This window comes from Pelecanus crispus, chromosome 6 (assembly GCF_030463565.1).
Source record: "Pelecanus crispus isolate bPelCri1 chromosome 6, bPelCri1.pri, whole genome shotgun sequence".
Taxonomy (NCBI): Eukaryota; Metazoa; Chordata; class Aves; order Pelecaniformes; family Pelecanidae; genus Pelecanus; species Pelecanus crispus.
In genome coordinates, this window is record NC_134648.1 from 27,922,733 (window position 1) to 27,993,541 (window position 70,809).

General features: G+C 46.7%; 1 protein-coding gene across 1 annotated transcript; it reads left to right on the top strand.

Annotated features, from left to right (window-relative positions):
• Positions 1-19,945: 19,945 nt before the first annotated feature.
• CD82 (CD82 molecule) lies at positions 19,946-41,778 on the top strand. Its single transcript, XM_009478117.2, has 8 exons — positions 19,946-20,020; positions 25,620-25,692; positions 29,156-29,280; positions 30,495-30,569; positions 37,496-37,603; positions 40,539-40,730; positions 41,022-41,105; positions 41,625-41,778. Exons 1-8 carry the CDS (start codon positions 19,958-19,960, stop codon positions 41,700-41,702), a joined length of 798 nt encoding a protein of 265 aa, XP_009476392.1. The 5' UTR covers positions 19,946-19,957; the 3' UTR covers positions 41,703-41,778.
• Positions 41,779-70,809: the final 29,031 nt, after the last annotated feature.

Sequence of the window (70,809 nt, forward strand, 5' to 3'; positions counted from 1 at the left end):
GGGGGCCCGCCCCGGGGCTGGCTCAACGCAGCCGCCGGCTCCGCCCCGCGGGGCCCGGGGCAGAGCCAGAGCCACATCGGCGGAGGCAGGGAGCGCGTCGCCGAGCCGTGCCGGGCAGGTAGGCGCGCTGCGGCCGCCCTCTCCGTGGGGCCGGGCGGCGGGGCGGCCCGGGGGGAGCGGGGGCGAGGGCCGGGACTCCGCTGCCGGGCCCGGCGGCCCCGCTCCCCTCGGCCCGGGGGTCTCGGCGTGGGGCCGGTCCCGGCGGGGATCTCCGCGGCGGGGACTTCCCGGGGGCTTTCCGCAGGGCGCTGGCGGCCGGGGCCGGGAACGCCGCCCCGGGCCCGGCGGGGCGAGAGCCCCCGCCGCGCTGAGCGCAGCCCCGATGCGGGGGGCGGCCGGGGGGGGAGCCCCCCCCTGCGCCCCGGGGGGCCCCCGCGCCCCCTCCCCGGCGGGGGGTGTGCGGGGGCCGCGGGGAGCCTGTCTGCGGGCGAGTCCCTGTTGCTCACAGCTCACATGCGTGCCTCTGTATGCCCGTTCAAACTCAAATCGGTGGGTGAGTTTCGATCCTCTTGTGTAGCCGGTATTTGGCCTAAAAAAAAAAAAATCGTCGTCAGGTGCAGTGGACCTGGTGTCACGCAGGAATGAGTCCTGCAGGCCCGACGTGTTTGTCGCTGTAAAGCGGTTTTGGCAGGCTGAGTGTGCCTCAGCTGCGTACCGGTGAGAGTGGGCAATGCTGCTGTCTTCAGTGGGACTCTGTCTTGATTGATTTCTGAGATGTAGATGAGATGCTTCTGTAGCGGTCTTACGCCTGTTACAACTGCAGAAATCTGGTACTGACCCAGCCTGCTGCGTCCCTTTTTGTTTCCCTTTCCTTTTAATATCCCAGTGAAGAGAAGAGTTCAGAGTAGCGCTTGCGTTTCAGCAGCTGGGTGGATGTTGGCTGTGAACTGTCTTGCAGTGTGACTGTTAACAAATCTGTTGATACGGGGATAAGGGCTTGTTACAACCCAGGCATGCTGTTTCTGCACCAGAGCGTAAGCTCTGCGTATGCTTTAACATAAAATGGAGCGCTCCGTAAGAAAAACAACCAACCAGAGGGGGGAAAAAAATCCCCAACATCCTGGAATCTAAATGTTGGCTTCAGTAAACTGTAAAGCTAGTTCAGGATGAAGTGTTCCTATGTCTTGGACCAGCTCTAGCATTTCCATCTTGTGCATGAGATGAGAGCTTGAAACTTTGCTAGCTGTGCAAGGGAGGGACAGAGTGTCCTACTGCGGTGCTCTCGGAGGTGGTGGCTGGGCAGAAGAGCAGCTCTTGGAGATGTTTGTGCTGCTGCTGGTGGTAGAGGTTTGCAGGGACGTAACCCATCTCAGTACTAGTGAGGCCTCTCCATGTAGCTTCTGAAAACACCCGTGTGCTTCTGTGCAAGCGAGGGTGTGTAACTGGAGAGTGCTGTCTTGAAATCTGCTGCGAGTGATACTTTCTCCCATGGGAGACTTTTTTTTTTTTTTTTTTTTTTTTAAAACTTTCTCAGGCACCTCGGGCTTGAGAAAAATCTTCAAAGCCTGAGGTGTGAGCCTGTGGCTGTGAAGTTTGCTTGCTGCATGAGAACTGTCGAGTAGAAGCATGTGGCTAGGATCCTTTTGGTGGACTACAAGGTGTAGAAACATTGCTCTCAAAATCTGGAGGGAGGTGTCGAGTGAGAGGAGCAGTCTTGGTAGTGTGCTGCTATATGCTGATGTCAAGATAAGCATATGACAGACAAGCTGTAAAAATGACAAATTACTCAGATCTTACTAAATACTTCGTGAGCGCTAAGTGTTAATGGGGGAGAAGGGCACGGGTGATGTGGTCGGTGACCTGTTCTGCAGTGTCGCTGCATGGGTGGTGGCAGTCCTGCCAGTCTCCCATCACAGGACCTCTTTGTGTTTGCTACAGTGGGGTGGTTTTTAACATTCACACTTCTTTCTGGTTCTTTGGCTGGAGCAAGAACTCCTACACCTACAGCTGTGCTGCTTCTGGAAAAAAAAAAAACAAACCCAAAACAAAAAACCAACCCAAACAAAAAACCAAAACCACCATGGGTGCTTGTTCATGTTGGACTGCTGCATGGGTGAAAAGGACCTCTGTCAACTGCTGAGCAAGCCAATGTGTGGATTTGGAGTGGCTCAGGGAAGTGAGTAGCCTCTCCTCACTCCTAGTCCTTTCCTTTAACACCTCTTTCATAGAAGGATCTTGCTTCCAAAATAGTTTCACTCGGTAGAGTCTCTTGGGGCCTGAACCCCTCTAGGCCTGGGCTTCTCTGTCCTTGCTGAGGGCTCTGGGGACCACTGGGACGACATCCTTGTCATTGGGCTGCAGGGCAGGGGTGCCCGGGTGAAGTCTTGCGGCATTTGCTTAGCATCTTACCTGTGTGCGACAGAAATAGAGCAAGATGCAAGCTCGGTGCCTGGAGAAAGCTCTCCCCGCAGGCGATCTCTGTCCTGCTGCATAGAAGCTCCTCCCTTAAGAGGATTTAGCGGCTTTAATGATGTGGCTCATCTGGACTCTCTTCATTCCTGTTACTGTCTCTATTTTAGTTCTCGGGGGACAGGCAGGTATGGTGTGACCTACAACCGTAAGCTGGTGCAGGAGATGCTCTAACGAGGCCTTCCCATAGCTCCATGGAGGTTTCCTGCCCCTGCTACCCAAGCCACTCTGCTTCAAACTTGATGAAGTGGAGGGGGGGTTTGTATGAAATTCCTCATCTGACTGTAGCTGAGGAAACATTTTATCCCTCTCCTGTTTCTCTGGGTCCTTGTGTCACAGCTGTAAGGCAGCAGGGCACCATCCAGGACTGCAGGCATTCGTCCAGTAAGGTGTTTAAATCGGAGAGGTGCAGGTAGGGGTTTTGCAGACCTCTGGTAACCACAGGCCCTGAGGCACTTTCCAGCTCAAACCACGGCTGTGGTTCTTGGTGCCCGGTGGCACTGCTACAGCAGGAAGCACGCAGCAGAGGCAAAAGGTGCTGCTGCAAGGACCTCGGGCACCGGTGGCACAGGATAGCCAGGGTGATGCTGGGATGTGGACCATGCCCCACACTATCTGAAGTGGTAATTACTGCTCCGCTTTAATGGTGCCTGTGGCATGGCAGCCGCTTTCTTCCTGGTCTCCTTTCTGTTTCTGCTCACTGGTGAGTGGGAGGCACCAGTGTGGATCTGCCAGGGCTCGGGCTACGGTTATGTGGCTTGGAAGGCCGGAGGAGGTGGCGATGCTTCCAGTGGGCCTGTGCAAAAAGAGATAATCGGTTCTCACACTTCTTCCTCAGTTTCCTCTTTGGAAAAACTTGTGTGCATCAAAATTAACTTCTTACTGCCAGGAACTTTGGCCCTCACCCTAGAGTGCCTTAATTTCACCTCTCTAAAATATCATCTGCATCCCCTTCTCCTTCCCTGCCTTCATTTGTGTCTGAACATGGATCATGACATCCTGGGATCTGGAGTCCTTAAGTACAGCAAAGGGTGAGCTGGGCCCAGCAGTCTTGCCCCCTGCCCCATGGTTGTCAGCTTTGATGGGCTAAGAAATAAACTGTGCTCTTGCACTGATGCTTCTGTTGGAGGAATGTGAGATCAGAGCTTTCCATGGGCAAATGATTAATGACACGTGTGTGAAGGGATGGCTGCATGAGCCACCTTCCCTTTAGGAGCTGTGTAACGAGCTGCAATTGTTACCTAACCACCTCCATCTCTTCCTGGCTCGTCTGTATTCTTAAAGAGGGAATGAAATGGAGGAAAGGCTAAAAATTACAGTACCTCTCTTGGCATGGTAAAAGGAATAATATGGGAAGCACAGCCAGCGCCTGCAGTTCCTTGATGGTTGGTTGGCTGTGGCAGAGCCTGTTTGCTGAAAGCTCTCTGGGCTGTCAGGGCTCGGAAACACTGAAGCAGTTAATGGCTGACTGGAACCTAGACGGGGCAATAAGTGAAGCACTAGCAACTGTGTGCTGGAGATTGCTTAAATCACTGCTTGCGTGTGCTGACAGATTCAGAGCGAGCTAATTTTCTGGAAGAAAGATGAGGCGTTACTGTGGGCAGCTCTGTGAAAGGGACTGCCTGGTAGATGACAGCAGAAGAAGGGAATAAAACAGTAGCCTGTTGAGATGGGGACAGGGATCGGAGACGGCTGGCTCAGTACCCATGCATGTATTCTCTCAGACACAGCAGGGCCAGGGAAGCTGGGTGGTTCGAGGCTCATCCAAAGTAAATACAGGGGAGAAAGGGAAGGAGACTAAGCTGAAGGCAGGCTCTGTCCTGTGGGAAGAGGCACATGCATGGGCTGTCTGGCTGACTGCTCTAGTTCTTTTATCTCCTTGATGGAGCTTCAGAACTGGGACACCACCATTTAAAAGCAAGTCAAAAAAGTGTGGTGCATGTACTTAATTTCTAAAACTTGCCGCTGAGGTAAGTGGCCTGTTTGTCTTCAAGGAGCTCAGGAGCTGGGAAGGGCCAGCTCTCCTGTGCCGCTAGGACCCTTGCACATGGGCAAAGGACTGGTGGCATTTGTTAAAGGTGCTGCTGGGCTGCTGTTTCAGTTTCTCTGTAGCACAGCCTTGAGCAAACAGGTGCATCACGAAAGCGCTTTACCCTTTACTGCAAAATTGCTGCTGGGCTTTAAGCAGATTGCTGATCTCTTCCAGTGTGATGATAATCCCATGGCCATGTGTACTGGAGAAATGCTGATCTGGGACAAGCTATATACGTTAGGATATCCAGCAGCCTGGAGATTTGAAGTTATTTAATAGAGAGTTGCCCTTGTAGGCAAAAATAAATAATTCTGCCTCAGTTGGAGGAACATCTCTCATATGCAAGCAAAGGAAGGGTTGAGCTGTCAGCTGCAGCTGTCCACCTTGAGCCAAGCTGACCTTCCCACACCTGGAGTTGGGGACTGCCTTTGGTCCCTTCTGCTGCTGCTCCCCATCTGTTGCCATAGAGGCAGTTTGGGAAAGGGGAGGGAGAGGAACTGGCTTACAGGGGGTTGCACAGCAGGGCCCGAACTTGCTGTAAAGTAGTTTTACCTGTTGGGAATAAAGGAGGCTGTTTCCCAGAGTTGCCCTGGAGAAGGGGTTATGGTCACTGGATGTGGCCGTGTCCTCCACCAGCACCTTCCTTTGGCTGCTGCCTCTGCGATCTGTGAGGCTTCTGTGTCCTCGATGGGATTGGGTCAAGGGGCCACATGGGAGCTCACAGGAGAGGCTTCATGCAGCAAATTGTCTGTCTAGTTTTAAAACTAACCCGCTCCAGGACCCTGATTTTGCTTGGGCTGGTGTACTGGACTGGCACAGGTTTGAGTGAGTTGCCTCTAGGTGTTTTCTGTGTTGGGGGGCTGTGGGATCACAACCTGTGCTGTATTGGTCTGGGGCTTCAGGAGCGGCATGCAAGGTAGGTGTGGAAGTGACATCTTGGCCCTCGGCTAGGACTGCAAGGGCTGCTGCTGTCATTCCATAATACAAGAATATGCAAATCCTAAATGCCCAGAGCCGGCATGTCTCCTGTGATAGATGTTTAGCAGTTTGGTTGGGGATCAATTGTGAAGTCTAAGTTAACTAGAGGAGCTCTACTATTGCACAAAATGGCTCAGTACTCTAGTTAGACCTTTCCAGGGAAGTTTCTGTACCTTTCATGGCATTTCAGTTTCTAGTCTTAGAGGCAAAAATATCTGTGTTGGGAATGTCTTGTTCCCTTCCTACCTGATTTTTTTTTTCCTGATTTCTCCTTCGCCCTGCAAATGGCTTACTTAACATTACTTGGAATACATGTGGATAGAAATTGAAGACAGGTTCTATATTCAGTGGTGTCAGTATTGAGTGTTCTTTTGGACTTCGGTCCCCAGAACTAACATGCTTGCTTTCGAAAGGCACCATGCAGACTGCTCTGCTCCTCTCCTTTCTGCTTGTAATCAAATAACTGGTAGAGTACTCTCTGCATAAAAGGGTGCCGTTCGGCCTGGTGTGGTGATAGGACACCATCTCAAGTGCTGCAGTTATAATTGTGCATTTGTTCTGCGGCTTGTTTTGTGCTGGTGGTTGTGGCGCAATCTTGACTGCTGTGGAGCCAGTCATGTGTCTGCCCAGTGTCAGTGTGGACTGAAGCTGCTGGTGATGAGTCAGTCTTGAGTGGCTTTGCTGGAATGACCTCAACTTCCTAGTGTTCTTTACTAAGTAAACTCTGTCTCCTGTCCCCTCGCTCCCCATCTTCCTTGTCTTGTGATCATACAGAAGCGTGGATCCAGAATACTGTGCTGGACTTGGACTGAGGAGACTGCTGACCTGCAGGTTAGCAAGGCTGTTTCCCCCCTGCTGTTGCCCTGAGTTTTGCATTGACCAAGCAGAGATGGGAACTACTTTGCAGCATCTGTTCTGGATGCTTAAAAAGCAGGCAGCAGTTCTAATTATGCTCATCTCTGAAGTCTCTTCTGGGGGGAAAAAAAACCCCTAACCAGACAAAACCCAGCTGCCTGGATGTACTTTCCCAACCGTCTAAGAAGCTGCTGGGCTCTTCTTTGCATTCAGGTCCCTTTCTAATGCAGGTTTGCAGAGACACTGCACATGGAATAACTAAAGAGCCTTCTGAGTTGTGCAGTAAATCTGCCTATTCCCGAAGGAAGCTCTTTTAATTAGAGAAGGCTTCTGCTGGGCCGCGGCTGTGCAAGACAGTGCTAGATCACAGCTGTGCGGAGAAGCCCTGGTGAGCCATGTGAAACAAGGTAAAAGCACAGCCCTTTCCTTTCTGCTCCCAAGGGGTCTGCTGCACCTCCCTGGGGACGCTGCAGAGGCGTGGGTGGGAGGCTGCGGGTATGGTGGAGGTCCCTGGAGGCTGGTGGTGAGGGGGAGTGGAGCCCTGTGGGGCAGGTCAGCCTTGCAAGCGAGCCCCAGCCTCTCTGTGGGACTTCCTGCAGGAGGGGGCTGCTCCCCCTGCATGGGGCTCAGCAGGTCCCTCCCACTGGATCCTCCAAAGGTGATAACACCTTGCTGAGTGCAGCTAAAATGCGTGTGGTTATGCATGCTCCTGAGGGGTGGGAGGTGATGCCCACGGCCGCTTGTGCCTCTCCTGCCTGTCGTGAGGGGACCCGACAGGTCAGAGTTTCCTCTCACCCCTGCTCCCTGGGGGAGGCATTGTGACTCGCAGCTTCCTGGAACAAAACCAAAGTGACCAAAATGCTGTTGCCGAAACTGCATGGGAATTTCTTAACGTCAAAAGCGGCATCAAACTGGCTGCTACCTCAGCAGAAGAGGCTATTTTAAGGGAGGGCTATGTCGAGGAACAGCAAGCTGCTTTAATGCCTGAGTCCAAGACCTCAAAAGCTCCTTTGATGCTGCGGTCCTGCTGGAGGTCTCAGAGCCTGGTTGTTTCTGCATTCATTCCCAATCCATCGTGTTGCAGCTTTGGAGGCTGTCATGGCAGTGGTTTAGACTTGATCCTGTAGTAAAACTAAGTTTCGGCTTTGCGTAGTAGCTTCAGGCAGATGGGAAACCTCTTCCTAGCTCAGCTGTCAGCTACAAGCAAGAGCTACTAGCATGTATACAAGTAGATGGCCGTGCACCTGGTGTTGTCCCATGGGAACATAAACAGTTGCTCCTTGTTTGCCCAGAAGAGAGACAGCCTTTGCCGCAGGGTGTTTGCTGTCAGGACGAAGAGCCTGTGCAGCCGTGTGCGAGCTGAGCCAGATCAGTGGCCGTGTTACTGCGGTGCTGTCTGGTTACTCCTATGCCCAGGGTCTTGGTGGAGAGCCCTGGTGTCCTGTGGTGGGTGGCTCTCCTGCTGGTAGCCTCCCGGAGGAGGAGCAGGCGATGGGGCTTTGCTGGGCTGGGTTTCAAGCTGCTGTGCTAGCAAGGGGTGGGCACGTATCCTGGGAGCAGAGGGAGCCTTGCGTTGCAGCACTTACATATGTAGGTAGCATGCATGAGACCCCCTTGCTGTAATTTGAGGCCATTAGTACATTTGGCTTGATTAAAAATTGCAGAACTGATGTGAAGTAGAAATGGTCTATGGGGAGCAGGCTGTGGGGGAAAGGGCACAATGTGGTGGGACAGAGGCAAGTGAGAAAGGAAGTGTCTGCAGCCCTATTAAAAAGCAATCTTAGCTTCAATCGTGATTTACTAATTAAAGATGAAACAGCCCTGCTTTTTCTTTTTTTCACCCTTCTGAAATGGCTTATCTAATATTTGTAAATCAGTTATTCTGGATAAAAGTTCTTTTTTATAAAATAAATACCTCTGAACTACTCTTTTTCCATCTCATTCTTCTAGCATTGCTCCATCAAATAGTCTCCTGAAATGTTTGTGCTCTAAATTTAGAAAAGGAGAACCTTTCAAGAAAGTAGAAAAGGCCACCCAGCCTCCCTTGGTTCAGGTTCAGCTGAACCCCTTTTCCAGACCGCTGTGTGTAGATCTGCAGACTCCAAGGAGGCCCCTCCTTTTCCCAAAACAGACCCAGCTTTTCGAAGTCTTGCTGTCTATTTTAACTGCCAAATTCCTGGGGAACTTATCCCATATGTCTGTTCCTCTTGGCTTGAAGCAGCCCTGTCCATAACCTACCCATGTGGTGCTTGGAAGGCTGGATTAATTATTTTCCTTTTTTTGGATGGTGTTTGATGGAGAGGTGATCTTAACTGCAGGTGGCAGGTCTATAATTGAGTAATGTTCTCACGTTGCTCCAATTAAGTCTGCTGGGATTACCTGCCTGGTAATGCAGCAGTCAGCAGGTATCGCAGTCTGCCTCAACCTCCAGGACCATCTTTGTAGAAGAGAAGCCAAAAGCTTTTGAGCATTTCTTCCAGCTGGCTAAGTGTTTTCTAGAGGGCCCCCTTTGTTTTCCGGCTTTGTCTGCTGAGATTTCTTATTGTGGCATTTCACTTCCTAAAATGCTTAGGCTGGGAACGAAGTGGCTTCACTGCAGCTTCTGTAACAGCTTGTGTTGTTACTCTTGCTCCTCACAGTGCTGCCCTTTACTGCCGTACAATGCAGCTTTCTTGTCCATTTTCTTCCTCCTGTAGGAAGGGCTTGGAGTGAGGAGACTGCTCTGCAAAGGTGGAAGGAAAAAGTGATGGACAGTGCTGCTGTACATCTCGGAGACTGTACGGCAGCCACTGCTGGGACCAACTCTTCCAGAGTAAAGCATGAAATTGCTTCTGAGCTGTGTCCTCAGAGTGATCAGACTAGTGAGGGGTGATTGTTGTGGCCAGGTGCTGCCAGTTACAAATGTGAAACTATTTGTATTATTCATACTGATACTGGAGGGGAAAAATGTGGTTGCAGGTGGATATTTCTGAGTAGAAGGGAATGACTCAAAACACCTGTGCTCTAAAATGTTGTACTTTAGGGCTTTTCTTGCCCCTGCCCTCTCTAAATCATCATTTCGGAAAGGAGCTGCTTGAGACAGAGTCCCTTCCTCTGAAGCTTTTTATAGATCTGGCTTTCTCTTTTCATTCATGCCTGTTGATAGTGTCTAATCCTATCTGTGGTGTGAAAGTCAGTATGTTATGAAATGTTTGTCCTCAGACTGTCTTGTGATGGTGCTCACATAGCCAGCAGGCAGACCAGGCTCTGGTGGGGCACGGGGTCCTGTGTGGCCCTGGGATGATCTGATGGGAAGTAAAGCTTCTTGTAAAGCTTCTCCTAGGGGAGAGGGCAGTGAGTGCAGAGGTCTGGCAGTAACCTTTCATGACTGTGGCACTGCTGTTGTGTGAATGGCTCCATATCATTGAGTCTGGAGACCCCTGGCTTAGCCATCCCTGTCTACTGGTAGCAAATGGGTTTGCTGAGTTGCTTTCCTTGTCCTTCCTGATATGCGTGTCTGGAAGAGACCCTGAGATACTTTGTGTGAGAATCTCGCAGGAGTCCTGTTTGTCTGACTCTGGGTACTGGCAGCCCTGCAATGGGGTCCTTCAGGTTGTACAGTGGAGGGGTTGTGGTTATGGTAGGGCAGACCTTGTTGAAGAGGGATGATTGTTACAGCTGCTGATCTGTGGTCTTCTGCTTTAAAATCACACATAACAGTGCCAACATACTAGCAGGGGAACAGGAGTGGTTCAGTAGCCACAGGCATACAGACAGCTGGTAAATGGTGAGGGTGCTGCAATTAACAAATGGTGTCTTTGGCAAAAAAAAGATTCCTGAAATCACAAAGAGTAAAGGGACTGTTTTTGAGAACAGGCCAAAAGATGCATCCCTTTGTGGGCTGAGGCACTTTACTGTGCCGGTAGGACTTCTATGACTTTCCAGTCATGCTGGGTCTGCAGTAGTCTTCCAGCTCTGCTTGATCTGTGGGGCTAAAGGGTTAAAACCTCCGCTTCTTGAGATCAGTGCCTTGCAAAGGATCTGATACAAAGCATGTGATAGATTAAAGTAGACTAATAGCCTGTCTCTTCTGTTGTTCCAGAAAGCTGACTTAATTCTAAAGCTTCACAATCATTTGGAATAACAAGCCAGAGGTCTCTGCTTTGTGGTGCATTTTTTTTTGTTGTTGTTCTTCCTTTCTGCCACTTAAGATCATGTGGATGAGCCCTAGGGGGAGAGGTCTTGAGGAGAATTCCCGTGCCAGAAGACACTTCCATTCTCCAGTGGGCTGGTCCCCCAGCAGAGTGGGACTTCAGTGCTCTGGTGAGCACTCAGCTAGCTTGGCAGGGTGTCCAAGCTCCTCCAGAGGCTTAGCCAGAGAAGCATGAGGGAGTGCTCATCCTCCTATGCTCTTCTGGGTAGGCAATCTCTAGTGCTTGGCTTCTAACAGCATCTGGCTTCAGCTATGGAGTGAACTACTAGAGCTATTCCCAGCTATTGCTGGGAATGGCGGTCGATGAGCCTGGTTGGGCTCAGCTTCTTTCCCACACTAGGTGCCAGTGCCTGGGCTCTGCTCAGCCCTGTGGAGAAGAGGGGTGCGGTCCCAAGGCTCAACAGGCAGAAGGGAGATTGAGAGACAGTGTGTTAGTTTAATTGCGTTTCAAGTTGCTAAGCTGGGGTAAACTTCTTGCCCTTGAAGTAAAACTATTCCCTCTGTACCTTTACTACACCCTTGCTAATTCCTGGAAAGACCTACAAGAACAGGAAACCTCATTTCCCAGTTCAGGTAGATGCTGTAACTTCTCAGAAACATGTTTGGTGTGGGTGTGCTGAATCTAAACACCTGCTAGTTATCTGCCCTAGCATCTGAGAAAATGGAAGTAACTGAGAACCAGTTTGTTTTGAAAGGGAACTTTACAGTAGAAAGTCCTCAACCTTGGCCTCTTGCATCTTATGGGAGGAGGAAGTGGAAAAGATAAGTTAGTTATATTACCTGGCTCCTACCTCAGTCTGGCAACCTCTGGTGCTGTCTCATAAGATAGAGTAAAAGCTTACGTTAAGGCTTTCTTTCTGCCTGGACTGTGGTAGCCTTTGGGTGCTTTGGCAGGGAGGGAAGGCTGCTGGGTCTCAGGACGATATCTCCAAGCCAAGTGGTGTTGGGAGGGATATTGTGCAACTCCTCAGAGAAGATTTGTTGACCTCCAAGGCATTGCTTGCATGAGAAGGGAGGCCTGTGAGCCATTCCTGTGCATGTACTTGCACTGGGGATTTCCAGGCTGATGAGTCAGATGGCAGTGGCAAATGCCTAGTAGCATCCTCTGCCCACTGCAGAGCCACACTGGGGAGAAGCTTATCTGAGCACAAGCAGGGTGATGCTTATCTGTGTCGGGCACCCTACTGCAGTTTGGGAGTGCAGGTTCTGTTCGGGGGCTTCGTTTCTCCATGGGGTGGTGTGAGGCAAGCCAGCATGGGGGACTGCCTTTGACACACAGGCACCGCTTGAGGGTGGGGGAGCTGGTGGAGGCATCCATTTCAGAGGTTAAGTTTACAACTCCAAGAGCAGAAAACAAAGCTGAGTTGGTCTCAGTTTTGGAGCCATTAAAAAGCCAACGTAGTCAAGTGACAGAGTTGCCCAACCAGTTCTGTGAAAACTATGCATTTTTACTGCACCTTGTGCTGGTTTTAGTCAGTGTGGGGACCTCTTTCCTGACCCTACCTGCAGCATTTGTTGAACAAATAACATTCTAGTACGTGGTAATCAAAAAGAGAAAAAGTCCACTAAACTGTACTTTTGGCTTTTTCTTCTGTCTGCTATTTCTGGTAAGTTGTTTGGGTGGGTTTGTTTGTTTTTTTTTTTTTTTTTTTTTTTTTTTAGGGGGAGAGGAGAACCAAATGGCTTCTGGAACAGGTTGTGGGTGTTTTGGTTTTTTTTTCTTTTTTTTTTTTTTTTTGGCAGACTTGTATCTCTGCTCTTGCTGAATGGAAAGATTTGCTTAAATTGGAGAAATACTGTACTGCAAATACTGTCATGCTGTGCAAGCATGAGTGTGTAGACTGAAAATAGCAAAGAACTTTCTCAATTTGCCAGTTGTAGGGACTGAAGACCTACTTAAATGTTGGCTCTCAAACTGAAGCGTGAAGTCCAGAGGTTCTTAAAAGCACCTCTTGCAAATATAGAGATATGATAATGGGCGCTTCTAAAACCTGTACTCCTCTGATACCAAACTGTGAGGGGTTTTTTTTTTAACAGTATGATAGTGGTTTATAGATATCTAATCACTTCCCCTCAAGCAGCAGAAGTATATTTCTAAAATACACAGTTTCTTTCTACAAAATGCACGACATGGTTGTTGTGGAAAAACATGCTGAAAAACTTCTGCTGTCCTAGACAGTCCTATGAGTGCTTTCTAATCTAGGGTCTCCTAGACGACACTGTCGCTTGTCAGATTATTCACACAACGGTATGCTGACTACAGAAGTCAAACGGAAAAGCTTAATGTCTTTCAGGTGCACCAGGAACAAATCTACCTTTGCAGTGTGAGTTGATGAGTTTCCTGAGAAATCTAGTCATTCCAGTGGTATTTCTGCAGTACTGGCAGCCAACCGTTGCCTTGCTTTAGTCTGCTCCCCTTACTCCAGGGACAGCAAATGTGCAGGGACTGTATGCACACTTGAGCCTCTGGCTTGCAAATGTCTTGCAGATGCAGTTAGGGTGTCACTGTACATGTCTGTACTCCTAAGTGGTGAGATCAAAGTTTGTTGACAATTAAGTATTGTGTTGCAGTTTGCAGGCTAGTGTGGTTGTGCTGCTATGTCTGTGCTTAGCCCTCAAATCACCTCCTCTAGCTTGAAGGCAATTGCTTCTGCTTAAGGTAAGAAGCAACTGTCTGTAGAGTAGATGGAATAAGAGGTAGTCTGTTTGGCATACCTTCTTTTCTTCCCTTCTGTTTCCAAAGTTTGTATTATGCAGAAATACAGTTTTCTACCCTGCCTTGACACTTTCCTTCAGAAAGAAATGGTAGCTGAAATCAGTGACACACACAAATGTAAATGAAAGTAATCTCTGCATCCGCAAGTGTGGCCTGTTTGGGAGGGTAACCCTAATTAGCAGCCTTAAATTTTAGGATCCAGCTTCTCCCTCATATCCCTTCATTGTAAGTCTAGAAGAGATGCTGTTTGGAAAATCTCCATGACAAACATGATCTAGTTTATGTTTTCAAGGTCATTACACAGCTGGTATTATCTCGGTGGAGCTTAAAGAAAAGTTCAGTGAATTTGGACCTGGGTCTTTCATTGGATGTGCAGTTGCTTGCTTGCCAGAGACAAGATGTACTTCCCAGGTGTACTAAAAGTCCAAGGCCTTTGAATATTAATGTCAACAAGATGAACTCCTTTGGATGTTCTTTGTATGTTAATGTGGCTGTAACTTGTGGTCTCTGCCCTGAGGGCAGTGCTGTACCTGATTAATAGGAGACTTAGTAACTCTGTCATTGTTCATTAACTGGTACTGTTGTGTGAAGCTGTCCTGTCTCATCACTGATGATCAGGAGACCTTCTGATTGCCAAGTGCTTGTTCTTCATGTGCGTGGATAGAGAAGCATTTGCGGCAGCTCGGCTTTGTGGTGCAAGGACCAAAATCCTGCAAAAGATGGGCTATTTCCTCCCCTGCTGTTAAAGACTGTGGCTTCCTAGGCTGCCCTTCCTCAGCCTCTCCTGCGTGCGGGTGTCTGGCTTGGAGCTGGAAGGGGAAGAGACCATTTAGTTAGCAACTTCTCATCCCCAGCCAGCTTCTGTGGGTCTCTAGCCTGGTACATGGCTGATCTGGATCTGGTTCTGGTTTCTGGATTGCGATAATACTGCAAAAAGTAACTGCACTAGCCTTCAAAATGGCCTTCATGCAAATTAGTGTGCAGATAAACATCTTTATGGAACGAGTGGCTTGCTGATCGCCTCCCAGGGACAGGTGCTAGTTGCTTTCGTCAGAGGGAGCCAGTTCTGCAACTTGAGTACATCAGGGGGAGCTCCTTCTCCAGGGCTTCTTGGTCAATCTATCTACAAATGAGACCAGCTAACCTTGGTCACTGTTGTGGTGTGAAAAGAAGGTAGGGAGGTGAGACCAGGTCAGGAAGAGGTTTAGAGATTTTCAAAGTCCAGCCTGGTAATAGTACCTTGAGGGAGACAACCTGTTGCAATGTATAAGGCTTGGGTAGGCATGGGGAAGGTGGTGCTTGCTTGCTGTGTCAGGAAGCACTTGCAGTGCTTGTGATCAGCTGAGGCTGCTTTGGAGGTTGCTTCAGTGGACTAGCTGAACTTTCATCTAAAGACCCCACCTGCCACATCAGATGCAAGGATCAGGAGCCTCGGGGTATGCTGCAGATCCTTAGTTCACAGCACTTGCTGGCTGCTGCATCTCTGCATCTGTCAAGTTGGAAGTTTCTCCTTTGGCAGGCAGAAGTGAGAGCAGAAATGAGCTGGCATGCCAGCCACACAGGGCATTCAAGGTGCTTTTTTGGGGGCAAGGGGAATAGCAACTGGAAAACCAAATCTAGTGCTGGTTTGACCTCATCCTAGACATCCTGTAGGGTCTGCCTTTGTTTTACGCTCCCTGGGGTTAGAGCCTGAGGGGTGGTAGCAGGGAGCAACTGGCCAAAGTACATAAAACCAACCTGCAGCTTCTTTGTAACTGATCATTTCCTTTCCTTAAGGAAGAGGGTCTGGGGGAGAGGGGATGGCATCTTCCAGACTATGTAGATGCATTCAAACGTTAACCCTCTTCTACTTGACTCAGAGTATTGGGGCTGACCTTTCGAGCTCGTTGTTCTCAGGAGCACGTGTACTCTCCTCAAGCATTTGCGGGAACTTTGCACTTGCCTGTAAATGTACTGAGATGGTGATTTCCACAACTGATCTACTCTAGTTTGTGTGAGGTTGTTCCTGCTTGTCTCCTTCTCTTTCGCCATTCTTGTAAATGAGCCCCTTATTTGTGTTGTACAGTAACTTGGCAGCTGAGGTGCTTCAGCTGCCAGAGCTCATCAGGAAGGAACCTGCCCTGCAAGAGCAAAGGCGGTGCTGCAGAGGAAGGCTGAGCTCTTACCGGCAGAGCTGCATTGCACAGGCACGTACAGCACTAGCCCAAGCCAAATATCATAAACTTCAGTGAGCACTAAACATGCAGTGCTTGCTAGGTGGAGGCAGTACACGATCAAATTCGAGAGCGCAGAACTGCAATTAAAAATTAACTTAGCCTCTCTGCCCCTTGACTGATGTGGTTATAACATCTGTGTGTGAGTGTTCCCTCTCCCGTCTCGCCGGCTGGTGGTGGGGCTGGGAGGCAGAGGTGTTCGGCTCTCCCCGTATTGCCTGTCCTTCGCCACGGTCACCTTTTGCAGGAGGGGGGTTGGGAGTATTGCAGGCTCCTGCGACAAAAATAAGTTAATCTCTGAACCGTGTTGGGACTCCTCTGCTGTTGCTAACAAAGCAGGCCTCTGTCTGCCTCTCCTCAGACACACGTGTCCTGGATTTTGTGCTCCACATACCGGTCTTGCTGTCATCACTGTTGCTGGGAGAACGACAGGCCTGAGTGTTGGAGGTGGTGGAGAGGGTAGAAAGCCATATTGTGATGCTGGCTTAACCTGTGTGGACTCATCCCATTCCTCCCTCATGGGGAACTCTGGGCTCCTGGATCAATTGATGCCTTCCTGGAGTTAATTCTCCCTTCAGGTCCTGGGGCTGATGCTAAGAAAGACCAAGGATCAACTACACAGAAGCTGACCAGGCTTTGTTGGTAACCAAGTTTTTTATGGCAGTAGTGCTTCAAAGCAGCAAACTGACAGATGTGCACAAATAATCCTGCATGTCTTTACAGGATGGGAAAGTGAGAGGCTGGGAGAAATGCCACACTGCAAGTGGACAGTATGGTCTCTTATGAAATTCTCTGCAGAGCTGGCATCAATCTGGAGAATGACAGGGAAAATTTGGAGGCCTATGGGCAGGATTATTGAAAAGACTGGGTGTGGCTGCTTGGGCAGGGAAGTTCAAATGGTCAAAGCAGTTAGGGTGGAGATGAAGAGGAGGAAACAAACTGTTGTGGACAATCAGTGGAATTTAAAAGTTGCAGACTTCATGTATTAAGCCTTTGCATGTGTTGCAGCAGGATGGTAAGGCTCAAAAGTTGACCAACTTCAAAAGGCAAATGGTCAGCTCTGACTGTCACAGTCCACAGGCAGCACTAGCTGGCAAGACTCAGTACTCAATCCAGCCCTTCAGTGGCCTGTGGATATGCCTGGCTGTGATAACTCCAAGCTCATCTGCTGCTAAACCTGACCCATTTCCAATTTTGTTGAGCTGCTACTTCTACTGTATGGCGGTGTTGCTAGTTTTGTGACTGACTGTGCAATTTCAGAAGGTAGGGTTTTGAGGAGTTTCATTAATGTAGTGAATGGAAGTAAGCTTAATTTCTTAAGGATAGCAGAAAAATTGGAAAATCTGTAATCTTTCAATATGTGGAGCCCTAAGGTATCTTAAAAGCTCGAAGCAAAACCCTAAAAACCTGGTTCTCTGTTGGCTTTGAAAACTGTCCTTTGAGTTACTTTATGGCTAGCAGCTACAAAAGGGTTATCTCCTGTGGCACGAGGAGAACGGTGCATAATGCTGTAATGCACAGTTGGGTTTCTGTGGTGTGCGTGGGTTGGTTTGTTTGTTTGTTTATTAAAAGCATTGAAGACTGTATGCCTTTAACAAGTAGCTAGGAGTAGAAGATCCCTGAAAGCAATCTTCTACTCTTGTCACCTCAGGCATGTCTTCTTCCACACCAGCTCTTTTCAGCTTGTTTGACTACTTAATTGTCTTAGATAACTATCCTAACAGCTCTGCAAATCTCTGTTTTCCTGACTAATCAAACCAGTGTGGACAGAGTTTGAAATAGGCAGCACACAGCTACTTAGCGCTAGGAAGCAAATCAGCCAGTACTGGGAGTTGTCCCTCCAGCTTGAAAATAAGGAGGATTGCACCTGGGACCGGACATCTTAAGGTAAGAAGTCCAATGCCTTGTGCAGAAGGTTATTATCTAGCTTAGTTCTTGGCTAGGTTGAAGAGTAGAAAAACACTTGTATCCCCCACAACAGACATTCATCATTGCCTAGGGACCTGGCTGCCTCAATGTTCTGGTTAGACTGCCAGGCTCCAGTTTCTGATTCTATTAAGAGGAGATGTGTTCATGGTGAAGCCAGTAAGCAAGCCAGCTGGATGGGAAAACTTATGTCTTAGTTATCCTCTCCAAGTGCAGTCTTGAGTGTTGGTGCCTGCCAGGATTAATGGCCTGAGAGAATGTATCTCCTGCAGAGGGAAGGAAGGGAGCACACAGTTTGAAGGAAGCGATATTTGTGCTGTCCCTGCTTATATATTTGCCCCTTTTCTGAGATACCATTAAAGGGCACAGTAGTCTTTGGGTTACAGCTGTTCTATGACAGCAAGCTGGCATATGATTTGTGGTAGGAGAGCTGCTCTAACATGAGCGAGGTTTTCTCAATAAACTTGCTGTCATTAACCAAGGGAAAAATCTGCTAACAGAGAGCCTTTGCTCACTTTCCACAGGTTGGTAGTGATGCAGCTGTTGTATAGTGTATCTGTGCTGGAACAAAACCAGCTCATAGCTGATCGCTGCACCTGGGGGGACTGGAAATGGGAATGCTGTATGCTTGATCTTTGGTGTAAGTATGGACCAGAAACTGTTACAGGAGCTTTCCCTGCCTAATTTGAAGGACCTAATTTGGGTGCTGCTGGCTTTATGGACTCTGACCTGAGGAGTTAACTGAATAAAAAGCGACTGAGATGATGCTAACTTGGCTGTGCAGTAAGAGCTCCTTAGGTGCAATGACTGCTACATAGATGGGATTTTTAAGATCAACTTGTAGCACAGCTGGCTGAGATTGTATTTCGGTGCTGCTTTCCCATCTCAGTAGCATCTTGCTATGTGCTGTGCAGTGATGGGCTTAGCACAGCCTCTAGCTAGGCATCCCTTGAAGTTAGAGCAGTAGTGCTGTCTTCAGCCACAGAGTTCAGACTTGTGCTCTCTCCTGGTAGTTGGAGGGTGACCATTGTTTGGTGGGTAGCCTAGCCAGTTGTAACAAGGCCCACATACCAGTTTAGCTCCAGAGTTAATAGGATTAAGCAAAAGCCTTTGATTGAAACAAAAGACGTACTGGGCTTCGGTCACCCTTGCTTCGTATACCCAGGCTGGCAGCAGGGAACCTTGCTGACCTTGCTCTCTGGGGCTGGCTCATCCCAGACCAGGCTGGTGACCCCAGGCTAGCATTGCTCTTCCTCTGGCTGCTGCTTCTAAAGCAGCATGGTCTGTTTTGAGCAAGGAGCTTGCTAGAGCAAATTTTAAGGAACTTAAAAGTCCTCTCTTGCCTATGCAGGAAACGTAACTGAGCATGGGGGAGGAAGGAGAAGCAGGAAAGCTGACCTGAGACGTTCCCCCACTGGTCCTCATGTGTTACTTGGCTGTGCTGCTTCCCCAGGAGGAGGCTTACTCCTGTAGTGGGGGTGGTCTGTGGGACTTTTTTCTAACTTCTGAGCTCTTTGCTGTCAGACAAGTGAGAATTGGAGTAGCTTGCAGTAATACAGATCTATTTACTCCCTGGGTCCTGTAGGCAAAGACCTGATGAGAATCCATTGTTGATAAGCTGCCTAATTTGCAGTGTTAAGAGCAACCTTGTCATCTCTTCTCATATGGGTTTGCATAGGCTTCAGCCATGGTGATTGAGCAGAGTTAACTTCAGATACAGTAAAGTATCTTCTCTCTGTGGTGAAGACCTGCTCTGGACTTTGTCTTTTGCCCTCTCTGTATTGCTTGCTAGCCACCCCATGGATATGTGTAGTTTGTGTGGCTGGTACCAACAGGCTAAACCAACAGACTAAAACCAGCATCTTGTCTTATCAGTGCTCCCACACTGCCTCAAACTTGTGAGGTTGGCTTTGGAAACTGGGACTTGTTGAAATCTTGCCTGTCTTAATCTTGCAGCAGAATTGGTAGTATGTAAACATGGAGTGGGCTTGCTGGTCCTCATGTGTTGTCAAAGCATCAGGTGCCAAGCTGCACACAGGAAGCTTGATTTAATGCTGCCTTTTATATGGACCCTTTGGCCTTCCTCTCCACTGATCCTTCAACTGCTTGGGGGTCACAAGGAGATGAGATTTTTCTGGGGGAGGGAGCTGGCCTTGTGAGCTCCTTCAGATAAATGCATTCCTTTTCTTCACTGGCGGTGGTAGCTAGAGTTGGTGTTTTGGTTGATGCTATTAATGAAAAGTCCATATAAATAGTGATGGAATTAGCAGTGTATTTGTGATTAAATCCCTTCTGTAACTGCTGACAGCCCTCTGTCACTCTCCAGGAGATCTTGGCAGCAGTGGCTGTTTGTGTTTGCATTTGTAGTGATGGTGGTGTCCTGTTTTGCTGCCCTGAAAAGGCAACTCAGGTAGTCTATGGAGCACCTGCTTTCTGTGTGTCTGCTCTGAGACTCACCAGATGATCCAGAGCTCTGCACAGGGTGAGGGTGCTGCTCTGAAACTGCCTGGAGGACCTGTCACTAACATAACTGGTTGTCTGTCTGCTTTCCCCTTAGGTCCTGTAAGTGAAAGAAGATGGGGTCTGGCTGTCTAAAAGTCACCAAGTACTTCCTCTTCCTCTTCAATCTCCTGTTCCTTGTAAGTATTGTGGGCATCTGCAGAGTAGAAAGGAAGGCCTGGACTAAAATTAGCTGGAAAGGTGTTTTTTCTGGATGTTGGCCCAGTGTGTTTATTAAGTAAAACAGAGTTTTGGAAGGAGGGAGGGAATCCCTGAAGCCGAGGGACATCAGAGCTGCTGTGCAGCTCCCAGGTATATCAAGTAGCTCCGCTGCCAGTACCTACCTGCTCTCTCCAATGCACACAGCTCCCTTCCTGCAGTGGGAAAGGAAAACAGGAGTTATGGGTTCTTTCTGTAAAGAGAGTAGTCATAACTACTTTCTCTGCCACATCTGGAGCAGCAGCTGAGCAGCAAAGCTAGCTACAAAACCTGCAATGGCAGTGCCCTCCTAAATAGGCCAGGCAAGCTTCAAAGAAGAACTCTAATTTTGTTTGAGTCCCAACGGCTGGTTTTGATTTTTAACAAGATGAATTAGTCCAAGTCCCCTATTTGAAATGGAGTTGGGAGGTGGGGGAGAATGCGTCAGGCTTGCCTGGGGAAATGAGGAAGCCCACTGGATGCAGTTATTTTCAAGTGTGAAGCTCAGCAAAAGATGAGCTCCTTTTGGATCAGAGTGGGTCCGGGAGGGATGCACACACTCTTGCATGCATCCTTTTGTGAAGCTTAGATATTGTGTGTCATGTGGACGGTGATGGTACTGTTGGTGCTGCCCTCCTGCAGTGGGATGGTGTAGTGGGGAAGCATAAGGTTTCAACTTTCCACATATCAGCAAGAAAATAGCCTGTCTGATATTGTTACCCTTTGTGCAGCGTGTAAGGTGAAGGAAGGGTCAGGCTGGGAGGGCAGGGAGGGAAATGGAGCGTGATAAGGTGAGCACTGTTTTCTGGTCTCTGTCCCTGCACACGGCTTCATTCTTGCTTCCTGCACGGCTGCACTGTGCTGCCGGCACACGGGCTTGAACTTGAGGCACATCTGGATCTGGTTTCCCTTGGCTTACTCTGCTGGCTCTTTCTGTGTTTTGCTTCCATCCTAAGAGTAGTTAGCTCTGGTCTAAGGGCTGAAAGTCAGGGGTGCTCAAAGCATCCATGGAGAAGACTCTTGGGAGGAAGGGGACAGGAGAGAAGAGGTTTTTCAAATGCCACTAGATCTTTCAGAGTACGCTTTGGTCCACTTTAAGGATTGGAAAAATCCAGCAGAGTCCAGGCCTGTCCCCCTATTAGTGCAGGACACCTCTGAAGTACCTAGGCTATCTCCTTTCTTGAAGAGGTTGTACTTTTTAAGCAGTATGTAACTTAACCATTCTACCCTGGGAAGCAGACCTGCATTTGTTAAGGCAGTGTTTGAGTCTTGCTGAAGCCCGGTGCCTGCACACTGTCTAGTCTTCCTTTCTCCCTGAGCCTAGGTCCAAGTTCATTAGCTAACCTCTGTATAGAGGGAGTTCTCGTCAAGAAAGCAGCCTAGCATAGGAGGAAAGGGGAAGGACGACAGCCTGAAATACTATGTTGCCTTACAACACTGTCACTGTTTTTGCTGGATGCTGTCAGTGGTCATTGTGGCATCTCTATTCCACGCTGCCCTCCTCTCCCCTCTCTGCTGAGCCAGGCGTGGTCACGGGCAGTCTGTGGGGATAGCTGTGCTGTCAGGAGGCAGAGCTGAACCGCATCATCGGGCTGACCCATGTCTGCACTGAAAAGCATTTTCCTATATTTTGAAAGACTGGGAGGTTGGCAGGCGCTGAATCCCTCTGCAAGTCTTGGGGAAACTTCAGCACTCCTGTCTAGGCTACAAGTGATGGGAATCAGCTGTTCTTTGACCTGTGCACACCCTGCTCCAAACCAACTCCTCTTGTGTAGCAGCCAGCCCCTGTCCCTCTTGGGGAAAGCTGATCTGATGCACTGAGCTGAGCCTGGAGAGTAAGAGTTTTAAGGTAGGATGTGAGGATGTCTGTGCTGATCAACTGGAGAAGCTGCTTTAATGAGCTCTTTGCTAAGCCTACCGTGCAGCATGGGTGCTGTCTTCCCCTCAGGCCGCTCTGTGGAATTGCGGTCTCTGAAGCTGCTGGTTTTTGGTGGGGAGCTTGATACTTCTCTAGAGTGAAGATTTTGAGGGTGCTTCTGTCTTGACTGATGGCAGACTTTTTACACATGCCAGATGTTGAGGAAGGTGGTATCCTAGGACACTCTCACTGTCATAGGAAGTAGTTGACATGAGAAGCTTTTTCTGTTACGGTTGTTCAGGGTCTGAATGGGGGGTGGATTCTTGAGCTTATACAATGTGGTAGATCAATATTAATCTAGCAGAGAAACTGCTTCTGTTGAGTTGCTGTGAGCTCCTAGCACGGACAGGTTTTCATACCTCATGCTGGTTTCCCGGAGCTGCTGAGTTTTGTTGAGGAGAGTGCTTGCACAAATGTAAATGTTAATGCTGGTGACGGAGCTCTGTGTCTGCTCTGGACCTTGAGCTGAGCCTCTGTGATTGTACCCTGTGCAGGTCAGCCCTTGCTCTCTGAAATGTGTTCTCCAGCCTTGCTTGGAGCTGATGAATTAAGCCTTTAGAGAGATGCTAATGACTCTTTTAAAAGTTAGTCAGTCATTGAAATAGCAGTTCTCTACAGCTTGAGGTCTATGAGAAGGTCCCTTGCTATAGCTGAAGTAGTTCAGGGACTTGGTGGTATTTTGCAGTCTTGGAGCCTTACTTCAGGGAAGGGTTTGACCTGCTTTCATTAAAGGGAAGGTTATTTGGACTGCTTGCCTACTTGCTACAAAAGATACCAAAATCATAAGCTTGCAGTATAAGCTTAGTTTCCCTAATCAAAACTTAGCACATCTCTACCTTCTTGGGTAGCAGACACTGGCCACAGCAGATGCTTCTTCTTAAAGGGAAAACAGTTCTGTGATACAAGTTCAACAGTCTCTGGAAACAATTTGTTTAAAATATATAACTGTCTGTCCTACTTGTAACCCTTCTGTAAATGGAGCAGAAGGCTACTACCTAAAACAAAGCCTGGAGTTGAAGAGCCTTTCTGTTGGCCCCTGTGCCAGGCTCAATGTTAGCTCATGCAACCTGAGTGTGAAGGAAGGCAGTGCTGGGGGGAAGACAGCTGGGGACCCCCAGCTGCTCTTTCCAGAAAAGTGTCACCTGCATCACAGCTTAGTGCTTCCATGCCCCTCTTCACTGGGCTCCGCTGTGGGAAACTGGTGGCCCTGCCTTGAGGGAGCTGCATCCTTCTGGCTTGGGTGTGGAAGGGGATCGTGCTGAAATCAGAGGTGAAATCTCCACCCTGGGGTGGATGGGAGACATCTGTCCCCCACTTCAGGAGTTTAAAGCAGTGGAGCACAGGAATGAAACTCTATGGAAGGCAGACGTGATTTCTTCTGTGGAGGGTCTGAAGGCAAGCCAGTGGCAGAAGCAGCCTTGCTATGCTATGCAAACTCCTGAAGATGCTGAGCAGAGATACTGTCCTGCTAGGAAGTAAATGTACCTTTGATAGTAGGACAGTGTTTTCTCCCTGTGGTTTATTTTCTCCCTGCCTTCCCCCTTTAGTGTTTTCTACAGCAGCTCCTGGCAAATGCACGAGTTGTGGACTAGAGCAAAGATCAGAGTGAAAACAGGCCTTGGATAGTCTGAGCACCTCGTAACAAATAACTTCCCAGGAACTCAGCTCAGCAGCCGTTCTGTGTTTTGTCAGCAACAGCAAAACTTAGGTGACATTTCAGGGTCAGCGAGCCAAGAGAGATGTCACATACAGCCCGGTTTGCATCTTTGTTAAGACAAATATTTTATTAAGACTATAGTTTAAATGTGAGACTGCCTCAAACTGTAAATTCAGCAGTTTTCGGCAATGCCATATTTGAGAGGAATTTTTTAGGCGCCACAGCTGTTGCATGTTCAAGGGGCCTTTCTAATTTGATCAGCGGATTGAGTGCTGCAGTGCAGCATGTTGGGACATAAGGCAAGGAGGAATTCTTGTTACTGCGATCTTGTCTCTTTTGTCTTCCTGCTCCCCGCCCCCTGCCCCGGGATATAACAGCTACATGCTTTCTGCAGCTGAGTCAGTAGTCTTCATCCATCTTCATAGATGGGAACTTGCTTGGTGACTTTCTAATCCTGTCCCCAGAGCTAACTACGTGTTGTGCCCTCTGCCAAGCCAGGAAAGCTTTCAAGCAGCTTATTTCAGACTGTTGGTTTATCTTTGCTCAGAAAAACTTCTTTGTGTGAGGAGCTGAAGTATAATGTAAGCTTTCAAAATGTGGAGTCGATGCCTGTCCATACAACCTTCTCTGCCAGCTTGCTTCAGGTGGTGGTTTGGCATTTCCCTTGTCTCTCAAATATCAGAACATTCTCTAATGAAGCACAGAATTGCAGTCTCTCTTGAGCCCTGTTGGTTTATTTAGTATTTCTTTAGTATATGTCTTGAAACCCTGCTGGTGTAAGAACTGCTGCTTGCAGTTCATGTCCTCTGGAAGCATATCGCTTGCACTCCTTGTCCTTCCCTTGTTTCTTCAAAGTCTCTTTTAGATCTTTGCACAAGTGGTTTCCAGCCTTTGCCACTTCCAGATGGTTGAATGGCACAAGTTTCAGCTTCTTATCAGACCTGCAGACTTAAAGGCTTCTCAGCATAGTTACTTTATTATGGATATAATGGTGCTTTCGTCCTAATTTGGGAGCTGGAGTCATCTACATTCAAACACCTCACAGTGTAGTATAAAACAAGGTGATACCTGGAAGCTAAAACAGAGCATGCACTCCCCCACCACCCCCCCTCTTCAAAATGAGATGGGAAAATTGTATGTCTCTTGCCTTCTCGATTCAACATCTGGATTCAGCCGAGTCCTCACAGGGACATATTGCTCTACTAATCCTTGCCCTAGATATGACTGTGTGGTGAGCAAGGCAGAGACCATGGCTGATGTTTCATAATGCTTGACTCTCTGTTGGTGATGTGTTGGCTTGAGGGGCTGGAGTATTCTGGCATAAAGTAGTGGTTGAGCTAAAATGCCTAAGCTTGGCTTCGGAAGGGGCAAAGCACTTCACTCAAGGGAACCTGCATGCAAAGTGAATGCTGCTGGTTTTTTGTTTTGTGGGTTGAAGCTATAACATTATAACAGAGCCTGACAAGCTGAAGATTTCCTTCCTGGGAAGGTTCCAGCTGCCAGATATCTAATCCCTTGGCAGCTGGCTCCCAGCCTAGTCCCATAGGGTCAGGGATTTCTCTATTCAAAAAAATCTTCAAAATCATATGCTAGATATGTTTGTCCTTCCTCGGTTCTTCACAGAAGCAGTGCACTTACCTTTTGGTTCTAACAACAAGGTTCTAGCATCAGGGCGTCTGTTCCTCAGACTGTTTTGAACAGTCCTCCTATACAACATCATGTACTATGAAAATACCATGTGAAGGACTGCCAAGCAGAACCTGGGACTCCTGTGCAGCTAGCTGAGGCTCTCCTCCTGGAGTCATGCTAATCGTGTTTACTTTGGGAGGAGTAGCATGGGGGAGATGGGTGGGAACAGCAAAAGAATGGTTGTATTTATTCTGGAAGTGTGGAGAATGGTGACTGCCTCTTTTTATTTGTCTAAACTAATAAGCCAGCTATATGTGTTTTGTTCTTACTCTTTCAGATCCTGGGCGCTGTGATCCTGGGTTTTGGAATATGGATTCTGGCTGACAAAACCAGTTTCATTGCGGTTCTACGTAAGATCATGTTTCTTCATCTTCTTTCTCCTTCTGAATTGAGTCTAGTCTGGGGCTGTGCTTGACTGTGGTGTAGTGTAGGGGTGGCAATACTTTTATGCATGGTCTGTGACCTGAGCAGTAATGTGATGTATAGCAATATGGGACTCTATCAGGGACAGGGTGAAAGGGAGCAACCCTGGAGACACAGCATTCCTCTTAGTCTTGTGGATTGCAACACCAGAGGTCAGACTGAGTGAGACCGTTGCCTCTTCACCCAGCATTCCAAATATTTTATCTTAAACATAGGGACTAGTGTTTCATCCTATTTTCACTGCATGCTCTGTGTTTCCATAACACTTTCCTTATTACCATTGCATCTGAAGGCCCCCAGTGCCTTAGTGTAGTTTTGCTATGTGAGTCCCCTATGCTCCCACTGCTTTCTGTAATGATCGATTTCAATTTGACTGTTTTAAACGCCAAAGAAAGTACCTGGTTTTATTGATGCTTCATGTACATTGAAAGTAGCCAGTATGTTTGTTCCTAAGCAGTAGAGGATGTAGATCTGAGGGGGGACAGGAGGTGTGGGTCTGTGAAGTCTTTAGTCCCCTACTTCTAAAACGTACTCAATTATACACACTTCACAAGACTTAGCCTGGCCATCAGAGGTGGTTTGTGCTGCTGCACGTGCAAGGGGCTAGCTTCCTTCCCCTTTAAGTCAGCCAAGAGCATCGACTTGAATCTTAACAGGGGGTCTACTTTCTGCAGCAACCAAAAAAACTGTGCTGGCTTAGCAGGGCCTGGGTTTCGCAGGGATGTAAGCGGGCTCTCGCCAAAAGAGTAGCTCAGCAGAGCTTGTGAACGATGAAGCTTCCTTTGTGCTTTTTCCTAGAGGGGGCTTCAAAGAACTTTTCTGCTTGGTGGGTCTGGTTACCCATTGCCACTACCTCCAGAACTGCTGACTCTGGCACCAGCGTCAGATGCTGCAGAAGGGTTGCCTGCGCACTGCTTGCAGCCCTAGGGAATGAACAATAATGGCATTCATAACCCTGTTCCCAACTACACTGATTCTGCAAAGGGCTTTATCTCCCAAGTCCTGCTGAATGCTCTGGCTTGGCTTTGGAAGGTGCTGGGTGGGGACAACACCCCCACTAATGCCATGCACACAGATACTGCTGCTTGCTGTGTTTATTGTGCTGTGGCATCTGGCTTGCTACTGCAGTACTAGAAGGGCAAGGAGCTCAATGTTGGTTAATAAAGTGGGGGCATGATCAGAAATGCACTTTTAGTACTGCCAGCCAAAAAGGAGCCTATCAGGGCTTGGCTATTTGCAGCACCCCTCATGGTCCAAGGTGTGTTTGGTACCAGTGGGTCAGCAGCTGTTCCCCCAGGCTGATGGGTGTTACTGCTGCTTGTGGAGATACGAAGTCCCTGAGCTTGGCTCTGCTTCTTCCCATTTTACCCAGAATCTCTGCTAACAGAGCATTTAAGGATTTAGCTTCCTTCCTGGAGATTTCCAGCATCAGCTCTTTCTCCCTGCCCCCTCGCTTCCTTTCCCATGCCTTGCCGCTCTTTCCCTTTGCTTTAGTAACCCAGGCATCAGGGAGGGAGCCCAGCACAGCAGGGCACTCCAGTCCCTGCCAAAGGAGCCTGTTGTACTTGCTTGGCCGCCTCCCCAGCACAGGGGAAAACACGGAGTGACAGCAAATGGAACAGGAGTTGTCTTGCCAGCAGAACCTTCTCTTGCAAGACAAGACGTACTGCAGATGAGAATTGCAAGTACGGCTCCTGTCCCCCTGCCACTGTCACTTCTTCAAAGGGTTTCTGAGTTGGAAATACCTTTTTCTTTCTTCTAATGAGAAGTTGACCAAGCAACTGCTTTCTAGCACTGTGGAGGTGCTGCAACCCCGGCACTTGAACACTTGTATATGATGGCTGAGCAGATTTTGGGGGCGGGAATAGTGTAGTCTTGTGAGGGCCACTCCTGTAAGGCTGCTACTTCAGTAAATGCTTTGCAGTATCAGCACCTGACCTGCACAGCAAGAGTCCCAGGACCGGTGAGGAAGGAGGAGCAGGATCCTGGTTTCTGTGGCAGATGTCCAGCCAGGGAGAGCTGGACTGGAAATGAATCGAGGCTGAAGTGATCTGTGTGGCAAACGGCTCTGGTTAATTTTTTGATAACTGATCTTTTTCCTTTGTTCGTGCATGTTCCAGGGAAAAAGTTTGGAAGCTGGTGACTTGCACCAGGTATCAGAATTGGGGGGAGGTATGCAAGGGAAGGTATGTGTTAGTGGGGAGAGTACTGGTCTGGATTCGGTTACTCTCTCTCTTAACCTGTTTCAGGAGGAGCTCAGAGGAAGCTTGCCTCCTGGGACTTCTGTCCAGGAAACTAAATGCTGAGCTCTAGGAACATTATTTTCATTAATCACTGGACATCCAGAATTCCCCTACACTGTGCAGCTTGCAAGTTTAAGAATGTCCTTTAATGATAAATGAGGTTTCTGGTTAGTATTTCTAGACAGAGTATCTCATCAACTTTTATGCTGTAATGCTTGCTCCCTCCAATCCTATTCTGCAAGAAATACTCCTGTGATGAACCCAAATGTAAGAGCTTGTTTCTTCAGTTGCTTGCAGTACTAAATGTTGAAGGGAGAGGACTGACAGCACCAGTATGTCTGAAATAATACTACCTAACTACTGGTTGAAAAACCATTCAGTGTTCAAGAGCATAGTTATTCCAGACACAATAGCAGGGGATAGCTAGGAGGATATGTAAAAGTAGGTAATTTGGGCATGATATCTGTTTTGATCCTGGAATAGCATCTGTTTGCAGGGGGTCATATGCAGGTGCTGCAACAGCCTGCAGCAAGTGCCTGGCCACAAGCCATTCAACGTTGACTTGTCAAGTAATCTGTCACATCATCTACGCTCAATGCTAGCTGTAGCTCTTGTGTCATGTTTCACTCCGCAGAGTTTGTGTGTCCCACTGTTGACTGCAAGTGGATAAGTAAAACCAGAATGGCTGGAACAAGCAGTAGTGCATTAAAGTGAAAAGCCAAACCAAAAAGGGTTTTTAGGACTTGAAAAACAGCTTCCCTGAAGATAGCGAAGGAAACTGAAGCAAATAGGCAGTAGTTGTGGAGTAGAACATACTTATCTTGCTCTCACTCAGAGTGCATTCATGAAGGAGTTAAAAATCCGGTAACCAGATAACTTTGTTCAAACACGGTTCATTTGTTTGGCGTGACCGTGAGTCTTCCAGGCTCTGAGATAATGGAAACCTGCAGGCTGGCTTTGATAGTCTTCCTTCATCAGAAGACACCCAGAGGCAGCCTTCTGTCCCCATGTTCAACACACCTCTGTGCAGTCTCTTTGTAAAGACAACAAACTATTATAAGCAGATATGGAGGCAGCTCTCAAAATGTTGATGGCAGATGTAGTTTTTGTCAGCAGCTAATTTTGTTCCCTCTCCTGGCTCCTACAGAGATGTCATCTCCCTCCCTGAAGACTGGTGCATACATCCTCATTGGTGTTGGGGCTCTCACCATGCTGATGGGGTTCCTCGGCTGTCTTGGAGCAGTCAATGAAATCCGATGTCTCTTGGGTCTGGTGAGAGAATTCATGCTGTGTTTTAGATCCACCCTTTTAATACATCTCCTACAAAATATCTGTTGGACTGTAGCTGGGGCTCAGGTCTCCTGGGGATGGTACTTCTGCTAGGTCAACTTAGATCCAGTTATTAATTTGCACATGTTAAATTCTCCAGCAGTCAACAGGCTGCACCAGTGGTTCCTTAGACATTACTGATGATGAGCTAATAATTCTGCAAAATGAGAGAGGATGTTGCCGATACTTTCTGCACAGTGGGTTGAGGACTGCCAACTGAGGAGAGATGTCCCAGGTGACCCTGTACCTCGTGTGTCATCCTCCTGCCCTGACTTCCTAGTTGGCATTGTGCTCTCAGTGGTGCAAGGACAAGTATGAAGGGCAGTGAGAGAGAATAGGAAAAGTAACAGTGTCCTGCTGTGCTACAAAGTTCAGCTTCTGTGGAAAGTGCAAGTATCGAGAGAGACTCGATTAGGAATGTCCTGTATGTCAGGACTTGCCTTCAAATGGTTCATCTATAGAGAATTTTCTGGCTGTGGTGGATGAGAAAACACTAGCTTCATACACCTCGGTCTGCTACTTGACTCCTGCTTATTCAGAGCACATACGTATAGGAAACCAAGTATGGCCACATTGTGTGTCCTGGCATTAGGAACATCTCCTAATGTAATAGTAGTAGCTGCCACCATTTAAAAGTAACCTCAGATGTCAGACTTTCCTTAAAAGAAGTTTGCTGGTGAATCTTAAATTTAGATCCTCGAACAAATTAAATAGCATTTTTTAAAAAGGTAATTGACTTTAGAAATAATAATAATAAAAAAATTAGGTTTGTAAAATCGACTTTTCTTGCTGTGATGCTTGGGGTAGGCAGAGTCCGACTGATTTAGGTTGGAGTGGACTGGGAGTGGAGCTGGGGGTGGGAGAGGGAGTCCCAGCTGGAATAACACCTGCAGAGGGTGCTTGTAAACCCTCTCCCTCCTGAAGTCTTCCTGTTGGCCTGATGGGAGAAGTGCTGAAATGCACTGGTCTGATGTAGATGTTTGCACTTAAGCCTTTTACTGGGGAGAGCATTGTTGATAGCAGAGCTTGTCTGCAAGCAAAGGTGTTGGCTCAATATTGTGACTTCTGCTGTATATGAAATCTTACTAAAAATTGTGCTATTAGGTAGAGACCTTTCTAAAGGCTGGCAGTGGTCATCTATTCTGTTTTGTTTCCAGTACTTCACCTGCCTGATGGTAATCCTCATAACTCAGGTTGCTGCTGGTCTGGTCATCTACTTCCAGAAAGAAAAGGTAAGTGTTTCTTACTGTGCATGTTTCCCTTGGTCTTGGTTTGGGGGAACAGGAGGCACTTGGAAATTCTTTCTTCCAAACTGGGCATACTGTTAGCAGGCATAACTGAATTCTTCTTTCCTCTACCCCAGCTCAGCAGCTTTGCTGTACAGTTTGCTGCTTCTGTATCTGCTAGCCTCAGTAGTCCTACTTTCTCAAGGATGATGAAGCTCTGTTTGGTATTGCAGGCTTTATTTTTGAGTAGTGGGAACACTAAAAAGAAATTCCTGAAAGGCTTTTGACCACACCTCCTCTCAATCCTGCTGCAGACTATTATTTGGGCATGTAGTAGGAGTGATTACTACCATATTGCCATCGCTGGTGCCTTGAGGGGGTTACCAGCCTGAGTGATTGCTTTTCTGACTGGCCTCCCTTGTTGTGTCTTGTTCCATCCTTTCAGCCCTTCTGCATCACTATGTAAAACACTCCTTGGAAGAGCTGTCCTCTTTCCCCAAGAGCAAACCCAAGGATCTAATAGTTCCTGTACTACAGTTTGAGCTTAAAGCCAAGTGGTTTAACATTTTGAAGTGGATCTCTCTGTCAGGAATGCAGTTTCACAGTGTATGCTTCTAGAGCTCCAATAGGCTTTGTAGTGTAAAGGGAATAACTTTTGAGCTACTTAAGTGCATTGCAACAGCCTGTCCTGGCTATAGATACTGTGGCCAGGGCAATGCCTGGTCAGGCCTCCAGCTGTTTGACACCTCAACTGAGGGCCACATTCATGCGGCGGGAGCAAGTTATAATTGGGGGATCCCTGCTGTCTTCTCTTCTGCTGTGCAGGTTTCTGGTACCAGTTGTGGTAACCCTGTCCTTTGCCACATAAATATATATTTATACTACTGCATGGCTGTGCTTACTTCTCCTAAGCCAACCCTCCTGCTAGGTGGTTGAGGAATGGGGCCTGGTGGTGAAGTTTGGGGGTGGGAGGAAGTTGCCTGCCCCCAGTGTAGCTGATACGAGCTTTGTAAAAGTGGCTGTGGTGACTGTGGTGACTGTGAGCAGCTATTGGCTGGGTTCCTTGCCAAATGTGGTGTGAATGTAGCTTGCTCTCTGGGCTGGCTGGAGCTGAACAAGAAACTGAAATGTTGGCTAGCTGGTGTGTCAAGTTGCAGCTTTAAACAAGCTGCCGATTCTCAACAAACAGCTCTAATGCAGAGGAGGAGGTGTGGGGATGGGCATTCCCCTGCGATGGGGAAATGTGACTTTGCAGACCATGAAATTCCATACCTCTGTTGGTATTTCTCCTCCAACTGTCACTCTGCTCTGGAAAACTCCAGCTTTTGAGCTGTAGCTCTTCATTTGAACCTCAGTCAGACCAGGGAGAGAATAAAAGTGCTGGGGGTTATTCTGCACAGCCCTCAGAGCTGATGTGGCTGAGGATCATCACTTGTACAGATCCAGCAGAATGGTAGGGGAAGCTGGGCTTTGAACAGGTGCTCCTGTTCAGTCCTCAGTGAACAAAAGTTACAGAAAAGCCCTTCTAGAGCCCCTCTATTTCAGGGATCCTCTGAAGTACCTGCCTAGAGTGCTAAGAAAAACTGTTTCAGGAAGGCCTTGGCTGAAACCTCCCACACACTGGTTTGTGGCTGCGCTTCGGTGATGCTACGCATGTCGCTCTGCTTCACTTGAAGTTCCTCATCCCAGGGCAGCTCGGAGCACAGTAAAGCAAACTGAACACGGTTCAAGATCCAGTCTCTAGATGTCTGTTGTGTTCTTCCTGTTTCTTTCTTTCTGACTTCAGGAACTTGGTTAGATATAAAACAAGGAATAACAACAGTGGAGGAAAGGATCTTGGATCAGGAATGTAGCAAGGTGATACTCGCTCCTTTTGTAACTAAAGCATTTATTTCTGCACTGCTGGAGAGTAGACAGGATTATTGTTTTACTCCTCTCAACCGGCGCTTTTCTTGATTAGTAGCTACTGAACAGATTCATTTGATGTTTTTTGTTGCTCCTTTTCAGTGTCAAAATCCTTTCCCACCCCTGACATGTGAAAGTATGCTGAAATAGAGTTAGTGCAACTGTAGAAGGCTGAGTCTCTGACAGGAAGGCTGCTGCTTTGCCTCCCCCATGGGCATTGCTAGAGGAATGCCCCCTCAGACTGGAATTGCCCAGTGATACTGGGAGGATGTTGATGTAACATTCATTTCCCTACATCTGCTGGTGACTGAAACTGTGTGGTGGGGTGGGGTTTTTTGAGGGACAGCAAAATAGTAACATCATAAATGGCATTCAGCTTTGAGAGCTGAATGTTGCTACTCACCTACATCTAGTGGATCACAAGCCCCTAAACATGTGAGAGCTTGGGCAAGGTCTGTCTTGGCTTAGTTAACATGGTTCTCTGCAGCTTGGCTCTAAATGCCTTGAGGGAAGGAGAGCAGTGGTCTTTTGGGAATTGCACTACTTGCTAGCTCTTATTTGCAGCAAACAGGCCTGTGTGATTTCATGCAGTGACTTGCCTGGGGCTATGGACTATCCATTAGTTTCAGAATCTGAAGTGACTGGGGGGGTGAAAGCCCCCTCCTGTTTTTTTGAGTCTATTTTTGTGTGCAGGCTAGATGCTAATAACTGCTGGGGGAAGGATCTAGCTTGAATCTCTCGGACAGAGGGACAGGATAGTTGACTGACAGTGTCTGACAGTGGAAGAAGCCTGCATGATTTGTTCCGAAACTGGAATCAAAGACCTAGGTTCTTGCCTCTGGTGTTCAGCTTTCCCCAGCTCCCTCTTCAGTAAGCCCGTGTGAAGGGGAGACTGACAGCCCTGCTGCTCTTTGGCAGTGGTCCATGGCTTTGGTGCTGTGCTGGTTTTAACTGGTATAGAGCTAATTTTTTACCATAGTAGCTAGTATGGGTCTATGTTTTGGATTTGTGCTGAAAACAATGTTGTTAATCATAGAATCATAGAATAGTTTAGGTTGGAAAAGACCTTTAAGATCATCCAGTCCAACCATTAACCTAACATTACCAAGTCCACAATAAACCAGTCAAGGGTAGACTAGACTAAACCATGTCCCAAAGTGCCACATCTACCTGTTTTTTGAATGCTTCCAGGGATGGTGACTCCACCACCTCTCTGGGCAGCCTGTTCCAATGCTTGACTACCCTTTCCATGAAGAAATTTTTCCTAATTTCCAACCTAAACCTCCCCTGGTGCAGCTCGAGCCCATTTCCTCTCATCCTATCGCTAGTAAAGATGTTTTCGTTATTGCTGAGCAGTGCTTAAACAGAGTCAAGGCCTTTTCTGCTTCTCACACCACCCCAGCAGTGAGTAGGCTGGGGGTGCACAAGAAGTTGGGAGGGGACACAGCTGGGACAGCTGACCCTAACTGACCACAGGGATATTCCACACCATATGACATCATGCTCAGCATATGAAGCTGGGGGAAGAAGGAAGGGGTAGACGTTCAGAGTGATGGCATTTGTCTTCCCAAGTAACTGTTATGCATGATGGAGCCCTGCTTTCCTGGAGATGGCTGAACACCTGCCTGCTGATGGGAAGTAGTGAATTAATTCCTTATTTTGCTTTGCTTGTGCACACGGCTTTTGCTTTACCTATTAAACTGTCTTTATCTCAACCCATGAGTTTTCTCTTTTACTTTTACTCTTCTGACTTTCTCTCCCATCCCACCGTGGGGGCGGGGAGTGAGTGGCTGTGTGGTGTTTAGTTGCTGGCTGGGGTTAAACCATGACAGATGCCTAGGGTTTGAATGGCCCTGCTGTGGGGTGGCAGGGTTGTGCCCTTCTGACACCAGGCTAGCTAGAGTTGGAAAGCAGCAGGAGTGTAGAAAGCAAGGGTAGTGGTTTCTTGGAGCAATCATGCTCCACACAGCACTGAGTCCTAACAGGCCTTAAATGGGTGAAGATGGTGAGGATGTTGAAAGCCTGCCTAAGTGTTCAATATGCCTTTCTAGCTTGTTGCTCTTTCAGTTTTCCTCTGCCAAGTGTGGAAGGGTGATCAGCTGCAGGTGCCTGTGTTTTCCCTTTGGGCTGCTCTGCCGGTTAAACCTGTGAACAAGCTGCCTCTGTGTGTGTGCTCTCCAGAGCTGTGCTATTGTTTGCATAACATTCCCTCTGTCTCCAATTACTTTCTGAAACACCTAAGAATGCCTGAGTTTTTCTTTAACTGAAATGCCTCACTTTTTGAAACCAGAGCTGTTTGTAAGACTTCTTGCCTGTTCTTGTGTAAGAGTAGAAGAGCAGAGATACAGCTTCCCTATGCAGCTGTGATTGGGGACACCTAGTTCAGGCCCTGTCTCTGCTTGTGGTGGAGTCCTGGGATGGAGAACAGAGACACTGCCTGGGGTTCTTGCAGAAGTGACCCTAGGCTCCATCTGGCCTAATTGCTAAGGGGCCAGATAGGCCCAGGGTACCACAAACAACCCAGCTCTCCTTGCCTCCCTCTGTGCATGTGGAGCAGCAGTGTGAGCGTGGGAACTCAGAGGTTCAGTAACTGATAAGGCTTATGGCAGCAGCTAAGGCCAATCTCGTTAGTGAGAACCAGGTCAGGTTGCCTTGATTTGAAGGGAAGGAAAAGGGGAAGCAAAGTAATTAAAAGGGGAAGAGCTAGACATCATGAGAAGAAAGATCACGCAGCTCCCATCTGTCTGGCCTGACATAGCTGATTGCAGTTTGCTGAGCTGCAGTTTTCCTGGGAAGAAGAGTTGCTGATGTAAAGAAGGTTCTCTCTAGCAGTAGGCACTGCTTCATCTTGCTGGGTGTCCCTGGGTTTGCCATGGTCATTTGCAAAGCTTAACAGTAGAAGGAAAGGGAAAAAACATTTTCACTGATCTGAAATACGTTGTAGCACCACAGGCAAAAAGGTAATACATGGGATGGGAGCATCCTAGTACTCAGACTCTATCCCATCCCTCAATGACACTTCTCTCCAACCTCTTGTGATCTGGGTCTGTCCTTAGCAATAACAGCTGTCCTCATGTACAGGCTGACTGAGAAGAGCTTCAGAAGGAGGTGGGAGGAAGAAGGTGAAGGAGTCTGGGTGGTAGCTTGCACCTCTTGTCAAACTGAAAGGTGTTGTAAATATGTCTGGATAAGGAATGGGGGTGAAGGGATGATTTGATACACCTGAGCTTTGTGATAAGACTGTTTAATGAACAGTTCAGATAGTTGCAGTACTTCCTGTCTTAATATAGAAGCAGCGGTTGTAGGAGTCTGCGGAGAGGGCAATTAATGCCTTGTGAAAAAGGGAAATTTCCACCAGCTGTGTGTCAGAAAACCCAGCTGCATACAGGAGCAGTGACTCATACCTTCCCTGAGCAGCGGAGATGAACTGCAATGACTGAGATTCTGGACCAGAGTCTCGCTTGCAGTGCAAGGTTAGAAATATGTTATCTGTGAGAACTTAAGGCAATGTTGTCCTTCAGCTTGCACTTATCTTTCACCTCTGTCTCGTCTGGGGCAGGCAGCGTTTGTTCAGCCTGTGTCTTACCAGGATAACCATACCCAGTTCTGTTTTGCTCGTCAGGTTTGTAGCCCTTCTCTGTGCCTGGGAGAGGACTTTCTGGGAAGTACTGGTGCTTTGGCTGATGCATTGCATAGCAAAGCTGCTGTCTTGCCTTACCTTCAAGGATGAGGCTGTATATATCACCTTATCTGTACTTGTTACTTTTTGCACTTAACTGTTTTTGAGTGACCGAAGCTGCATATAACATTTCTGAAGAGATATAGTTTGTGCTTTGTACAATTGTTTTACTCTTTTCCTGTCTCTTCTGGAAAGATTTTCCTGATGTATACTAAGACCATTTCTGTTCTTTGACTCTGGACCACTGGAGCCTATAGGGTTTTTTGTTTGTTTGTTTTGTGGCCACAAAGCATCCCACGTTTTTCTGTGGTAGATTTCCAGCTGTCCCCCATAGATTACATGCACTTACTTGCCCAGGACTCCACAACTTTGGTTTCTTGTGAGTTAAATGTATTTCCCTTTCTGTGCTCATCTTAAGGAGATGCATGATTGCTTGGTCTGATGTCTGAACTTCTCTGTGTATCAAATGTGCTTCCCATCAACACTGTAACAAGCATAATGCTGTTCTCAGTAAGCAAAGGAATTTATTCCAAACCTCACCTTCTGAGGAACTTGAGTAGCAGTGTCCCATCTGCTTAATAAGCTTGAGGAGAAACTGCTTGGTGGAGAGAATGGGGACCTGGAATTAACTCATTTTCTCTAGAATAACTTCCCTCTTACACAGCAGCAGGCCATGCAACTTTGAAAGCTAGGGTGGACTTGTTGTGTTTACTTCTCCCTGGAAAAAACTTTCTTAGCAAGAAATGCCACCTGGTCATCACAATGGGACTTTACCTTGGTAAACCCGTTCTGTATTTCATCCTGCTGATCATATTTATTGCTACTTCTCAAAAGCATAGACAGGACTGCAGAGTAGGGTATTTGAAGGTCAGTCTGGGGGATTTGTCACTGCCTGGTTGCTTTTTTTTCTTTTAAGCATTGCTTTGTGTGCCAATTAAATCCTCATTTTCCAATGATTTTAGTCATGGTTCTATCTGTCTTTTTGCTGTAACTTAAAAATAGCTGTATTGTGGGAGTGTGGTAGCCTGAGCACCTATTACTGTTTCAGTCAGATCCTTTCGAGAAGGTCTAAGCGGAAGCTACTGCACAGTCCACTGTTTTTTTGCAGCGCTTGTAATCTGTAGCTGCAGTTTGTCTGTGCTCTAGCTCCAGTGAATGAGGCTAGAGCTAAGGAAAATGTTTTCACACTCATGACAGTGATGACTCCCTGTGTTTTTCCACTGTGGGGAACATGGACCCACAGCAGGACTAACACAGGTGATAGGGAGGGGTGTTATGTGCCCTAACCCCCAAAGAAGAGGCTACAAGGAATTAACTAACCTAACTCTTGCCTGTTTTTCCTTGCCAGCTGAAAGAAGAGGTGTCCCACATAATTGGAAATCTGATTAAGAATTACAACCCTTTGAATGATGATGAGAGGAATTTACAAGTTGCATGGGACTATGTGCAAACACAGGTGAGTCATGGGGGACAGCAAGAGGCAGATGATGCTATTTGTCAGTGTAGTAAATGGCCTTTAAAACTAGGCTGAGGACAGGGGAACAGGTATTGCAAGAGGCAATACTGTAGCACATTGATCTGGCTGATCTACAAAGTTGCCCGTGAGGCTTGGTGCCTGCATACTAGCAAATTGTCTTGCTTGCTATTACTAGGTAAGACACTGAACCATTCCTGCATACTGGCTGTTAGGACTAGCTAGTATTGGCTGCATAGCTTAATGTATCTGGCCTATCAAATGGCACCCCAACACTTCTCCCTGTCTGCAGGTCTTCCAGAATACTAGCATGTGTGAAAGCCACAGTGCATACTGGTTTTGTAGCAAGTGAAGTCCCTAGCTTATTGCCAGGCAAGTCAGCAGCACTGCCTGCCTTACTACTTGGTGGATGTTGCTTGCTTATTGTGATGGCTTTTCTGCAAGTGTCGGCGTTCTTGGGAGCCATCCAACTGGTTTCTGGGGAGCCAGCTCATGGTTTCTGTTTTAGGATCAGGGTCAGCACTTGAGCAGCTAGGTCAGTGTTCGGGCACACTGGAGTCATGATAGCTGTTTACTACCAAACCACAAGCTTGAGAGCTGGCTGGCTGTTGTGGTTAAATACATGCCCAGCATGGGACTGGTGTGTAGTAAGTACAAGTAATAGCATTTTTCTTCTGTCAGTTTTTCGGTCTGCAAAACACTGACCTGCAGTATTTCTCCTCCTTGGAGGCAGAATGATTTATTTATGTTTTATCACTGTAGTTGCATTTCCTTGCTAGTGGACTCAAGACAAGGCTGGGTCTACTGTGGAGAGAAGATCCTGCTTGAGCCCTTGTTTTATGCAGGAACAGGAGAAGGTTTTGTAGAGGTGGAGAAGTCAAGTCTTAGGAATATAATTCTTCTCATACACTAGAGTTAGAATTTGAAAGGGGGTGGGTGTTCTGTAGACGAGTCTTGGAGTTAAAGTCTAAACTTCTGTGAGGCATAGGTAGTTCCTTCTGGAGGCTGGATCTTCAACACTTGTTTGGAAACCAAACGCTCATCCTGGTGTGGGTGTTCAGCTGTTTGTACCTCTGCTGTCATGTCTGTTATGTCAGACCAAAACATTAAATTTCTTTTCTGAGCAGAGGGGGATTTTCCCTAAACTTCCACCTCAAGTTTGATGCCTTTCTGCTCTGTACCACTGTGCAAGTAATGGGATCCATGGTTAAGATAAAATCTTAGTCTTTGCTGGACTTCCCTATGTGCTTTCCCCTCCAGCAACTGCAGTTTTATTACGTGGCTGTATAGGAATATAAATGTTTCTTCGGATGGAAAACTTTCCGCATCCCATCTTCCAGCCAGTCCCAACTGCAGCCAGGCGGGTGCAAACTCATCATGACTCGCTGGGGCTCGGCAGCATGTCGACGCCATCGTGCGGTGGCTGCTGGTGTCCCCTGGGGACCACAGCTAAGATCAGTGATACCTTGCAGTTGGGAACCATAAAACAAAAAGTTCCTGCTTCATGTCCGCTCAAAAAAATGCGTGCTACTCAAAGAAAAATAAAGTCTTGGCATTTAAACCTATGGAAATGGTATTGCTAGCGGAAGACTAGGTAGTAATCCTTTGGCCAAGAAGGCCAAAAGTATCCTGGTTTCTGTCAGGAATAGTGTGGCCAGCAGGAGTAGGGAAGTGATAACGCCCCTGTACTAGGCACTGGTGAGGCCGCACCTCGAATACTGTGTTCAGTTTTGGGCCCCTCACTACAAGAAAGACATTGAGTTGCTGGAGCATGTCCAGAGAAGGGCAACGAAGCTGGTGAAGGGTCTGGAGCACAGGCCTTATGAGGAGTGGCTGAGGGAACTGGGATTGTTGTAGTCTGGAGAAGAGGAGGCTGAGGGGACACCTTATCGCTCTCTACGACTACCTGAAAGGAGGTTGTAGTGAGGTGGGTGTTGGTCTCTTCTCCCAAGTAACAAGTGGTAGGACAAGAGGAAATGGCCTCAAGCTGCATCAGGAGAGGTTTAGATTGGATATTAGAAAAAATTTCTTTACTGAAAGAGTGGTCAAGCATTGGAACAGGCTGCCCAGAGAGGTGGTGGAGCCATCATCCCTGGAGGTGTTCAAAAAACCTGTTAGATGTGGCACTTTGGGACATGGTTTAGTAGGCATGGGGGTGTTGGGTTGACAGTTGGACTGATGATCTTAGAGGTCTTTTCCAACCTTAGTGATTCTATTTCATTCTTTTGAGATGTCTTTGAATACATAGGAAGTCTTGTCAACATGTTAATCTCTTGTCTGTGTTGCTTCTCCCTCACCAAATCAATCTGCTGACTATGAACTGGAGGGACTGAAAAAATCTCTCAAATGTGTCACACAGGACAACTGCCCTCCTCCAGCTGACCCACCAGCAACAACTGTTTTACACTTTTAATTCTGTTTAGCACTGTCACCTGGAGATAAGATGAGGTTTACTGGTATTTAGGCTGCAAAAGCTAATCAAAATTACACTCTATAGACTTGATGTCAAGCTGCATGGCCTGCTGAAATCTGAGTATCTAGGCCTCGTGCAGTAAGGCTTGTGAAGGATTCGTATTCTAGCATGACTGGTGTGCTAGAACTTTATGGATGGCCTATGCATGTTTTAGTCTACTATGCTCAAAGTCTGCTAGAAGTGGCCCTTTAACTCTTATCTTGCTAGCAGAGTGATTCTTTGGTAGGAAATAATACCCCTGTCTTCTGGACGGCCCTAGGGATAGGTTATCATCTGGTAACCAGGGTGCTGTTATAACTAATTGATGCAAACTGTATGGCCTGACTATTGTTGTTACATGGAGCTCTCCATGTATACTTCTACCTCCACTGCCTGTTTGTTTTCATGTGCAGTATGTTACCAGTGCAAAGTGTAAGACCATGATGATCTCTCTCTGCTTATTAGATCGCCTGCTGTGGCTGGGCTGGAGCAAAGGACTGGGAAAATAATGAGATTCTTATCAACCAAAGCATGACAGCATATCCCTGCTCCTGCTCCAATATCTCCAAGGACTTAGAGGTATCTAGGGGTTTCTGTAAGCTGGATGTCCCTGTCAACGGCACTGCAACATATGCTGACTGGCCTGTTCATGAGCAGGTGAGTGGGTTTGTCTGGGCCCTGTGATTCTTCCACTGAAGTTGCCTTGTCTTTGTTCCTCCAGGAATTGTTTAGAGCACTTTTTTCATGTCAGTATTGCTTGAAGTACCTGTGGAAATGGGAGCAAGGGGGGACAGGGATCCCACCCGTTTCTGCTAAAGCTACCGTGAAACTTGATATAGCATGTAACTGGGATAATCTCTGAATGCACATGGAGATGTGTTATGGATTTTCAGTCTTGAGATAGTCACAAGGGAAAGAAGCACAAATCTAACTATGTTTTCTCCATAGGGATGCATGGATGGTGTAGAGAAGTGGTTGAAGGACAACCTTGGTGTCATTCTTGGGGTCTGCACTGGTGTTGCTGTTATAGAGGTAAGACACTCCCTGATATGAACCTATACTGTTTTACCATGCAGACTCTTTTAAAGGTAAAGCTATTTTTTTCAAGTAATAGACACCTGGTTTAATGGCAGTGCAGTTCTAGCTCTTGGTTGTGTCTACCTGGAGCTTTGAACTGCTGCTTTCATTGTTTGGATTAAAAATTGAACAAAGCCCTGTCTCCTTGTGGCTCCTGCTGCTGTTTCTGATGCTTGGCAATTCACTGCATGCATAACCAGGAAGAATGAGACAAATAACATTCCACTAGTGAGATCCCACTTTTTGCCTTAAAAAGCCCATAACATAGATTCCAGATGTAGGCACATCTTTTTGCAGCAAAATATTTTTGTCATCCCAATTATCGCATTTTCCTTGCATTGGGGACCAACTCCATTCACCTGTGTGGTGTCATTAAAAGGGGACCACTGTATTCTGCTCCCCTGTACCACCCTTTCTTCCCATCTTATCTGTCTCGTTGCTGATTTTGTTCCCATTCTTCATTACTTATTCCAGCTGCTGGGGATGATACTGTCCATTTCGCTCTGCAAGAACATACACAGCGAAGACTACACCAAAGTGCCCAAGTCTTGAGTTGGCTGACTCCAGAGCTACAGCACCACAGAGAAAGGAGCAAACAGAACATTCCTGCCTCATACCCAGACTGTCCAACTATTGACCATTCTTGTGACATCCCATTTCTGATACCACTCTGCTAAGAACTGTTAGAGCTGCAGTACAGCCTGATCTTCTGGCAATAGGGCCCTTGCATCCTGCCTCTGGATTATTTCTACTTCAAGAAGCAGAACTTAACTGTCTTGTATCACATGAGACACTGATTAACCTGAGGGGACAATGCTTTTGCTGCCTGCTCCATGTTAAACAATACTATTCATATCTCCGTTCTATAACCTACTGGGCCTAGCATACAGTAAATCCTCTCCCACCTTGTTCTCCCCCCACACATCTTTTCCCCTACTCCCAGATGTCCCATCTCTTTGTCCCATGAGCCAGGATTGCTATTGAGATTCCAGTGCTTTGGTAGTTTCACCTACTTCATGACTTGCGGTGGTAACTAGTTGTGCTTTATAGGCCTTCTTCTTCCTTGCAGTTAATGTGATTTGGCTCCTACTGTGTGTCTTCCAGCCTAGGATCTCATCTGAAATGTCGAGCACTACCGTCATACTCGCTTCTCCTGCTTCTGGAGTCAGCTGTGCCTTGCCTTCAGTGGAGCTCTTCCCTTTGAGTGTGATGAAAAGCCACCAGGAGGGAGACAAGCCTACCTATTCCTAGTGTGGCCTGGCAGACTGTGGTGGTGGTGCTCAGCTGCTTCTGGAATGGGTTCCTTGGGTCTGAATTTGACACTTAACATGTTTCTCCCACTTGCCTCTTTACCTTTATCTCTCCCCCTAGCACTGCTTTGCTGGTTGCTGTCAGCTTGGAGGCACTTCAGAGACTGCTGCATAATGTGGACTCAGCCCCAGACTGGCTCTGCTGGTTGCATTCTTGGGTTGCCTACTTTATATAGAGAGGTTACAATTAACTGCATTCTTCCACTGCCCCCTTTATGAACATAAAATTTGTTAGCTGTGGCTTTTAATTATGAATATGGAGGGATCTGACTGGATTGCTGATGCTGTATATTAGAGATATCACTGCTACCAGTGCCTGGTTTAGGTCCTGTAGTTTGGATGTGAGGATAAGTTGCTTTTATTTCAGTTGTCCAGTCTTCAGACTCCACTGTGGTCTGTAGCCATGGCTGCACCCTGAGCTCTGTCTTGAGTGTAAGCACTGCAGCAGATAAGTAGCTAGTTCTGCAATCATGCAGGCTGGGTGGTGTCTGTACTTAATGGCTGGGCTGTTTGCTCTATTCAGCCAGTGGCCAGCAGCAAGGAGTGGTGTAGAGCAGAAGAAAGTAGGAAATGTATGTGAAAAACTGCTTCAACTTCTTAGATAAGGGAGCTGGGTGCAAATACTCAGTCTAGAGGTGGCTTGGGCACAACAGATGTCCTGCAGTTGCACATGTGTGCAATCACCCTGACAGCAGGAAGCTGTATGAGAGAGAAGTAGATGGTCCTTGCCTGAGACCAGAGGTGGTCCCAGGACCGTCTCTTGTCAGGGTTGGGGTTGGTAGGAATAACCCCAGTAGCAGTTCAAAGGGATGGCTTTGCTACCTGCTCAGTTTTCCTTCTGGGAAGAAAGACTTGTGCAGGGGATCGAGGCCCCAGCAGTGGGTCCCTGCTCTGTCCTTATCCCTGGACACAGCAGTGATTGGGGAGAGTAGGTATGACTGGGCAACTGGTTTTTATGGAGGTCTGATGAGGCTTTGCTATTTTGAGACACCTGCCCCCTCCTGCACAGATCCTTCAAGCTGACCTTTGCTATAGCAGAAGGCACCCTTCTTAGCAGTAAAGCTTGCTAGCTTTTGTAGCACAAAGGCAATTCTCTAATGTGTTCTTACTTGTAAGATTCTTGTTCAGTTACAGATGCCAACACTGAGCAGCAAGTAAAAAGGAGCCCATGCTGGGTTTCCTTCTTGGGTTTTGTCTGTTTTTAGCAAAATCTTCCTACTGGAAGAAATGCATGTACAGATATAAAAGTCTAGAGGGAGAATATTTCTGTAATAAAGACTTTGCTAAAAAAATATATTTCTGCCTACAACTTGTGCATTGCAGTGGTTTCCCCTTGCTTCCTCTCCACCCCCTTCTGCTTACGTGCAAATCACTGACACCTTGTTTGTACAAGGTAGTAAAGGGCCTGCCAGAAGCTGTTCTGAGGCCCACGTGTGAGATCAATGCGGACTGTGAAGATACTGCCCAGCAGAAGAAGGTGACAATTTTCCTAGGCTATATTCTGGAGGAAACTTTGACTTGTTTTATGCAGTATGTCTGTCCTAGGGTGAGCTGAGTGAGTGGTAGTTCTTTTGAATTACCTGCTGTCTCCTAAGCTAAGCGAACTCTGTCACTTCAAATCTGTACAGTCTGCACTGTATGAAGTCATAAGCCTTGGGGACTAACTCTGGCAAAACATAAGCTTGCTGCTATGCTCACAGTGCATACAGCTTTTGCTAGCTTAGCTTTATCATTTTTTCCTCTTCCTGCTCACCTTCAGTAGGCTCCTGCCTCCAGGCTGCTATTTTAAAAAAAGATTTCTCAGCCCCTGCCCTGCCACTGTGAGGAGGAAGAAAGCTGACGTAGCCATTTTTGTAGGTTATGCCACCACACACTAGGCTTCACTGTTTAAAAAGCTCTTGAGAAGCAGATAGAGTAACTGTATGAATCTTCTTGCTTCCCTCAGCTAAGCAGTTGAGAAATGGATATGAGCTGCATCTCGAAATTCCTTCAGGTCCTGCTCCATGGTGGTGTTTCTGGCCATTTAAAATGGCTGTCCTTAGAAACACCTGTGTTAGCATGCTAATGGAGTCTGGAGCTGTTGTTTTACAAAGTAATAAGCATGACCTAAGTCCTCATACATATTTGAAGAAACAGAGTGAATTTTGCAGAGAAGGAGGTACTGGGGTGCTTACAGCAAACACTGGTGGCAACGGGTCTAAAGCCAAGACTTCAGTTACCCTGACCAGCTGAGTGCGGAGCAAGAGGCGCTTAAATGGATCCTGGACCCACAATAGGGTGCAGTGATCTGTCTGATCTATGAGTACAACTTGTTCCTTTAGGCTGTCCTGGGCTGTGCTTGAGGAGAGCCTGGTTCTTGGTCATATGGGATCTCCCCCCTTTCTGGCTGGTTTCCCAGAGCATCCTGCTTTAATCGGGTTGCCATGCTTTCCCAGGGCCTCACGGTTTACAGGGCTACACTTCGTGGTAAAGCTGCCAAACCTGACCAGATGGCTGCTTGGTGGGGAAGGGCACAGCTGGTTCTCCTTCAGCCTGATGTGGAGCTGGAAGGAGAAAGGAGGGAAAGTGAGGACTGCTGCTTGTCTGCAGCTTGGGTCCCCAACTGCCCGAGCTCCGTGGCAAGCACTTGCCTTTGGCCACTGGAGGGAGGTGTTCCACCAAGAAAATGCAGCCTGGGTGCTGCACTATCAGCGGCATCGGCTGGTCCCTGGGGGATGAGATGATGACACTGATCACTTCCTTCTGCTCCTAGTTACTCCTGGCAGCAGGGTAGCTAAAATAACTTGTAATTACAAATGTATTCTCCTTGTAAACGATTTGTGCTGCATGCCTGGCATTTTTAGGGATAATTTTCCCTTCCATTTCTTGGAGCAGTGCACAGTTGGATATTTTGTTGCATGTCTTCCACTACTGTATATGGGTTGTGCTTGCTTCTCGGGTTTCTGCCCAAAGTAGCTCTGGAAGTTGAAGATAGCATGAGGAGCTTCTCCTGCTGCTTCTTTCTTTGTCCCCATATTTTTCCTGTTTCCCTCCATCCTCGGTTCCTTTGTGTGGTCCATCTGGGGGGAAGGAGGCAGTATTTGATGCTTATAAACATGTTCTAAAAAAGGATTCCAGGAAGAAAGGCCTCAGACCTTCAGAGAGCAAGAAACCTGCTGCTGCTCCTTGGGCCAGGCTCCCAGCTCATCTCCAGAGGTAAAGGTTTGCTGCTGGAACTAGAAATCAAAATAGCACTCAGACTTCTTGGGAGCTACAATATTTGTCTAGCAAAACCCACAGCGCCAGCCTCTGCAGTAGCTCAGCACATGGAAGCATTTTGTGCGTAACCAATAAGCTGCTATATAGCTGTCCCAGGCCAATAATTAATACTGCAAGAGTATAGTTGTGACCTCCCTGTGGCCTTAAGCAAGGCCCCTAGTAATGAACTGGTGACATTCCTCATTCTGTGTGATCATGAGGAACTTGGAAGCTGCTATAATTCTTCCCATGAGGTGTTTCTTCCTTCTGGAAAGGGAAGAGGGATTGTGTTAGTCAGAGTGGGTGTGGGTAAGCCTATAGGTCGCAATGCATCTTGTTGTCTGTGACGGTTTCTGCATGGCACATACCCAAATGTAACATGTGGCAGCTGTTCTTTCCTCTGTAACTCTCCCATGTGTGGTGGTGTGGCTGGTCCCTGCCAGCTTTGCTCAGGAATTGAGGCTGAATTTGGTAGACTTCAGAAAAAGTCTGATTTCTGGCTGCTGAAGGACGGACTACAAGTGGTGGTGTCAGATGCCGTGACTTGGTTGGGGAAGGTGAGGAACAGCAGCCACAGGGGCTCATGCTGAAAAGCCTGAGGACCCTGGGATTCCCACAAATGCATTTTAACAGCCAGTTGCTGCCACTCAATGCCATAAATGGAGAACATACCCTCAATTATTCATGGTCTGGCTCTAACCCATTAGCCTCTGAGACTTGGCTCTAGCCTTGGCCTTTTATTATAAAGAATAAACCTCAGTTAGCAGCCAGGATTTCTGAATGACATCTTAAGCCAGGTTGTCACTAAAAACTTGTCAGTGTAAAATCTGCTAACATGGAAGTCTTCAAATACTTGTGAGCTTGCAAAAGGTCCCTAGCAAAAACTATGCTATTAGTGAACCAAAGCTATTAGTAAAATGTTGCCAGTAAGGCAACTAAGTGTGCTTTAGGCATTATAAACAGTTTCTAGCAGACATGTGCTGGTAAAGATTCTTGTGGCAAGACTCTCTTCTGCAAAATGTGGGAAATTACCTTCAAAGTAGACTGTGTAAGCCTAGCCATACATTCTTACTTCTCATAGGTATGAATTTTCTGGTTTCGCTCTTCTAAGCTCCTAATAATACAATTAGCTGGGGTGTGTGTGTGTGCTGTTCGGCTTTCGTGGGGAGGGATTAGGGGAATATTGGATGCTCTGTCTCTGGAGAAAAGGTATTCTCAGTTCTCCAGGCAAAAAAATTACCCCCATTTAAAATGGGGGTTTAAGAGAAGAATAAATCTCTAAGTAGTATGTGGATGCTCTAAGAGGCATGGAATTGGAGACGGAAAATCCTGCTTTAGCCCCCAAGGATGGTATTTGCACACACTTGAATTAAATTTCTCTCTGGTGCCTTCTTTCCTATACCTCTCTCACTAATGAAGGGCATCATGAGGTGACTTGTCTATCCACAACAATCCAGAGTTAAGCAGAAAATATAGAAACCTACTTCTGTAACCACAACAGACCCCATCTCTAGGAAACTAGAGAGCATTTCCCTTCCTTCCTATAGGCTCCAGATGTTAGTAACTCCCATTCCTTCACAATGTTGCTTTGAGCAATGGGAGCAGCTTGCAGGTTATCTTGATACTGCTTTTTGTTCTGTGAGTGTTCACCAGGTTAGGAACTAGTGGTTTACACCTATGTGAGGCCATCATGCTGCTGCTCCAGACCTGCATCAGATCTAGACCTCCGGCAGGACCCCAGATGTGCACTGCATCACACTATAGTGGCAGACCTTGTCCATCGTGTGACTCTTGCCAGCGTTACCTGCTATTCATAACCTTAAGCCTTCTCCATGTTGTCTCTTCTTGTCCAAGCAATTTCCCTGGAAGTTCTCGGTCTGCAGTTCTTTCTGGATCTGGCTGCCCTGGCATCAGGTAACTAACTCCAAACAGTTGTGACAGTGCTGGAGATCAGAGGAATGTGCGTCAGACTAACTTTTTTCTTTTTTGCCCTGCTTAGCATTACAGACTGGACATATGGAAGCTCTTCAGAGGCAGCAAGAATCCCAGAGCATGTGATCATCTGAATTGCTTACCCAGCATGCTTCCTGGGTATTTTCTACATAGCACTTCTGGAAACTATTTAGGATTTACTAGGGTGGAAATGTGAGGTCCTGTCAAGACCATGTTACAGTATAGGCATGTGCTTTGGGCGCTGAACTTGCAAAATGATGTCAGAATAGTGTAACTCATGCAGTGATGTCTGCAGAGAGCCTGGAACAATAACCCAGCAGAGAGCAGACCTTTAATTTTGGCAGAGGTTGTTTTGCAGTGCTCTTAAGTATTTGAAAAGAAGTTGTCCTTTTAATACCATGTTGTAATTAACTCTGCTTAGCACTGGTTGGGAATTCTTTTGGCAAAACAGTTTTTCCCTAGAGGGCGTAGGTTCCTATAAAACAAAGTGTGTTTTGTTTATGGGGTTTTTTCTTCTGCTTAAACAGGACTGAATATAGTTGGATAACTTCTGATGGAGGGGGTTCTTCTGCTTTCTTAGTGGTTGCCTCATAGTAAACATTATGTAAAAGACCTGGAGTTGGACAAAATAGGATTATAAAAACTTATTCTAAATATGTGACCTAACAACAGGGTGGTCTTCTGAGGTGGGATAGACTGGGGACATGGGTACATTTTTTTTCCTTGTGAATAGTCAAGAGTATTGGCTGCATCTGAGGAAAAGAAGAAATTTTTTTGTCCTTAAATCTGCATTTCTTAAGCTCTGGGGGTTGAAGAAAAAAGAAAAGGGGGGGGAGGGTGGTGCAGACACCAAACCAACCAACAAAGAATAAACTACCCAAGATACCACTGTTGCCCCTAGGCTGGATAGAATTAGACTAGGGGTTGCCTGTTACTTCCCCTTCAAGGAAAGGTGTCTAACACATGTGCAAAGCAGGTCCACTTTGACACACCACTTAGAATCATAAAATCATTTAGGTTGGAACAGACCTTTAAGATCATCAAGTCCAATGGTAAACATAACACTGCCAATTCCACCACTAAACCATGTCCCTAAGTGCCACGTCTACATGTGTTTTAAATACCTCCAGGGACGGGGACTCAGCCACTTCCCTGGGCAGCCTGTTGTTGATTGACAACCCTTTCTGTGAAGAAATTTTTCCTAATATCCAATCTACACCTCCCCTGGTGCAACCTGAGGCCATTTTCTCTCATCCTATCACTTGTTACTTGGGAAAGGAGACCAACACCTGAACACTTGGTATCTTGGAGTGGCTCCTCTAGACCCCCGTGGGCAATTCTTCAGAGCTGCAGAACTAAGCCAGGCTTAAGCAGGGCAGAGCAGCAGTGAGGTGGCCTCCACACGGTGTATGAGAGAAGCTGCCTGGATAAATCAGTGGGCGCTCTTTCCTCAAAACTTATACGCTCTATATAGTTACCTGGGAACAGAGTACAGTTTTACAGGACCTTTGACTTCAGTGTCTGCATGGCAGCAGGCGTCACCAATTTCATGCTGCTTGCTGGGTGGAAAGCTAATGTGCTTCTGTGTGCTGTGAGGCCAGGGAGAGACTGGTGGAGACACTGTGAAATGATGCTGCCGCTGCTAAGATTTGTGTAAGTTCAAGGAGGGACTGGAAAAGATCATGGGGGGTGGGGGGGGGAAGTCCATCAAGGGCTATTAAATAAACAGAGGCAGATGCAACTTCTGCTTGGGGAAGTTATTTTTAAAACTGTATGCTGTGTAGTCAGTGCATGGAGTTTGGAAGAAAGCAGTGTTAATATTTGAAAACCATGGAAACAGCTGGGAAATCCTGCCCTGATGTGAAATTCCACCTGAGGTAATCCTAGCTGCCTGTGGCACTGTTTATCTGAGTGCCATGCATTGTTCCCACTGCAGATGTTTAATTGGATGTTTGCTTGGCTGGGGAGTGTGAGAGGAAAGGGAACTCCATGATGAAATCAAACCTAAGATAGGTGATACTTCAGTATTATGGTGGAAACTTAAATGCACAAAAATCATGGCCTCCTGCTGCTGGTTTTGCTGTTGGGTTTGGGTTTTTTAATGCCCCCAGAAGTAATTTCTGCAAGCGGTGTGTTAAATTAGTATATGGTACAACTGTATTGTAAGCCGACAATGTGACTGTACTTCAGTGACTCTGAAAAGCAATATCCCAGCAACTTGTACATCTGACATGCTGACAACGGTATATCATCGATACAGATTTATAGGGTTTGTTTTTCTGTTGTTTGTTTTTTCTTGTTTTGTTTTTAAGTGGAGATGCACCAGTGCCAGGTCTGTACGAGCCTGTAGAAGCGAGGTGGTGTGGAAGCCTCCGGAAGGTGGGGGACAGCAATGGGAGGGGATGGCGTGGGGAGGAGGGGGAGCCCTTGGCACGTGGCCTGGAGGCGAGGGAGGTGCCTGGGACAGAAGTGGGGTCTGCCCTGACAAGAGGGAGCCAGAGCAGAGGGCAGGCCCCTGCAATGAACAGGGTGGGAAGGTGGTAGGGATCTATTTCCAGGCATTTAGCCACAGCCATTTGCCCTAGCAAATCTGAATGACTATTTGGAAAAGGGCTTAGCTGTAATTTGTGTTCTTACTGGTAACCTAGTTTATGCCCCAGGGTGGCGTGTAAGGCAATGGTGAGACTATCACCTCAGGGCTGTTGCCTGCTGTAAGCCAAGGAGGGGTTGTCTGGCAGTGGAGGTGGTGCATCTGGAAGCCGGTTGCCTCCTCGAGGCAGTGAAGGACAGGCATGGCAGTGCCAAGGCCTCACTTCCCTGTTCTGCAAGATGCTACGGACATGGCGGGAGCGGGGTGCAGGGGCAGGTCCCACCTGTGAGGGAGGTGCGCCCGGAGGAGCCGCAGGAATGGACCCCCGCAGAGCAGTGCTCATGAGTCAGCTGCTGCCCTGAGGAGCCAGCCAGCATGGCCAGGTAGGTTGGTTTGCTGAGGAAATGCCAAGCTGCAGTCTGGCCGTGAAGGGCAGCAGGATGAGCTGCAGTCAGCCCTGGAGGGGACGTAGGAGGCAGATTTCTCTGGAAGAGCTGCTCTCTGGAAACTGGTACCACAAGACAGGCAGGGTGGCAGGCGGCTGTATTTCAGCTGTCGAGGTTTGGTCATATCAGTTCTCACCGGCGAGAGGGGCAACAGCTCCCATGCCTGAGCGGTAGTGCTCTGGTGTATGGCTGCTGTTGTGCAAGTAGCCAGCAGGGAATACGGAAACCACAGCACCTTTATCCTTAAGCGACTCTGATGCCTTCCCCCAATTTCAGGATCAGTTTGAAACCAGTTGTTTATAAAACAATCTACTAGCTTGCCAGAGTTGCCTTTTGAGTACTTCCAAGTATTGGCAGTCTGTCTATTGCTTTATACAATCTCACCATAGATGTTATGAAAACAATCTTCTGCCTCCTTTAACACCTCAGGTTGAATATTCTTTCTCATGCTTTCTGGCTCTTCCTAAAGTCCCCAGCAACTTCTGCTTTGGCTAGTGAAGTACCAAAACTTGATGAGAAAGTTTGGCTGCAGAATGCTGTGGGTTGCAGGATATTGGTTGCGAAGAATCCCCTCGCACTGGTGAGCTGTGAGCAGAAGTGGGAAGATGTCCTAACAGGGACCAAGGCTTCAGAGCAGAGGTGTGTCTGGGATTTGGGAGCCCTCTCTTGTTTTCTCTTAAATTTCCCTCAGTATCCCAGTGGTCGTTAGTGAGGAGCTTGCACTTTGTTAGAGTAGTAAAGAAGCTGGTTATGTGATGAGAAGATGCAGAGAGCACATCGCTGATCAGATGGCTATCATAAAGCTGGCAATTTCGTGCCTGGCTATAGTGGAAGCTAATTAGCTCAAGGCCATCTCTCATCTGAGCAAGGCAACAGCAGGATTACATTGTCTTCCTATTAGGCAATAGTCTTGCCTGACATAAAACGAGATGTCTGGTGATTCTCATAATTGCATACAGCTATTTATTTTTTACCACAGCTAGATTGTCTCACTCTTTAATGGTAATGACATCTTCTTTCCTCCTCTCCTCTTGAATTCATTGCAAGCCATGCTCCAATAGCAAAGAGGAGAGTAAAGCAGAAGTAGAGGAGGAAGTAGTGTCTGTCTCTACTGTGAAATCAGCTTGGTAGGAAAGGGCAGTCTGCTAGCTCCTGTCTCAATGGTGAAATCTCTAGGATAACTGCTTCCCACTCAACCCTTCATTCTCCCCAGCTGAGAGAACTTTTGTCACATGTTCCTGTTAGTGCTGTCAGGACCTTGCAAGTATTTGGCAGTACTGCCAGCAGTTCTGCACCATGCAAGCACAATGCCAGCTCTGTCCTTAATGTGGCAACCTCTACCCGCCTGTCCTCCTGTGTGTGTGGTCATGCTAGAATTCAGCATTAAAATTAGTTATCTGTAGCTATCAGCTGAGGAATGTAATTAGCTTTTAATATGCAGAGATGTTTCACACAAGGATAAGAACCCAGGACCAGACGGTTTGAGAGTATGGCATGTTTCAGGATTCTGGAAGGCTTGTCATGCTTACAGTTGCTGTTGTCAGATTCCATCAGAAAAGCAAAACCTACCTCATTGGAAAGAAAAGATTATGGTTAGGATCCATGCAAGGACAAATAAAAGCTTGTTAAAACTGTAAAGCCCACCTGTTTATGATGGACTAACTGGTGACAGAAGCAGAGAATACCTTGATAATCTGAGGGAGGACTATATTTGTGTCATTGAGCCTAAGTCTGACCAGCTAACACTGCTGTTAGACATGCTGAGGGGAGCAGCCTGGCATGCTGTGTCAGGTTTAGGGTTATCCAGAATTTGGGCAGGGAGTGTTTGAAGAGCACACTGTGTAGTGATAAATAGAAAAGGGTGGATGCAAAGTCTAACAGCCAGCTTTTTTTTTTTTTTTTTTTTTTCTTTTCTCCCCTGGAGTTAGTTACAAGTACAGTGAGGTTTGGGGCAAGAAACACTGTAGCTGGAGTTTGCCCAGTCCTCAGGAATGGATGAAGGCTGGTGTTGATAGGATTCTGTGGCTTCAGTAACTTCTTGTTTATGGGAACTAAGTGAGACATGAGTTAAGAATGAAGGATGAGTAGCTGTGCGAGGAGGTTCTAGTTTAGGGAAACTTCTGGTGCTGGAAATTCTTGTTAATATATGGCTAAACTTGGGTTAGCTTTGGGATGGGATAGATGGAAGAACACCTCTTACTGCGGAATTCTGAAAAACTGTAACACCAGAAAAAGAAACAATGTTTTAGTTTGGGGTGAAATGTGTTGAGAAGGCCAACCTATTTATTCCTTTAGGTCTAGACGGCAAATAAAAAACATTTTGGTGCCAGTTGGGTACAAGGTCCTAGAACAACCTTTAACTGTGACCTTAGCACCCATGGTACAGCAATTCTTCAGGACTGTGCCCAGAATAACCAGGAGCTGTGGTCAGCCTGCTACTGGTACTTTGTTACTTGGTCGGGGGAGGCAAAAGTTCAGTCTGATTCCTTCCTAGGCATAGGCGTTGTCACAGCATGGTGTCAGTGAAGTAACTGCAAGCTATAGGATCCTACTGAATGTAGCTCTTTAAACTATCCATGGAAGTCTTTTAGTATGTAAAACCAACTCACATTCTCCTCATTTTTCTTGCAAACCCTGCCACTGCATCCTGATTGCTGAGACCCTGTGTCTTCTAAATAAAACCCTTGAATGCTGCTGTTTTCTTGTTCTGCTTCTGCAAGCCTTGAGGGCATAATAAGAACCAGTCATGTCCTTCTTTATCCAACAGCAAAGCCTAACCCCAGCTATATCTCCAGTGTTCAAGATAGTTTGATGTTGCAGGCTCAGCCACAAATAAAGCACAAGCCCAGGAGCCCTAGCTGCAATGGTTCTTGTCACTTGTGCAAATTTCTGGGATTCATCAACAAAACGAGCTCATAGTTACTTCTTATCCATAATTCTAACTTTAATAAAAGGCTGCTGAGGCACTGTGTCCCTGAAAGTAATCATGGCTTGGAGGAGCTTTCTGGCACGCAGTCACAGCTTACTTTTGGAAACCTACAAGCAGGAGACAGATTGAAACTCTTTGATGCTTATATTTTGGAAAAAGAAGTATAAATCCAATCTGAACCCTGGAGTTCACTTAGCACTGAAATAGGCCTCCCTGCAAGCTCAGCAGGAGTCACCGGGTCTTTGCCACAACAGCCTCATTATGTCTGTAAGCCTTCTGCTATTGCAGTAAAAGCTGTTTATTACTACCTCCTAATGCTAGTCTAAACTGTGGTCTGCCAAAGCCCAAAGGTCTCAAAGCGGTGGTAGTTCCTAGGACGTTGCTGATGTCTACCCTTTGGGATGTGTGTGTAAATGCAACTTAGTGTTGAGTAATTTTATTCCTAACTCTACCTTTTAGTGAGAGCACAGACTCATTCAGCTGCTTTGAAGTTTGGCACAGGCGACAGGACCCTAAACAGAACTGCTTGGTGTCTTGCCACCAAAGATAAGGCCAGGATTTGGGCTGGGATTAAGATTTATTGTTCTGATTTATTGCCTTTCCTACAGGGCAAGAACGAGCTGGTTCCGAGAGGGGCTGATGGATGTTTAAGTCCTAGTCAGGACAGCTTGAGGTGAGGCTAGGGTTGGGCAGCATTTGGGAGAGCTGGGGTCTAAAAGGGGTTTTGGTGATATATTCAGGGGTTTTAGTATTAAGAGAAAGACTGGTGAAGGCCTTGGCAAATGCATGAGACTTAATGTGGGAAGTGGTCACTGGACTAGGTTTAAAACTAAAATCAGGAAAGAATGGTTATTAGTGATGGACTTATCAGTGAGCTCTGTAGGATATACAGTGTTTGGATGAAGGCTTGGACCAGTAGCGCTACCCTTGAGAGAAGAGATGGCAGGCAATCTAAGGTCCTCAAGAGACCTTCAGTATATTTTTTTGTGTTGACATGAGTCTTAATTTTTCAGACATTATCTTTGAATAAACTTCATGGTATTCATTTCCAGAAGGACCAAGATCTCAACTGAGTACTGCACTCTTAGCACCTAGTCCTAGAATCCCATTTCTCATCTTATGTTTAACCATTAAAGAGTCCTTCCTGCCTGCTCCTACATAATTCCCATGAAATACTTACCAGAGCAAAGCTTGTCGTGATCTAAGGTTTCACCTCAGCCACAAGCTGATCTGATCTTTGTGTGGAAATTGCACCAGAACAGCTTAGATGGGGTGCTGTAGAGTCATCAGCTGCTGATCACCATTGTCCTACACTCAGGACCTGAAACTGTTCTTTTATGAGTCACGCAATGTATCAAAGCACTGATTCTACTCCTTGGAAATCAAGTGTCATGCTAGGTAATAACTCACAGATGTATTTGATCTTGCCTTGTTCCAAAGATACAATGATATTTCAGGATAAATCAGTTTTCTGGTTTTGCGTTGTCTTTTAGCAGTTTTTCTCCTTTCAGAAGTTTTTCTCCCTTCCTCACCTCCCCCTGTCCTCAACCCTTCTCAAACTAGGGTCTTGAAAAAGGAGTGTGGAGGCAGTGGTGTTATATGTTAGTTGCAGAACTAGCAGCTTGGAATGTTCTGATCTCTTAAAAATCCAGGGAGTGGGGTGCTTTGGCAGGAATCTATCTTTTTTCCTTGAAGGTCTCTGACTTCATTAGACCTTGGAAAGGAGAATGAATTTTGAAGGCCTGTAAGGAAGTTGCTTTGATATGAAAGGGGCTCGAGTTCCTGTGATCTGTATGGATGGGGATTTCTTTCTTGGAACCAGTTACTCACACCCATGTGGCAGACCGCCTTGTCATCTTAGTACAGTAATACTCCTTTCCAAAATGCTCCAAGGGGGGTTGTTTTGGTTTAAGGGAAAGAGGAGGAGGAGGAGGGAGTTTCCCTTGTGCTTGCCAAGGTACGAGGCAATCCTCTTCTGAAGCTACTGCCAGCCCCTATTACCCTTGAGTGCTTCTTGTTGTCACCTGCTATTACCAGAGCGTTTATGAATTCCTTAGTGGCTCATTTCAAACTAAAGTATCTGTGTTCCTTCTAGACCCTGCTGCTTACCGGCTCCAACCCAAATGCAAGGGCATGGGAGAGATTCTCAGAGCTTCAAAGGTTAGCCACAAGCTCCCAGCATATTACATTAAATGCTGCCACCAGCTTCAATCAGGGAATGCAGGGTGCCTCTCAGCAAGAGGAGATGAGAAGCTGGTTTAATTGGGACATCCAAAGATGTGGACTTAATTAGGCAATTGTGTTCATCTCATCCGGGGATAGGAGGAATCACTGCAAATAGCCAATGGAAAGTTTTATGAGAACAGTTAAATATCTGCTGCCACTTCTTGTGCTTTCCCATGCAGGTTGGAGCTCTTCAGACTACTTTCAACTGATGCCAGGCTTTTTGTCATTTACAAGTGCTGCTCCCATCACCGCTTCAGCAGCCTTGTGCCAGATACTGTTCTACTTGGCTGTTTCCCCCTGGGGACTGTGCATTTCCCACATGTGATCCATAGTGGAGTGTGTCAAGCAACTGTTTGGGTCAGATACCTCATCTAAAGGTGAGGTGACTCCCAAACTCTTCTCATCCCAGAAAAAATAAACGGTTATTTCATCTTCCAAAGAGATAAACAGGCTTTCTTTCTTTTGTGATTTCTTCTCTTTCTGGCAATAATCTGCAATCACTTTTTCATTTAAAAGAAACAATGTTTTTGTTTCTTGTTGAAACGCCTACAACTTTTTTGTAAAAATTAATAAAATCTGGCATGAAAAGAATGAAGGGGATGTGCATTTCAGATTTTTTTCTATTTTTCGGTAACCAAAAATCTTCAAAAAAAATCTGTCACACGTTGCCCTCTAAAAAACCTAATTTCTTGTCTAGCCCCTGTGTTTATGTAAAACACCTTACCCTTTTCTCTCTCTAATGTTAAGATTTATAGGCTTCCTTCCTGGCTGCTAGCCTTTCCTCCACTGAAGAAAAATAAAAACAGCAATAAATAGATTCATGGTACTAAGGCTATAAATTTATAAATTCAGTTGCCAAAACTAATTCATCATTTGAACATAGGCACAAACTCCGATAAGATACAAACCTGCAGCATTCAGCCCATTCCACAGATTTTTATTTAGTTACTGCATTTACTCCATTGGGAAAAAAATCTGCTTAAGCCAAAAATTGGTGGGTGTTTTCCCAACTAACATTTCTATACTGATATCAGAGGTGTTACCTACCAGGCTCCCATGTGACAGAGCTGTGGCTCTTTGGGAGCATTGTTCTGTTGTATTTAGTTCATGTCTCAGTACTGGGTATATAAATTTGAAGTGTGTTTCTCCTATCTTTCTGCTCCCTCTTCATTTACAGCACTACAAAAATCCCCAGCCTGTATCCCAGGTCCCAGTAAATATTTAGCTATCTTTTAAATCTAGTACACAAACATTTGTAATAAGTAAAACAATGTATTTATATAAACTATCTCATTCTCCTAATGGGTGCTCCCCAAATTAATTTATATTACCAGAATAATGTGTTAGTATGTATATTTGTATTCCTGCTTTTCTGTAATATCTTTTTGGGAATTTTAAAGAAATTATAAGTCTCCAATTCTATCAAGCTTACAAAACTATTTTTCAAAAATCTCTCCATTAAACATATACGTATAAGTTCAATTTTTAGAAGAACTGTGTAAGGTACAGTATGAACACTTAATGGTTGGACTGGATGATCTTAAAGGTCTTTTCCAACCTAAACGATTCTATGATTCTAACACTCTGTGGCCCACAGTAAGCATCTTGCTGCATTTAATTTCTTTTTTGCTAGTAACATTTAGCTTCCTTGCTTCTGACCTGACCTGACCTGATGTGGTATTCACTCTTCAGCAGCCATTTATCCTGGCATACTTTGGATTTAGCTAAATGAGAGGGCATTTTCTTTTATGCTCAGGGAGTTTCTGTGAAAATTGGTAAACCAAAATGGCTCCCTTCGGGTCTGACTTCAGTGGTAGTGGGGAGAGAGGTGGAGGTAGGGGCAAGAAAGGAAGGAGCCATAAAATTCAAAGAACTATTTAAGAACCTGATTTCAAAAGCCGAGTTCCCCAAAGTAAGCTTCATCTCTCTAACTTTGGGAACATACCTGAGGTGCTTAAATTGATAGCCTAGTCACAGCTGAAAACCTAATCTAAACTGGGAGATGAGCCCTTCAGTAGCTGCTGAAGAGAGACTCAGATTATAGATTAGAGGCACTGCTCAGGGCTATTCATATCTCTCTATCCATTGCCTGTGGAATCTGAACATGGGCAACGCCATTACACTTAGCACACATGGTTATCCCGCACTTCAATTAATCTCAAAGTTAGCTGATTCTTTCAAGTTTCAACTCTTGAGTAGGATCTGGAATGTCTCTTGGGCTACACTCATTGCAGACATATGTCGGGGTGTAGACCACATCTGTGGTGGTGATGGGGGAGAAAAAATGGTATGTGGAAACTTCTCCCTCCACTCCACCCTCATTGTCACCAATCCATCTCCATGGTTTAACATTTGTGATCTGAAGAATCTGTTCCCCAGGCCCTATTTCTGGCTCACTCTTCAAGTCATTCCATTTAACAGGCCTTGCCAAAAGTGATTGATGCTAGCATGAGGGAAAAGTCTAATGGCTTTCAGCTACAGTATTCACATTAAACCCCTGCTATAGAGCTGACATTAAGAGACTGCTGAACTGGAATGTTCTCATCTCATTCAGTAGAACTTGCTCTTACTGAGGTGTCACATCCTTCCCACAGTGGTAACGTGTGCCATGAAACTGCTGAAGATCCGCAGATCTTCCCTATTTACAAGAATACCTGGCAACTGTTTTTGCTTTGCTGATTATACTAGAGGTGTGCTGTTTCCACTTCACTGCAACTAACAGATCCCAGACTCTTAGGTGTTTTTGTTTTATTTTGCACTATAGTTGCCTTGGATCTAGGAACCTCAGGTAAAATATCAATCATGTTGTCTGTGATGCCTGACACTGGGCAGGAAAGGCTATTTCAAGCACTGTCAAGTAACGATTGTGAGGAGACTCCAGAATTCCTTTCTGAAAGCAGGCTGTTAGTCATGTTGTTTAAAACTGGAGAAATCTGTTAGAAAGCCATGAGAATTCTTTGCTGGGAAGCAGAAAGATAGGGGTGGGGACAAGGTCACATAAGCACTGCTAATGTCTCAGTTCCCTAACTCTTGAAAGCTTAGGCACTCGTAGTGGAAATCCAAGGGGCAGTTTCAGTGATAATACACAAGGTGGGAGTGGTGGGTGGCTCTGCCATGCTACTGAGGTGAGCACAGAGTCAGCATGTAATGGTGAAAGAGGGAGGAATCTTACAGCTTTTGTAGGTTCTATAGATGTAACTAGTTCATGAGTACTTCATAAACACATAGTTAGTTCCCACCTAAATCAACAACTAATCACACTTGTTTAGCTCCTTCCCCACTATGTTACAATAGGTTTCTGAGCATCCGAGTTCTGTAAACTGTACTTTTCCTGGTAACCCCACGATCAAGGAGAGCAATTCTGCTGCTCTGGTAGGGTCTAGATCTGTTGTCCTAGCTGCTAGCCCATGAAAGGGCAGAAATGTCAAGCTTTCCTTCTGAGATCCTTAGGAGACCACAATTCTGATTAGTTGTGGCTGGACAAGAATGCCAGACTTCATTAGAAATTTCATCCTTTCAAAATTCCCCAGGAGCCAAGCAAGGATAAAAAGAGCATCTACCAAATAGGGACAATAATCAACATGTAGGCTGCTGGCAACAACATGTAGAATGAGGTACATCCTGGTGCTGCTCCCTAATATTCTCCATTAACAGCCCACAGGCATCCTGGGGAAGGAAATACAGCAGACCAAAGGCCAGAGAACAGACAAAACAGGAAAGGGACAAGCACTCAAGACCCCTTGCAAATGAACCCAATTTATTAAAATGCATCCCACCTTCAGTCAGAAGCTTTATCAAGTGCCCTCCTGACCCTTTGTCCCTCTGCCTCTGCACTTGAAGCCTGTTTGCCCTGTACATTGCCTAGCTGTGAGTGCTGCCTCAGCGCTTGTACCCATCCCATTTTATCAAAATTGCTTGTTCTTTGACCAAATCTTTTTCTCATGCCCCTTCAATTGAGCCAGCTGAATTTTGCTTGGTCTCCTGTAACTATTTCTTTTTTCTGCTCTCAGTGAGTGAGGGAATGGAGGAGTTTGCCGCCTTTTTGTCATTTCTCTAGCTCCTTCCAAGCAGCTGGAATTTATTTTAATAAAGTTCATTTCAATAGAGCCTGGAGCCATAATACATGAGGCTGTGATCTCAGAAGAGCTCATAAATTAAGTAGGGTCAGCTCTGGTCGATGCATGCATAGGAGACCTCCAAGGACACCCTGTGTGCTGATCATCCTGTGCCAAGGATACAGCAACTGCCAGACTGTGGTCTGCCCAGTAGCCTGTCTCTTTCAGTACACTATCTCTAGCCATTGCCAAATGCTTCAGAGGAAGATACGTGATCCCTGTGGTGGGTGAGTTATTCTTAACTGACTGTAATATCCTTCTAGACCTTTGTGGCATGAAGTGTTGGTCACTCTCTCACAAGGATAGTTAGTAGGGGGGCACTGGACACTGGCTGCTTACCCAATGCCTGGACCACTCTCTGACACTCGTACCAAAGGCGCGCTTGTAGGCTGCTCTGTGATCAGCCCCATTTCAAACTTCACTGCCTGTCCTGAAGGATGAATGCACCACAGAGGTGTCTTGACTTCATGAGGGAAGTAGACAGCTTGAACATACCCTTTGCAATTTTTCCCCTGAAGCTAGATAGTAAGTGTGTGTTTAAAAGATATATAGTCTTGTCACAAAGACTCCAAAAGATGGTGACCTTCACAGCTACACTCTTGTAGTTCTAGCTGCCCAGAAATTACATCTTATTTAAATAAGACAGAATTTGTCTTGCTGAACTTCCAACTCTTGGCTCACATTATGTCTTTGTCAGAAAGATTGAAACGCCTGCCTGCTTGCCGCCTCCTCCTATTAAATGCTTTTCTATGTGTAAATCCATATATTCAGCAATTATGTCACCTCTAAAACTTTCCTTCTGTAAGCTGAATTAATTGAATAGAATAAGCCTTATTTTTGAAGTCTTCTTTTGTAGTTCTTGTGGTCCCTACTACATATAGCCCCACTCAGCCATAAAGCCTGTGTGCTTTGAAATCCAGCAGTCTGTTTTTAATTCAGATTACATTAAAATCCACTGATTAGTGGTAAAATAATCCTTTAGACTATGTTTGACAGTAGTTCTTCTTCATCAGTGAACATACTAATTTAACCTTTACCCTCCCAAGTCAAGGAAGCTTCTGAAAATACTAAGCATTTTTTCTAGTAAATGTTCACTCCTTTCCTACTACCTTGACCTTGACTTGGTGGTTGAAATCAACTATGAGGCATGGTCTCTGTTTTCTGGAATAACACGATGTGGAAAGAGTGGCCCTCAAAGAGCAGGAAGGCCTCCAGGTCAGTAACTTTCAAAAGCTGTCCTGTGACCTTCCCACTGTAGAAGGATGTACCAAGCTCAGGAGAACCCTCTTTCCTTCTTTTATAGTCTCTGGTGGTGTTGAGTGAGATAGGACTATTTGTTTTCCTCCTCTTGTTATTATAGTCCCTTTTCCTCTTGCCATAATGTGTTACTTCACCAGACTTGGAATCAGAGTTTGCACAGAGCTAGTCACCAAAAGATTAAATTCTTAGCATTGCTCTGCTTCCCCCTTCTCTTTCTTAGTGGCTTTTTTTTTTTTTTTTTTCACGGTTCCAGGATTATCTCAACACTTCTAAAGCAAAAGCAGCAAGCTAGAGCCAAACACTGTTAGAGCAGGCATTAGGTGGGCTTTTTCCACTGACAAAACTACCAACATTTCTCATTTCTGACCAGCAGTTCCTTGTGACCACTAAGGGTGACTCCCTTAGGTTTTTTTCAGTCTAGGGTAAAAAATCTGCTATCTGGCTGGACTGCTTAGTGTGTCAGTTTTTATTGTCTTGAATGTGAAACACATCAACAACAGCTTCTAGATAACAGACAAGCAGATGCTAATCTCCAAGTGTCACTTTGAGTTTGTTGGGTATCTGAATCCAAGTCTTTAAAGGGGCTGTGACAAAACACAGCATTAACTGGTGTTGCCGGTTAGTTTCATCATCTTCTGAGTGTCTGTCTGTCTGCGCCATCACCTGAGTAATGTTCCTTGCATGATATAATATGAGTGGCAAATATTCTGGGTCTGGATACCAGTGCTGATGCACGCTCCTGAAGTTTTGGCTGAGCAATGATAAGGATTCAGCCAGATGGTTTTGCTTGTAACTGACTGGATTTACTCTGTAAGGCCTGTGTTTTATTTTCTTCCTGCAGCAAAGAAGATGCTCTTCAGCATACAGCCTGCATTTCAGTTACAATTTTTTCCAGGTTCAATTTCCAGGGCCTACTGCACACAGCTCTATATCCAATATCTTGTATTTTGTTCTGTTGCTATCAGGAGGCTGTCCCTTAGGTTTCCAAGGCAGCCTTATCTGATTTCAGGTATGCTACGGCAGCCACCTTAGTAGCTATTAGCTGCCATGGATGACTGGGTTGAAGTCACAGAGACTTACGCTACTTAAATGGTTGATGTAGGAGAAAGGTATACTTAGTGGAGTCAAACTGAATGGAGAGTGAGAGGATATTGAATCAGAAGTTCTAAACATGCAGTGAGAAGGAAACTTCAAACATTTTTTCTTTCTCTTTTGCAGAAACAAATAAAGTCCTGTAATAACCCGTGACGTGTTGTGTGAATGGGTGTGGATGTGGGTGTCTCTGTTTCAGTGTGGCTCCATAACATGCTACAGATTTTTTTCTGTTTGCTTGTTTGCTCTGGGCATTTCATTCAGTTCTGCTGAGCCAGTAAACAGTGATCTGTGTATTGTTTTCATGATAAAATAGCTCATCCTCGATCACTGGGCACTCCTTGATGGAGGTATAGCATCCACTGATTTGAGATTTACCACCTCCTGAGATTAGGAAAAGCTGGAAAAGTGTGGTGGTTTGACCCTGGCTGGATGCCAAGTGCCCACCAAAGCCGCTCTATTGCTCCCCTTCTCCAACTGGACAGGGGAGAGAAAATATAACAAAAAGCTCATGGGTCGAGAAAAGGACAGGGAGAGGTCACTCAGCAATTACCATCACGGGCAAAACAGACTTGACTTGGGGAAAATCAGTTTAATTTATTACCAGTCAAATCAGAGTAGGAAAATGAGAAATAAACCCCAAATCTTAAAACACCTTCCCCCCACCCCTCCCTTCTTCCCGGGCTTAACTTCACTCCTGATTTCTCTACCTCCTCCCCCTGAGCAGTGCAGAGGGACAGGGAGTGGGGGTTGTGGTCAGTTCATCACACATTGTCTCTGCCGCTCCTTCCTCCCCAGGGGAGGACTCCTCACACTCTTCCCCTGATCCAGCGTGGGGTCCCTCCCACGGGAGACAGTCCTCCACAAACTTCTCCAATATGGGTCCTTCCCACAGGCTGCAGTTTTTCACAAACTGCTCCAGCGTGGGTCCCTTCCATGGGGTGTCATCCTTCAGGAGCAGACTGCTCCGGTGTGGGTCCCCCACGGGGTCACAAGTCCTGCCAGCAAACCTGCCCCAGCGTGGGCTCCTCTCTCTCCACAGGTCCTGCCAGGAGCCTGCTCCAGTGTGGGCTTCCCACGGGGTCACAGATTCATTTGGGCACATCCACCTGCTCCAGTGTGGGGTCCTCCATGGGCTGCAGGTGGATCTCTGCTTCACTGTTAACCCCCATGGGCTGGAGGGGGACAGCCTGCCTCACCATGGTCTTCACCATGGCTGCAGGGGAATCTCTGCTCCAGCGCCTGGAGCATCTCCTCCCCCTCCTTCTTCACCGACCTTGGTGTCTGCAGAGTTGTTCCTCTCACATATTCTCACTCCTCACTCCAGCTGCAGTTTTTTGTGTTCCTTTGGGGTTTTTTCCGCTTCTTAAATATGTTATCGCAGGGGCACTACCACTGTTGCTGATTGGCTCAGCCTTGGCCAGCAGCGGGTCCGTCTTGGAGCCAGCTGGCATTGGCTCTATCAGACACAGGGGAAGCTTCTGGCAGCTTCTCACAGGAGCCACCCCTGTAGCCCTCCCTGCTACCAAAGCCTTGCCACACAAAGCCAATACAAAAAGGAAGAAAGAATGTGGTATCAATACTAATACATGCATGATAGCTTTAGGGTGATACAGAAGAGTCATTGGCATGAATTACGTCTACGGGCCTCCCCTATGCCAGAGCCAGAGAGCACCGACAGCCTCTGCAACCTTTCCCCCTGCTCCCTGGCAAGGGCTTTGGCTGCCTGTACCCATGGCCAGCTCTGACAGGCACAAATGTAACTTGGAGTTTGGCTGCTGTCAAACACGCTGTGTGGGAGCTGTGTGCAGCCTTGTCAGGGGTCTCCCCCCTGGAGAGACCTGGGAGAGTGCTTGGGGGACTCTTTTAAACTCAGGCCCTTTGTCCTGAGCTACATTGCAGATATGCCTGGTCCCTGACCCAGTGACTCAAATTCGTGGCTTGACTTCAGACCTGCCTCACCTTTGTGGACTTGTCTGGCAACCGCTGGACTGAGGCCGACCCTGGTTAGCATCACTGGACCTGCTCTGCTTCCTTGCTCATGTACTGTGTGCCTGCACTCTTGTTGGTGAGGGCAGTGCCCTGCCTGCCCTGCTGTTACCCTCAGCCCCTTGCAGAGCAGCCCTCTCTTGCTGCTCTGACAACCTGCATCTGGCAAAGCTATGAGTGAGATACACAAGGTATCCCTAGCTTGTACTAATAAAACCTTTACAATGTCACATACCACAGTGCATTTTTGGAATGCATCAGAGAGGTTAAATGCTTGATTTGGAATATTAATCACTTCCTTTCTATAAAGCCAAGATCTTTTGGTACCATCAATTTAGCTGTTCAAGGTTCAAGGGGAAGAAAAAAGCCTACAGATGTGGGGAGACTTTTAAAACACAAGATAGGCTTTTCATACATAATATCACACTTCAAAGGCCACTATCTAGCACTAGTAGCACATGATTTATTCCAAAATAATTCCATGTGCTAATGTATTTTGAGAGATCATTTGTGCCTTTTGAGAGATTGTATAAATATATTAGGTTTAGGGAAAGTTAGTTAACAGTAGTCCCAGCCTCAATGGATTAATGAACTATAGAGTGCATTCATACAGTTCCAAACCATATAATAGGTACAGTGTCTCACATCACTCTGGACATGTATCACAGGGTTCTGCACCACACAGAGTGTTTTCAAATAGGATGTCTTTATAGTTTTTATTTCCAGTATAGTCAATGGCGCTGACAACACTTCAGAGGTCTTGCAGTTCATTTGAGAGAAACCTTTCCCACACTTCCAGCAAGCAATAGGAATTACTCTGGTCATCTTCCATGTGTGCTGGGCTGAGCTTATTTTACCACAGCCTTTAGAAAGTGTTTTCCAGGTGCTCCTTTATTATCTGACCAAAGAGACTGAAAACAGAGGCTGGAATAAAAGCTTCTTACAGGCCACTGGAGGAGATACAGGGAGGCTGTGTGAGGAGGAATTTTCTGGCTGTGGTTCCTTTTCTTGCTTCAAAAGCCCTTGCCAAATTCTGCATTCCACCTAATCCCCCAGATTCAGATGCTACCACCACTGGGGCAATCTCTGGGTCCTTTTCTAATCAGCAAATGGAGCAGCTTGCTGGCTGGGGATGACTGACTCATTGCCCAGAGATTCTCTTGACTGGAAAGAGTTCCCACCACACTGACTGAATGCACTTTGCTTACAGTAACAGGCCCTGACTTCTAAGATGAAGACAGTAAGGAACGAAGAGTACACCAACCAAACTGACCCCAGACTTACCAACATGTAAGTATTCTAAACTGTGGGAAAAAACTCATCCATGCTTCTTGAAGTCTCCACAATCCCTTCTTTGTGTCCTCTTCCAGGGCAGAACAGACAGGAACTAAATGAGACAGCAATCAGCCTGTATGCTTAATTAGTGCAATTTCCCCTGAGTGGCCTGTTGGTTTTAGGCATAGATGTAATCTGCTGTGTATGACATCCATACCATAGATATTAGAAATAAAGGCGGGAAAAAGGTCTGATGTTTTTGTACTCTATCTCATCCATTCCCCTTTGGTCATTGAGGGATTGTCCTCTACAGTCAAAACAGGACTGGGCAAAAGTACTGATGGGATGTCAAAGGCACAGCCTAATAAAACTTGCTAAAATATCTACTTGGGGAAAGGCAGAAGATTTCTTCTGTCTCTGTAGCCCCTCCATGCAGCAGAAGCTGGGTGAGTTGTTCCGGGCAAGTGCAATTAGAAGGTCCACGCTTGTGTCTACAAGGAGGGTTTAAATACTAAGAATGTGAGCTGGGAAGAAGTTTTAAATTCCCTACAGAAGCTGTAGGACTAGCAACTCAAGAAGCAGTTAGAAGTTGTCGTGGTTTAGCCCCAGCCAGCAACTAAGCACCACGCAGCCGCTTGCTCACTCCCCCTGCCCCGATGGGATGGGGGAGAGAATCGGAGGAGTAAGAGTGAGAAACACTCCTGGGTTGAGATAAGAACAGTTTAATAATTGAAATAAAGTAAAATAGTAATGCTAATAGTAACAGTATAATAATGATAATAATAATAATGATACACAAAGCAAGTGATGCACAATGCAATTGCTCACCACCGGCCGACCGATACCCAGACAGTTCCCGAGCAGCGATTGCTGCTCCCTGGCCACCCCCCCCCAGTTTATATACTGAGCATGACATCATATGGTATGGAATAGCCCTTTGGTCAGTTTGGATCAACTATTCTGGCTGTGCCCCCTCCCAGTTTCTTGTGCACTTGGCAGAGCATGGGAAGCTGAAAAAGTCCTTGACTAGCATAAGCAGTACTCAGCAACAACTAAAAACATCAGCATGTTATCAACATTCTTCTCCTACTAAATCCAAAACACAGCACTATGCCTGCTGCTAGGAAGAAAATTAGCTCTATCCCAGCCGAAACCAGGACAGTATCCACCCCTTATTCTATACCATCTACGTCATGCACAGGCCCTCCCCTTTCCAATGTGTTCCAATTAATCACCACCGCTTTCCCTATCTTGATATACACACAGATATCATTCCCTTCGTCTATGGCCCATCCCTCTAAAATGTCCATTGAGTTCATTTAGCCCATGAATTTGGGTTCCATCTGTCATCACAGTCTTTCAGAGCAGGAGAGGTGGTGTGCAGTGTTGGACTGTTGCATGCTGAAGTCAGTTCTCATTCCAACATGGTTTCATCAAAGTTCATTTTCATTAAGCTGGGCAATTCTTACTGCAATACCATTGATGTGGCATATAGCAATCATAATATACAGTATTATATACTTAATATTAACCTACTATATTATTATATTAACATGCAGTTAAGAGATAACATACAGTTAAGAGATAACATACAGTATTATAAAGCAATTAATATCATACAATTCAGTTCATTGGCTATTTTCACCCAAAATCAAATTCCCTTGAGGTACACATTGGGCTTCCCCATCCTTTCGCATCACCCACCAAGTGCACCCAGGTCCTTGAGCAAAAGCAATCCCACGAATGGGTTTGCCTTTGCCAGAGGGGGAAGTAACCCAGACTGTCTTCCCCAGCATATTTTTCATGTGCACTACAGGAACTTTACCTCCTTCTACAGTACGTAGAAGTTTTGATTGGGCAGGGCCAGCTCGATTGGCAGATCCCCTGGTGTTAACTAACCAGGTGGCTTTTGCTAAATGCGTATCCCAATGTTTAAATGTCCCACCACCCATTGCTCTCAGGGTAGTCTTTAACAATCCATTGTATCGCTCAATTTTCCCGGAGGCTGGTGCATGGTAGGGGATGTGATACACCCACTCAATGCCGTGCTCTTTGGCCCAGGTGTCTATGAGGTTGTTTCGGAAATGAGTCCCGTTGTCTGACTTGATTCTTTCTGGGGTGCCATGTCACCACAGGACTTGCTTTTCAAGGCCCAGGATGGTGTTCCGGGCGGTGGCATGGGGCACGGGATATGTTTCCAGCCATCCAGTGGTTGCTTCCACCATGGTGAGCATGTAGCGCTTGCCTTGGCGGGTCTGTGGGAGTGTGATGTAATCAATCTGCCAGGCCTCCCCATATTTATATTTCAGCCATCGTTCACTATACCTGAGGGGCTTGAACTGCTTGGCTTGCTTGATTGCAGCGCATGTTTCACACTCGTGAATAACCTGTGCAATACTGTCCATAGTTAAGTCCACCCCTCGATCACGAGCCCATTTATACGTTGCATCCCTTCCTTGATGGCCTGAGGCGTCATGGGCCCACCGAGCTATAAATAATTCACCCTTATGTTGCCAGTCCAAATCCACCTGAGCCACTTCAATCTTAGCAGCCTGATCTACTTGCTGGTTGTTTTGATGTTCTTCAGTGGCCCAACTCTTAGGTACATGGGCATCTACATGACGAAATTTTACAACCAGGTTCTCTACCCAGGCAGCAATATCTTGCCACAATGCGGCAGCCCAGATTGGTTTGCCTCTGCGCTGCCAGTTGCTCTGCTTCCATTGCTGCAGCCACCCCCACAGGGCATTTGCCACCATCCATGAGTCAGTATAGAGATAAAGGACTGGCCACTTTTCTCTTTCAGCAATATCTAAAGCCAGCTGAATGGCTTTCACCTCTGCAAACTGACTCGACTCCCCTTCTCCTTCAGCAGTTTCTGCGACTTGTTGTATAGGACTCCATATAGCAGCTTTCCACCTCTGATGCTTTCCCACAAGACGACAGGACCCATCAGTGAACAGGGCATATTGCTTTTCATTTTCTGGCAATTTATTATACAGTGGGGCATCTTCAGCACGTGTCACCTCCTCCTCTGGTGATATTCTAAGGTTTTTCCCTTCTGGCCAGTCCATGATCACTTCCAAGATTCCTGGGCGACTGGGGTTTCCTATTCGAGCCCGTTGTGTGATTAGTGCAATCCACATACTCCATGTAGCATCAGTTGCATGATGTGTAGAGGGGACCCTCCCTTTGAACATCCAGCCCAACACCGGCAGTCGGGGTGCCAGCAGGAGCTGTGCTTCAGTACCAACCACTTCTGAAGCAGCTCGAACCCCTTCATATGCTGCCAGTATCTCCTTCTCAGTTGGAGTATAGCGGGCTTCGGATCCTCTGTATCCCCGACTCCAAAACCCTAGGGGTCGACCTCGAGTCTCCCCTGGCGCTTTCTGCCAGAGGCTCCAGGTAGGGCCATTCTCCCCGGCTGCGGTGTAGAGCACATTTTTAATATGCTGCCCTGCCCGGACTGGCCCAAGGGCTACTGCATGAACTATCTCACGTTTAATTTGTTCAAAGGCTTGTTGTTGCTCAGGGCCCCATTTGAATTCGTTCTTCTTCCGGGTCACTTGATAGAGAGGGTTTACGATCTGGCTGTAATTTGGAATATGCATTCTCCAAAAACCCACAACGCCTAAGAAAGCTTGTGTTTCCTTTTTGCTAGTTGGTGGGGACATAGCTGTTATTTTGTTGATCACATCCATTGGGATCTGACGACGTCCATCTTGCCATTTTATTCGTAAAAACTGGATCTCCTGTGCAGGCCCCTTGACCTTACTCTGTTTTATGGCAAAACCAGCCTTCAGAAGGATTTGGACTATTTTCTTTCCCTTCTCAAAAACATCTTCTGCTGTGTTGCCCCACACAATGATGTCATCAATGTACTGCAGATGTTCTGGAGCTTCACCCTGTTCCAGTGCTGTCTGGATCAGTCCATGGCAAATGGTGGGGCTGTGCTTCCACCCCTGGGGCAGTCGGTTCCAGGTGTACTGAACACCCCTCCAGGTAAAAGCAAACTGGGGCCTGCACTCTGCTGCCAAAGGGATGGAGAAAAATGCATTAGCAATATCAATTGTGGCATACCACTTAGCTGCCTTTGACTCCAGTTCATATTGAAGTTCTAGCATGTCTGGCACGGCAGCACTCAGCGGCGGTGTAACTTCGTTCAGGCCACGATAGTCCACTGTTAGTCTCCACTCCCCATTAGACTTTCGCACTGGCCATATGGGACTGTTAAAGGGTGAGTGAGTCTTGCTGATCACTCCCTGGCTCTCCAGTCGACGAATCAGGTTATGGATGGGAATCAGGGAGTCTCGGTTGGTGCGATATTGCCGCCTGTGCACAGTTGTGGTAGCAATTGGCACCTGTTGTTCCTCAACCTTCAGCAACCCTACAATCGAAGGGTCCTCTGAGAGACCGGGCAAGGTGGACAACTGTTTAATTTCCTCTGTCTCCAAAGCAGCTATACCAAAAGCCCACTGGTACCCTTTTGGGTCCTTGAAATACCCTCTCCTGAGGTAGTCTATGCCAAGGATGCACGGAGCGTCTGGGCCAGTCACAATGGGGTGCTTTTGCCACTCATTCCCAGTTAGGCTCACTTCAGCTTCCAGTACAGTTAGCTGTTGGGATCCCCCTGTCACTCCAGAAATACAAATGGGTTCTGCCCCTCTATAATTTGATGGCATTAGCGTGCACTGTGCACCAGTGTCCACTAGAGCCTTATACTCCTGTGGGTCTGACGTTCCAGGCCATCGAATCCACACAGTCCAGTAAACCCGGTTGTCCCTTTCCTCCACCTGGCTGGAGGCAGGGCCCCTCTAACACTGGTCACAGTATTCGCTGCTCACTTCCTGTAAATGTGAATCAAAAGTCCCCTGATCAAGGTCGGAAGTAAAATTAGCCCTCTTACTCTGTCTCGGGAACTGCTCACTGGAAACTGGAGCTGCAATTTTCCTGGGAGAACCGCCTTTTCTAATAGTTTTTCCTTGCAACTCACGCACCCGTGCCTCTAAGGTTGAGGTGGGTTTTCCATCCCACATTCTCATGTCCTCTCCATAATCACGCAGGTAAAACCACAGGGTGCCCCGTGGTGTGTATCCTCTGTATCCTCTCTCTTGAGCATAGGGACGTTGACTCCTAATGGCTGAGACACTGGTCCGTGCAGGTGGGGAGTAGGACAGATCCTCTCTGAGTTGTTGGAACTCTTGGCACATTTTTTCAGACAGTTTTTCCACAGCCGA

What these genes read in the sequence shown, in the direction of transcription:
- CD82 (XM_009478117.2), top strand. Translation starts at nt 19,958, where the DNA reads ATGGGGTCTGGCTGTCTAAAAGTCACCAAGTACTTCCTCTTCCTCTTC. An exon ending in TCCGATGTCTCTTGGGTCTG is followed by an intron (nt 29,281 to 30,494) that starts GTGAGAGAATTC and finishes TTTTGTTTCCAG; the next exon opens with TACTTCACCTGCCTGATGGT. An exon ending in ACTGGCCTGTTCATGAGCAG is followed by an intron (nt 40,731 to 41,021) that starts GTGAGTGGGTTT and finishes TTTTCTCCATAG; the next exon opens with GGATGCATGGATGGTGTAGA.